Source organism: Excalfactoria chinensis, chromosome 3 (genome assembly GCF_039878825.1).
Source record: "Excalfactoria chinensis isolate bCotChi1 chromosome 3, bCotChi1.hap2, whole genome shotgun sequence".
NCBI lineage: Eukaryota > Metazoa > Chordata > Aves > Galliformes > Phasianidae > Excalfactoria > Excalfactoria chinensis.
The window spans coordinates 10,648,067-10,720,155 of NC_092827.1; positions in this window are offsets into that span (position 1 = coordinate 10,648,067).

Genomic DNA, 72,089 nt, shown 5'->3' on the forward strand with positions numbered 1-72,089 from the left:
TCCCTGGGAGGGACCAGAAGGACTCTGGAAGAGCAGCCAGCTTCTGTTGCTGCAACATCAGCAAGGGAGCTGTCGCTCCACGACGGAGAAGCCCTTGAAGAGCATCCAGCTCCCATTGCCTCGACGGGCATGAGGGACTCATCACTCCTGGAGGACAGGGAAACCTTTGAGGGGCTGCGGGCTACCAGTGCCATATTGGAACTGAGAGACTTGCTTCCCCTTGGATCAAGAGAATCCCTCGAAGAGCTGCACTTTGCTGCCTTCATGGAAGTGAGGGAGCTGTCACTCCAAGAGGACAGTAACATCTCTGCTGATGGGTTGGGTTCCGCTGCCTTATTGGGAGTGAGTGAGTCATTGGTGTCTTCTGACATCCCTGCCCTGTGGGAGAAGGGGATGTTCCCTCTTCCAGTGGGGTCTCTCCCCATTCTCGGTAGGTCTGTCTTTGCTTGATTTATTATTTTTTTTTAACCAAAGGGAACATTTTCCCCCTTTGTTGAAAGGATCTCTTCCATGGCCTTCCCAGACACAGAAGTGGGGCTCACCAGCATGCAGTACTCCAGGTCCTCCTTCTTCTGTGTAAAAGCAAAGAAATAAAGGTAGAGCGATTGGTCAGAGACTACTTTCACACATACAGATGACTCAGACTTGGGAATTGCATTTTTAACACTAAATGATTAGGAAAGCAAAGACCATAAATGTTTCCACACTTAATGAAAAGCAGTGGGACCAACAATGGCTGACTTAGGGACTCTGTTCATCTCCTCCTCCTTGATCTTCTTCTCATCCTAGGACATAGTTGGGTAGACAGAGCTCCTCTTGGGCCCCGGAGCTCAGGGCTGGGATCCTGCCATCCCCCCAGGGCCCTCAGGTAACAAATTTGGCACAACCGTTACCACCCTTGAATGGGAAAGGCAGGAGTTCTGGAGGAGACAGATACATCCTGTCCCACAGCAAGAAGGAAAGGTGGTGCCCACAGAGGCATCAGCCTGCTATTCCAAGGATCACCGCCCACCTTACTGCAGGCAAAAGAAGCAGCACAGCTGTCTCTTTTCCTGAAGGACACACTCTGTTCCCACACCCAAAACTTAGCTGTATTGTGCAAAGACCTCTAGAAAGCTAGGAAATTTGTGCTACCTCAAAAAGCCTAATGTGGAAAGCAGGCCGCACGTCTCTGCTCTCAGGCACCTGGAGGGTCATAGAATCATAGAACCATAAAATTACCCAGGTTGGAAAAGACCTCAAAGATCAAGTCCAACCACAGCCTAACCATAGTACCCTAACTCTAACAACCCTCTACTAAATCATATCACTGAGCACCACATCCAAATGGCTCTTAAACACATCCAGGGATGGTGAATCAACCACCTTCCTGGGGAACCTATTCCAGTGCTTAACTACCCTTTCTGTAAAGAAGTGTTTCCTAATATCTAAACCTAAACTTACCTTGGCACAACTTGAGGCCATTTCCCCTCATCCTGTCACCTGTCACCAGTGAGAAGAGACTTGCCTTGCTCTCACTGTAAGCACCTTTCACTTATTGGAACAGAGCAATAAGGTCTCCCCTCCGCCTCAGGCAGCTCCAGCCAGGAAGCCAGCAGCTGGTTCTGCTGGTTTTCAGCCATTGCGCTGAGTGGCATCCCCCATCCCGACCATCCTTGGCTCCCCAGGTGCCTCTGCGCAATAGGTTTGAGGCCTTGGAAATTGAGGGAGGGGTGAGTGAGAGTGTGGAGGGAGGTCCACATGTAAGGCTGCCTCAGGCGAAGCCTCTGACCCCATGCCTCAGGACTGCCTCTACCCGAAAGGAAAGAAGGGTGGTTGTCACAGGCGACTCCCTCCTGACAGGAACAGAAAGCCCTACATGTTGGCCAGACCCTACCCGTAAGGAGGTGTGCTGCTTCCCTGGGCCACGGGTCAGGGACACTTCAAGGAAACTTCCTGGGCTGATTCGCCCTTGTCTTCTCTGGCTGGCTGACTCCCACCCTCATTTCTCTCAGCCACTTGTCCAGAAGGACACGCTCAGCCTCCTTTTCCCCAGACTAAACAGCCCCAGCTTCCTTAGCCTCTCCTCATAGGGCTGATTCTCCAAGCCCTTCACGAGCCTTGTTGCCCTTCTCTGGACCTGCTCCAGTATCTCCATGTCCGTTTTGCACTGAGGTGCCCAAAACTGAACACAGTGCTTGAGGTGAGGCCTCACTAATCCAAGTACATGGACAGAATGACTTCCTTAGTCCTGCTCACCACACCATTCTTGATACAAGCCAGGATGCCATTGGCCTTCTTGGCCACCTGGGCACACTGCTGGCTCATATTCAGCCAACTGTCCATCAGCGCACTAAGGTCCCTTTCCATCAGGAAGCTTTCCAGCCACTTTTCCCCAAGCCCGTAGGGTTGCCTGGGGTTAAACTGATTAAAATGCAGGACCCGACACTTGATCCTCTCAGCACTGAAATTATGAAGTCATTAGTAACTGAGAAGGAAGAGAGCATAGTACTTAGACTTAATATTTACAATTTATTCAGCCTGTATCGAGTCTGGTCTTCAGCCATTGTTTCTCATTCTGTATGTATTAGTAAATTTTCTTTTCCTCTTGGCATGTTCACCCTATTTAGTGTTAAACCTACACATCACATCTCTTCTGGTGTCAAATACAACAGGAAAATTAGCCAGACTGATTGCTCCATCAACTAAGAATAGACCATACACTGCTACCCAAAAATCAGGACAAGATTTCTTCTGTTCTGCCTGTCTGAGCAAGCAAGGTTTCCTGTGTTGAATAAAATTCATCTACAGGTTTTACTCTTGGTAATGCCTGTACAACCATCCTACCCTCAGAATCTGAAGGCTCGTGTGTCCTTGGAAGTTCCTGGCAGGTGATATGTGTAATGTCACTAGAAAATGAACTGACTGCCAAGGTCTGACTTTTTCCTCATTAATTAAAACATTTTTGCCAAATGCTTTTGCTTTAGTTCATCTTACAACAGTCTAAAAATTTCAGTTCAAGTGGCACAATATGAATGCCCCCAGCTATTGCTCCTAATTGTAGCTCTGATTCCAAAAAACAACAAAAAAATGAGCCAAAATCCCATTCCATTATTCTTGGCTGAAGTACATCATTGACCAGCCAACTTTTTGCACAATTATTATTATTATTATCTTAGAAAAATGTATCAAACTTCTTGATGAGGCTGGATTTTAAAATATTATTAGTAGTAGTATCTTCACTGGAGTCTATTGCAGCAGAACGGAGAACCTGAGCTACAAGATGCTAACAGATGAAATACCCTGTTTAGATCTTTAAGCCTTATATGGTAGATAGCCTAGCAAGAGCTAATTGGTGCTGCTGGCTTTCCGTGCAGAGGTTAACATGAAATAAAGCTGTTTTTATAAAATTATTATTTATAGTTTCACACAGATGGATTTGATTTGTAGTCTGGAAATTCCATAAAGCATCTGCAGTACCCAGAGGAAAGAGGAGAATAAATAGAAGGAGTAATAGGTACATAGCCTGGTTTTAGGAATATATCCATTTCACACAGCTTCACTTTACAACTTCTGAAGCCCTTATTTGGCAAAGCTTATTACAGAATCACTGGCGAGCAAGGGCCATATGATTTTACGGATAATTAGGTAAAAGCAGTTTGTTCCAGGCTAATATGGAACAGAGCCTCTTTTTACCACCTCTTCCATTCATTGCACTGGGATTTCTGAAGAGCAAAGTTTTCTGCTAGCTAGATATGCAAAGCTTTGGCCAAGGAATGGTCTGACTAAAATGTAGTTAGAATAGGTACTGTATCCTAGAACACCATTTTCCCTCCATGTTCCCATTTAAGGGGTAACTGTATGCTGTTGTCTCTTACTGAGTTAAGACATTATCATATCCTATATCTCTCCCAGAAAGACACTTCTATTGGCCTTGTGTGTCTTGTGGTGGGCTAGCACCACTCAGAGTCTCTTCAGAAAGTAGATTATGCTTTGATTCCCAGGAGTGGAGGTGCAAAAACCAGATCAAACACAGGTGAAAGCAGTGCAGTACCGCATACATGTGCAAAGGGCACCAGCAGAAAGACAAAAGACTGTTCTTGCAAAACAAAGGTGTTGCAACATGAAACAAATCTGACTTCAGTATGACTTAAAAACAACGAAGGATTACTAGTATGTATTACATAACCTTTGATGAGCATGCAGATCTCCAGTTTTTTGAGCAATAAATGATAAATAATTCTGGCCTGTACTTAGCCATTGTGACACACAGCACTCTGTTGCTGAATATCTGTCAAATTTCTATTCTAGTGGCACTGACATTACTGCATGAACCATCTTAGTGCCTTACATATTGAGAGAGAGAGACCTAAGTACCATAAAATAGCATTCATCATATTAAACACAACTAGCAAAAAGAAAATGCCTGAGAGCAGAGATGTATGTTTATTCGCCTTCTCTCCCCACCTTGCTCACTTCTGTGGTAGGTACCCATGCATAATAAAGATTCAGAACCAAAAGCTGTTTTTGTTTTTTTTTATTCCAACTACTGGCTTAGTGAATTTCCATAGAAATGAGTGGTTCGCTTTCATTCAAAATAGGGAGTTTATCCTACTTCTTCCAAACTAATCTAATGGTCGGAACATTTACCTCCTCAGACTGATGCACTCAGGGCTGTGCATCCTACTTCCCTACCCAGCAGGTGATAGGTGAGCACTGGAGTGAGAGTGTCGTAAATGAGGTAAATGAGGTAAATGCCTGTGCTTAGTCGTTCAGGTTGGTTACCTCATCGTGTGATTAGAATTAGGGTTGGGATTAGGGTTGCTTCGAATGAAATGTAGAATAGTGTAAGTTCTGTAGCTGAGAATGCCAGGATGATGAATGGTTGAATGACAATTAAAGTTGTGATGAATATTTGTTTTCGTACGTGAGGTTCATGTTGGAGATGGCCTTGGCTAGCTATGATTATAAGTGGGAGGAACCAGCAGGAGAGGACTAATAATGGGGTTGAGATTTGATCATTTCCTGTTCAAGGGGTAAGGATTTTTAGTGGGTAGTATGATGGGCTTAGTCAGTGTAGGCTAATTGTGGCGATTAGGAGGCTATGAGTTGTGGTGTTGGTTCATATGAATTTTGTGGGGGATAGAAGGGTTGTTGGTAGGAGTATTATTGTTGGTAAGTTGATTTTTAGCATTGTAATAGGTTGAGGTTGTGTAGGTGGTCGGAGCCATGTGTTCGTGTGGAGGCTACCAGTATTGCTAGGCCGGTGCCAGCTTCGCATGCGGAGAAGGCTAGTATTAGGATGGGTGTGATTGTGAATGATGGGGTTTGGTTTTGTACTGGTCATATTGAGAGGGGGATAAATATAGATAGTATTATGCTCTCTAGACATAGTAGGGCGGAGATTAGGTGGGTGCGATGAAATGCTAATCCTAGGCTGCTGAATGTAAATGCTGAGTAGAAGCTGAAGTGTAAGGGAGACATAAGAAAGTTATAGGTGTTGGCTATAATTTGCTGGGTCGAAACCAGCTGTCTTGGTTAGACTAACTTTCTGTTATTCTGCTCATTCTAGTCCTCCTTGGGTTCATTCGTAGATGAGACCTAGGGTGAGGAGAGTGAGGATAGTGGTGGCTCAGGTGAGGGTCGTCATAGGGGATTGTAGTTGGATGGCTCATGGAAGGGGTAGAAGTAAGGCGATTTCCAGGTCGAATAGGAGGAATAAGATGGCTACTGAGGAAGAATCGGATTGAGAATGGGAGTCGGGCTGATCCTAAGGGGTCGAAGCCGCATTCGTATGGTGATAGTTTTTCTGTGTCTGGGGCTATTTGGGCAAGTCAGAAATTGATAGTTGTTAGTAGGGTGCTTAGTACGAAGGATACAGATAATATAAATGTGAGTGTATTCATTGCTCTTCTCTGGGTTTATACCAGATTTTAAAGATTGGAAGTCAGTTGTATTTAGTATACTAGAAGAGCAGGATCCTCATCAGTACATGGACATATAAAGGAAGAGTCAGATGATATCTACGAAGTGTCAGTATCAAGCTGCTGCTTCAAATCCAAAGTGGTGGTTGGATGTAAAATGGAATTTGATTAGTCGTAGCAAGCAGACTGTAAGGAAGGATGATCCAATGATTACGTGTAGGCCGTGGAATCCTGTGGCGACAAAGAAAGTGGAGCCGTAGACACTGTCAGCAATTGAGAATGAGGCTTCGTGGTATTCTATTGCTTGGAGGGCAGTGAAGTAGAAGCCTAGAAGGATGGTAAGGGTTAGTGCGTGAGTAGCTTGTTTTCGGTTTCCTTCTGTAATGCTGTGGTGGGCTCATGTAACGGTGACGCCTGAAGCTAGGAGGATTGCGGTGTTTAGGAGGGGAACTTCAAGAGGGTTTAATGGTTTAATACCTGTTGGGGGTCATTGTCCTCCAAGTTCTGGTGTTGGGGCTAGGCTAGAGTGGAAAAATGCTCAGAAGAAACCTAAGAAGAAGAAGGCTTCTGATGTAATGAAGAGAATTATTCCGTATCGTAGCCCCTTTTGGACGGTAGGGGTGTGGTGTCCTTGGAAGGTGCTTTCTCGGACTACATCACGTCATCATTGTAGTATAACTAAAATTATAGAAAGTAGGCCTGTTAACAGTAAGGTAGTAGAATTGTAGTGGAATCATATGACTAGGCCAGAGGTAGTAAGTAATGCTGCGATTGCACCGAAAATTGGTCATGGGCTTGGGTCAACTATATGGTAGGAGTGTGCTTGGTGTGCCATTAGATATTTTCTTGTAAGTACAGGCTTAGTAGGAGGACGAATACGTAGGCTTGGATTATGGCTACTGCGACTTCTAGGATGGTAAGACCATGACAGAGAGGAGCTGCCTTTGCCAGTTCCCTTCCTGCATTTGGGCCATTCTGTTTGTGTGAGGCTCTGTGTCTGCAGATACTTTTACAACCCTGTGGTTAGAGAATAGGATCTGATCTCAAATGAAAGGTCAGGCCTTCCTTCTTTATCAGGAATGCTCTATCCACAACCTTTAGTCACACTGGTGCACTGAGGCCCTGCCTGCCATACATGGGCTAATAACTGGGGAGCATGTAATTCTTTAGCATTAACATAGGTGAACTAAGATATTTTATTGCTGTCCTTTATGTATGAGACTAACAAGAGCTGTGGGATTCACGTTGCAAAAAAAAAAAAAATTAAACTTTTTTACAACAAATGACATCAATGCAGCTCTTGGCTCATTTTCATAATCACTTTTCTATGCTACATAGTAGTACGATATGGAAAAATAAGGGCAAGCTTTAGCCTTGCTGTTCATCTGGCTGCCCTCAAAACTCCTTGGACATAAGCTGGATGATCAGTGCATGTAATAATAGATGCTGTAGGCAACAATGTTATAAAAATTATTTATTTCTCTCCTAATGATCCTAGTTTGTTGGAATTAAAAAAAAATAAAATAAAAAGGGGTCACATTTCCATATTACTATGATTTCAGTTAACATCTAGGAATCCGTATGCATTTACTGGGTTTAAATACCCAGAGTTAAATTATAGGACAATATTTCCAACTTATGAGGTTAAATTGAAAGCACTGTTAATGAAAATTCCTGGCTATTAAACTGAAAGAAGAAGGGTCTATTTAATTATGAAGTATGTAATAAAGCATAATCATCTTGTAATGTAGGAGCTCTCATCTGAATTCTTACTTTTGTGTTTATTTATAAATATTGCCTGGCATGTTACAAATTGTTTAACATTTATGTGAATGTAATTATTCTACAGAATAGCAATATGGATTTGTCTTTGTATTTCACCAAGGATATTTCACTTCTAGTAGCCATTTTGTCCTTTATCAGAAATAGAAAATAATAAAACATGGAAGAGCTGGGATGGACCGCTAACCATTATTGCTATTTGCCGATATGCTTCATGTGACCATTTAAAATACAAAATAATTTCACCTAAAGACTTATGAAGTGTACTGCCAGCTAGCAATTCCAAGCAACTACAAGATGAACAGTTAAGCAAATTATGTTTTCTTTTCCCCTTGTTCCAACAGAGATAGAAAAATGTTTATAGTACAGGTTGCTCTTCCAGAATGACTTGTTCACTGTGACTGTTAAAAGCTGACACATGAACAACTCTGAGAACTAATTAGTAATAACATGCAAGAGCTGGTGGGTGTCACTGAAAGACTTTAAGTCCTGGTTTTCACATCAGTCATGTGATTTTCATTAAATCCTTACCTTCCTTCATCTATGAAGAAACTGTCAAGAGTTATCAGTTGACAGTATGTCTTTCAAGGGTACCACATGAGGAAAGTTCAGATGTAACTGAGAAGACAGATGAATGTTGGAGGGAAAGAAAGAAGAAAGAAAGAAAGAAAGAAAGAAAGAAAGAAAGAAAGAAAGAAAGAAAGAAAGAAAGAAAGAAAGAAAGAAAGAAAGAAAGAAAGAAAGAAAGAAAGAAAGAAAGAAAGAAAGAAAGAAAGAAAGAAAGAAAGAAAGAAAGAAAGAAAGAAAGAAAGAAAGAAAGAAAGAAAGAAAGAAAGAAAAAGAAAGAAAGAAAGAAAGAAAGAAAGAAAGAAAGAAAGAAAGAAAGAAAGAAAGAAAGAAAGAAGGAAAGAAAGAAAGAAGGAAAGAAGGAAAGAAGGAAAGAAGGAAAGAAAAGAAAGAAAAGAAAGAAAGAAAGAAAGAAAGAAAGAAAGAAAAGAAAGAAAGAAAGAAAGAAAGAAGAAAGAAAGAAAGAAAGAAAGAAAGAAAGAAAGAAAGAAAGAAAGAAAGAAAAAGAAAGAAAGAAAGAAAGAAAGAAAGAAAGAAAGAAAGAAAGAAAGAAAGAAAGAAAGAAAGAAAGAAAGAAAGAAAGAAAGAGAAAGAAAGAAAGAAAGAAAGAAAGAAAGAAAGAAAGAAAGAAAGAAAGAAAGAAAGAAAGAAAGAAAGAAAGAAAGAAAGAAAGAAAGAAAGAAAGAAAGAAAGAAAGAAGAAAGAAAGAAAGAAAGGAAGGAAGGAAGGAAGGAAGGAAGGAAGGAAGAAAAGAAGGGAGGGAGGGAGAGGGAGGGAGGGAAGGGAAGGGAAGGGAAGGAAGAAGGGAAGGGAAGGGAAGGGAAGGGAAGGGAGGAATAGAATATACCTACACTGAGTAAGCAAAATGGCCTAACCTAATAGATGTGAATCTGTGGAGAAAAATACTAAGAAGGATACCTGGTGCTGGCAGTAAATGCATTTCAGGGCTCTTACTTTGGGCTCATTCTAATCTTGTTTTGCTGTTTAAACACTCATTAGCCAAAGTACATTAGGTGTACTCCTGCAACACATCTTCCAAATTAGTTTTATCCAAAAGGAGTGCAGTTTACCTTCTCTGAGGCCGTTTTGTGTTGCGAACCAAAGAACAGTAAGGGTGAAGATGAGAAGGCTTGCTTCAAAAGCATGTTCTCAATCCAAGCTAAACCACTAATGTAGCTGCACCTATATTGAGGCTGGGTGTTTCTTCACACCTCCCTTCTCCTCCTTGGAAAAAAGATCTAGAATCTCGTTTCTGAGTGAATTAAATTTTATTCATTTATGTCAGTTGTTCTCACGTCACACTGTTCTTCTTAGTCTGATATTCAATATATTAACATATTATTTTCTCACAACATTTTAGCCTTCATTTTGAGAGAATTACACTATGAACATCTCCAAATGAGGGAATAGTAGTTCCCCGGATCCTCCTTACAGCCCTTCTTGTAGATGGGAGTCACAACAACAATGTTTTTCCATTTATTTTTAGCTTCAAAACTATCCAAACATTGTTCTGATTAGTTGTGTGTACAATTTTCCAAGTTGGATGGGGCTTTGGGCACTCTGATCTAGTGGAAGGTACCTCTGGTCATGGAAGGGTGATTGGAACTGGAAGATCATTAATGTCTCTTCCAACCTGAACCATTTTATAGTTCTATGGTTGTCTGTTCTGTAAAGTCCATGATTAAAAGCTTAGAAGTTAGTCCTCTGTGACTGGGATAGGATCTCTTTGTAGATTATGTTCTTTTAGTGGGGAGATTTCCCAAGCTTATACTATGCTGAAGTCCATAAGTTACTCAGTCTGATTGATTGTGTTAATTAGCTAAATTAATTTGTCTTTTTGAAACTGAGAATCTAATTATCTAATTATAGCCATACCCATGAGTATCTTTACATTTTGTTTATCTGAATCTAATAATTTCTGATAATATCTCAGAAGATTAAAAAGTAAGTCTAAACCAGTCTGACTGCTCTTTTTGTGTATGAGTGATTTTATTTTATTTTTTTCTGAAGGAGCAGTTGCGTCCCACCATTATTAATGCCATTTATCTTTCTTGCTATACTTGGAAGTCATTCATTTTACAATGCCCAGTAGTACATAATGACTTTGACTTTGTACATTAGTCAGATTCATCGTTAGGACTACAGGCACAGAACTTTTCTTACAGCTTTCTCCTTTTATGCCGATGATGCAGGCAGGCTTTACTTTCTTCTCGATGTATGTACTTATATTCATATTTTGCTTTTAAAAAGTAAGAATATGAAAAAATTGATCTAACAAATCTTGCTCTAGTTATACCTTTCTTGAGCAATACTTACCCTTAAATACCTACAATTTAGTCATGCTTTCTACTTAACAATGCATTTATTGTCCTGGAATTCCTGCTGTCAGTTCTTACACAGTATTTCAAGTTTCTCCACTGGGTTCTACAAACATGTCTATTATTATCTACTGATTGTACCGGTTTCTCAATTAGATGAGATATCAGTTCTTTTTATAGTGATATTGCCTCACACAAGTAGTTTTCCAACATTATGAATAAAGTTGTGAGTTTTGTTGTCACTGGGAATTTTGTTTGCTTGTTTTTGTTGGTAGTGGTTTTTGGTTTTTGTTTTGTTTTGTTTTTGTATAAAACCATTTTATATAAAACCATTGCACTAGCCAGCTTCACTGGAAAAAATAATAGAAAACTCACTAGAAACTGGTCTGTTTGGAAAACAGGAAGGCAGAATGTGGGGCTGGGAGGCTACAGAAAGTTACAGTGACAAATTCAGACAAGCCTGGAAAAACACCTGAAAATGGGGAGGTAGATCTCTTCTCCCAGGTAACAGCGATAGGACTGGAGGTCCTTAACTTGCACTGGGGGAGGTTCAGGTTGGATATTTTCAGAAAGATTGGTGAGGCATTGACACAGGATGCCCAGGGGGGTGATGCGGTCACTGTCCTTGGAGATGCTCAAGAACTCTGGAGATGTGTCACTGTTATGGTGGGCATGGTGGGGATGGGTTGTGGTTGGATTAGATGATCCCAGTGGTCTTTTACAACCTTAGTGATTCTATGATTCTGTGAAGGGGCCTGAAAAAAATGCTGAATAGAGTTCTTGCTCTTTGCAATTTTTAGAGGGGCTTGGAATTGACTGCCAGGAGGTGAACAGCATTCCTTGTGCCTGATGACCACCCTGAAATGAGGTGGCTGGCTGTCTCATTGGCCTGAATGTGCTGTTTCTTCCTGCACTGTTCTTGACTCTGCACATACAAGATACTTGATCTAAATGACTGTTTGCTGCATAGTGTCCTTCAGCAGACATTCCAGGAAATGCTATATAGAGAGCAATGTTAGGAGAGAAAAATGACATCAAGTGTTAGAGGCATAATCTGCCACTACAACTTGTCCAATACGCAGGGAATGGGTATAGATCAACTGTTTTCTCTGCTTCAGTCTATGGTAAAATACAAGTAGCTACTATGGCAACATCACATGGTACATTTGTTATCTCTGAACAAGAATGTGTTGAAGGAAATAGCAGATCAGTATGCCATGTGTGCTTTCATTTTCTGGAATGTTTTCAAGGGAAAACATCTGTTCAGATATTTTTCCTGGGATTATGGCTTTAGTTTAAAAAAATGTGAAGAGGAAGGGATATAATTCTCTTTCTTCATGCTCTCTTTTCTACTATAAAATTACATTACCTTCTAAGAAAGTAGAGAACTTGCAACCTATGCAACACTGTTTTTTCTGAGTGTCTCTTTCCTTTTGGATTTTCAGTAGTTTCTCCAAATGGGTAAAAACATAAATATTCATTTGAATTCTTAAGCAAGGATATTGTGGGTAGGTGGAAAGTGAGGGTATGGCTGGGAAGTTAGCCAAAATCTTTCTGTACAGGCTGGAAGTATTATTTTAAGACATGAAGAGTTTTTTATGTACCTACTCATAACTCTTTTTTTTTTTTTTTCTTTTTTGTGTGTGTGTGTGTGTGTGTGTGTGTGTGTGTGGAAAAGATAGCCTATGGTTAAATTATTCACCTGGAATTCAAGAAATATGTATTCAATTCTTGGCATAACTATTCAGGGGTCAACTGTGACACTAGGCATCTTCTCTAATGTTTGTATGGATCAAACCTCCCACATATGATGGTAAACTACTTGGATTCCTTTCACTTAACTTCAGACATTTGCAGTATAGACATTTGAGCAAACTGCCTAGACTTCCTTTATAGTCAATGGAAAACCATAGACATTTTCAGGATACCATTCATCTGGACAATTTTAGACATTTAGATTAGTATAAGATAAATTCCATTTTAGAAAAGCCTGTTTTGTTGTGTTGTGGTTTTTTTTGTTGTTGTTGTTTTTGTTTTTTTTTTTTTTCCACCGATTACATTCAGAAGTTGGTATGCAGATTGTACATTTGGACAGGTAAATTCTACCTTTGAGAAGAAGTCCATTTCTTCATGTCCATTAGCAAAGTATCTTCATTGATATGCCCCTTTCTCGTGGCTGTAATTTCTGTGTGATACTTGAACACTAACTACAGTTAAAAAGGAAACTGTAGAAGGCTCCAGTGCTCTTTCCTTCTTAGACACCAAGGTAAATTTCAATCAAATTGAGGGCACACTGATGAAAAAAAGGAAAAAAAGGAAAACAACAACAACAACAAATAACACAGTTGGAAAAAGAAAAAACAAAACAAAACAAAAAAAAAGAATTATCTGTATGAAATATTGGGAAAAAAAATTCTATTGTTTCAAAACATTTTCAAAAATTTGTATTGTATGCCTGTTATTAGAAACAGAAGTCTTCTTCTGTATAAGATTTTCAGTTCCGTACCATGAATTATAGAATGGAAACAAAAATAAGACAAACAGTGACAAGGGCCCATACGTCACTGCAGTGGGCAAAAGAAAGAGACAAGTCAACAGCTACAAACTCATGTAGATGGGGTCAGCATTCAGCTCTATGGATCACCTCCATTTCAGATGGGGTGTCTTCTTACAACATCTGTTACATCTTTGCTGGGGCCAATCCATTGTTGCTCCTGCACTCAGGACCAGCATTGCCCCACCAAACACATATCTAGCTTAATCAAGACTGTAAGCATCTCATTGACTGGGGAAAAATATTCAATTAATTTCTCCATTCATGGGTACCTTCTGATATATGAGATACCCAGTTCCTGATGGGGAAGGCAGTAGATGTAATACAGGATTTATAAGAACTTGTGCCCAGCTGAGAGAGCAACTGGAAACCAGGTAACGCCAGGCATAATAAATGAAAATAAGATATAAATATATGCACAAGTGAACTGAGCACACAGAAAAGAGGTAGTTACAGTTCCTACATTAAGCATTAGTACTTACTTGCCTAAACAAGGCAATTTGTCTCTCTAAAATCCATATGTATACTGTGAAAATATTATTCAGTAGATAAGGCAAAGTTGGAAGTTCTGAATTGCCTCCTTGAGGTGGTATTTTTGTTTTTTTGTGTGTGTGGGTTTTTTGTTTGTTTTTTGTTTGTTTTTGTTTGTTTTGTTTTGTTTTTGATGTAACTGTAGAGTTCAAAAGGAAAGATGTGGAAATCCTGAACTTTAAAGCACTACAGTTAAGATATGAACCATTTTGTGTTTCCTCTGATGACAATGGAAGGAGGTGTTTCTAATATAAAATGCAAAGCATTTTACAAAGGAAACATATAAGCAGAAGAAGATACCTTACTTTGGTATTTAATTTCTTTTTCTGTTCTGTACCTCAGGTAAAGGAGACATTGCATCACTCCATGCCTACACTGTTAATTTAGATGAGCAAGAAAAATAAGATAGTTAGTGAGAACATTCTCACAAATGGAAACAATATAAATAAGTTAGTGAAAAGAATCTGAGGTGAATTTGAGTCAGCTTCAGAACAATGTGATTCATCTCTTTCAAGTTTTTAATCAAAAGCTAAAACAACTTCTAGATGGAAAATTGGAAATTTACTGAAATCTCAGTAATCACAAGGCACTCTAAGCCTTTGCTTACACAATTATGTCACAAATATCTGAAATAATCAGCTAATTTTATGAAGATCTGTGGACAATTTTCAGGCTAACCAGACTTTTCACTGATAAATATTAAAAGAGGAATTCTCTAAATTCACTTTACTTGTGTGTGTTTGTGTGTGTGTGTACTGTTCATTAAAAGAGGCATGTAAGGTTTACTTCTTGGGTTGAAAAATGTTATGTTGTCCTCTACAAGGCTCTTAGACTGGGATGATATACAGATACTTAGTGCAGACTGAGATTTCATGTCAGATGGAGATATTGTGAGTCAGGTGAAAATTGGGATGGAGCCTAGACTGGATAAGCATGAACTACCTAAAAAAAATGAGGAGCTTCTTTGCTTCTGTCTAAATCAAACATATTCTGTTCTATAGACAGACTTCATAGATTATAATAGGCTTTTTTCTTTTTCTTTCTTTCTTTTTTTCTTTTTTTGTTTCTGCTCTTGGAAACAAGGGTCTTAGAGTCAGAGCATCCATTTATAGGGAGGTAATATTGCTTATACCACATATTCACTCTTTTTTACTTTAATTACAATGAGTCCAACATTGGAAAAGAAGTTGGAATACAAGAAATGCCATAATGAGCCAGAATAACTGTCCTTCTAACTCAGTATTCTCTTTCTGACAGCAGCAATAAGAGATGTTGTTCTGGGAGAGCACATGAGCCTGGTTACACTCTGTAGTTCATCTACTATCAAAATGCTTTTATTAGGGACTCTTCCTGGTCCTGTCAGAATTTATTTAAGAATATATTACTTATGAATTTATCTAATCTCTTTTTGAACTGAATAAATCATCTCCACAACCTCCTGTGGCCATAATTTTAAGCTATTGCTTAAAAAAATACTTTCCAAATAATCATGCTATTAAGATCTTGCAGAATTTGCTTATATTCCTTTCAGCCTTTTCTTCTTCAAACAGAACAGTTCCAACCTTTCTAATGTTTTCTTGTAAGACTGCTTTTCCATCACCAATGTACTCTTATCTAGTTCCATTATGTCTGTCCTGAGATCACAAAATCACACACAGTATTTGAAAGGTCTTATATAAAAAGAAAATTATGACACCTTCATATTACCCTTCCAATGATATAGAATGTCTTGTTGAGTTTGGGTTTTGTTTGTTTGTTTCTGTATCTATGCAAAACTTGTAAGATTCTCATTTTTCTTGTCATTCATATGATATTTAGCTATCTGAAAGAGCAAAATATCAAATCTTGGCTTGGAAATGTCACTGTTTGCTCCAATTTTCAGGCCAGTGTCAAAGACACTGGATAAAATAAGCACTAGAACACATCTATGAAGAACTATACTTTTGACTCTTCTCCATCATGAAAAATAACCATTAAGCTTTACTCCTTCTCCTCATGCACTTCAGTTCACTTTCAGTCTCCAAAAGAACACTACCTGAATTCACAGTAAATGGGTTTTCTAATTAAATTGAATTTATTCATTTTTGTAATAACTTTTTGAAATTTCAAATGCATATTGTCTCTTCCATTATCTTTATAGACTGATGCCCTCTTAGACACTTTAATTCCCTAGATGAAAGTCCCAAAAAACTTTTAGTCTAAAGAAAAGCAGAACATTATCTATTACCTTAGGAAGCTGAAACAAAATACTTCGTATCTAAACGAATTTCTACTTGGTCATTTGTGACTCAAGCCTGTTTAGTAATAGTAAAAAGGCAAGGCCATGCTTTGTACTCTCTTAATACAGAGACAAAGTTTCAACTTATAGATGGGATTCTTAGAACAGCAGGAGCATAACAATATCTGAACTTCATCATAGGCTTTTCATCACCTGATCTCAAGCCATTCATCATTTCCGTTCTCAGGGAAGGAAAAGCGAAGAGGGCATGATGAGAAGCAGTGGGCAAGTGGAAGAAGGAGGAGTTGAACCAAGGTCACCTGTATCCTAGTTATACTACACTGGGCTTTTTTTCAAAGCCCAAGCTTCCTAAATGTAAAGTTGCACTGTCATTTGACCACATCTCATGTCTTCCCCTTCCATTAGTAGTGAGCTGAATTAAATTTCTGTACCTGAGGAATAAAAATGCTCAAATTTTGTGAAAATTCAGTTATATACACATTTCAGAAGCTTTTCATTTTAAGCTTATCCTGTTCTCAGCCTTCCTGTTTACTTGGTAAACCTTCCACCATTGAATCAGCTTTTGACTACTTCACATGTAATCAGCATTCCTTTATTAAAAAGCTATTCATTAGCTTCTCACTGGCCCAGTCTACTGACTATTGTGATAACTGTAGGACTTTCAGAGCTTTTTCCCTCCACTCTGTTGACAGACCATTGGACTTATAAACAGCACCACAAGGAATACGGGCTCATCTTTGTTTCAGCATACTTAAGGTGCTTTTATCTGTAGCTTTGCCTTGAACAAAATCCTGTTCAAATTGTACTAAACCCCAGATAAACCTCTCTTTCAGATTATGGTTTCCACCTGAACTCCTGCACACTGAAGAGAGGGCACTGAATTCTTGCTTGTTTCAAGAAAACCTCTTTGAGTAATCCCCTGAGCTTGCCTACAGGGCTTGGATTTCCTAATGGATGCTTTGATGACAGGAGATAAGAGCCAAAGGTACCTTTATTCTCTTAGAAATTGCTCCAAACAAACAACCTTGATGATTAAAGCTAATAGAAATACCTGAAAGATTGATAGCTTGCAAAGCACTGCTGAGTGAATGAATAACTTCCCCTTTAGTTCCAAAAGCTAATATTTGTCCACATTTGCTGCCTTTTAAAAAAGTGCAATCTTTTTTTGTATGCAGAGTGTTGATCAGGAACAAACAGACACCATTCAGCTATTATTTGAATTTTAAACAAAGCGTCCCTACTCCAGCCATTGAGGCAGCATTCTGCATGGGACCGCTTATAATAATTCAAACATGGCACAAGGAGGGTCGCTAGAGTAAAGTACATATAAGTGTGAACATGATACTCTTGTAAAAGTCTTTAATGATGTGAATGGGCACCGTACTATGGTATTCTATATGGGCGTTTTAAATTGCACAAAGACCCTGTAAAACTTCTATATCTGTTCCCAAGCAATACACCTATCAGAGAGTTTAACAAATGGAAACCAAACTCTGCAGCAAATAAAAGTCTTAAATTTACAGTGCTGGATTATAAAACAGTGTCTTTCAACGGCAGCTCTGTCTTATTTCATGTTCTGATGAAATCATTGCTTACGAATGCCAAGAAATTCAGCTGTAAACTTTTGGCAATAAGTAGGCTCTCCTTGGAACTGCTGGTTTAGAAAACATCTGTAAGAAAGGAATCCACTGCAGAACCAATAAAAGAGGCTGAAGAGACCAAAACTTTTCCTAACACCTCATAATACAGGCAGCGCTGTGAGTGCCACCAAACCCTGTTCACTGCTATGTGGGTTATGTACGTACCAGAGTTCATTTCCAAAATGGGGCTTTTATGATTCCCAGTGTCACAGAGCACGCAGTCAGTGAGTGTATCACATAACAAAGCAATCTAACAATAGAGCTGCAAACAGTTGAACATTTGGTTTTGAAGTGATGCAGGCCAGGAGTGGGGTGCTCTGATACTGAAAATTCTGCTGCTTTCTTTCACACAACAAAAGCAAAACCTTAAAAGGATTTGCTCTGAGTGAGTGGCTTAAGGAAATTTCCCTTTTAATATAATCGAGGGAGAATCTAAATTGATTTTATTTTCCTTAAAAGAGAATGGTTTATGGAATGAGGACTCAGAAGAAAAATGTGTGTTTTGACAGTTGAAGAGGAAACTGTGAGCTACTGTTAACACTCAGATCTTCCTTCCCTCAGTCCTGCTCATCATCTGGGTTTTGGAGTCTAACTTGAAGGACTTACTGAAAAAGAGACAGAACTGTGAAGTAAGATTTGAAGTTTTGTTCAATCCTCTGGTTGGATATTCAACAACTTTTAGTTTGTCTTTTCTAGAATCAGCCTTGAATTCTAATGGACAGAAGGTATAAATTTAACTCTTCTTACTCCGGTTTACTAGCTTCCCCTACTACTTGAACAAAACCTATAGTCCTTATAGAGGATGATGGTTTCCAGGATAAGACCAGAGGAGATCTTGAGATCCAGGGCTCTAAGCAGAGATGCTCCAATTGCATTTGAAACATGGTGAACAGATTCTTTCTTTGTCCTCAGAGTTGTGGGGAGGGAACAGGCTCACAGTCCTCTCTTTCCTCTCCTAGTTGCCTGATTCCTGCAAGTCCCCTGCACTTGGAAACAGTGCATCTTGTTCACTGATGCCAAGCCAACAGGCAGGGGAGGGCAACCATGACCCCTGCCCCCTACTCCAGTGCATGACAGAGAGCAGCATGAAATCAATTTTCTTCATTACCACTGCCACCATTTAATAAAACACAAAGAAAACAATATAAAGATTTTAAAGAAAGAATTGAACACATCTCAATTGACTTCAAGGGCAGTTAAAAAATGAAGGAACTAAAAAGTTTTGAAACACTTTTATTTCACAGTTTCAAAATGCTGAATAAGTTCACCTACACTGCTACTCACCTGTCTGCACAAGGGAAAGGTTCCCCTTCAGGTCCTGGGCTTAGTTCTCTTCCTCGTTTCACACTTTGCATGGAGTTTACATTATTATTATTATTATTATTAATAATATTTTTATTTTATTTTATTTATTTATTTATTCTGAAACAACCTTGAGTTCATGCTGAAGGATCCAGTTGTACTTTTAAAGACTTCTTTTTCACATTCAAAATCTTTCATTTAAATCTTCCAGGAATTAAAGTTAGATGATCCTCTCCTCTGCTAGGATGTGTTCCACAGAAAAGGGACCACAGCCTATAATGAAGACTGCAGATATGATTACATCTCAGGTTATTATGTGGGACTTGCTGGATTTCATTCTAAATGATCAAAAAGATCTTTCTTCCTTTCACAACCTCTCAGAAGACTGGGCCACAGAGCTCCTACCCATCTTCAGAACTTTTGGAAGCACAGTTCATCAGACAAGGATGAAGACTCTGAGGACACTGTGTGAGGAATGGAAACATGACCTCCATGTGGATTTTTGAGAGTTTTAGGTAAGGCAAAATTCAGGCTTGTTGCAGAGTATCTTCTTTTATGTTGTCTCAGATATATCTGAACCTTGCCTATGGAGGAAGCTCAGTACGACAAAGCAAATCGTACTCCTGTGAACTTATACCCCTCTGATGGGCTGTACTGGATCCACTTGGAGTAAAATCTCTGGTGATCTTCTAACCTGACATTGATCCATACCAGGTTAATCTGATTTGTAACTCCCTCTTTCTCAGCACAGTTATGTGGTAGTAGGAGAAATATTAAAACATTACCTGGCTGGCAAGGTCCTGTTCTGATATGTTTTAACTTCTGCTTTCTTGTTTATTTCCAGTTTTTTCAGTTATACAGTGAGAAAAGAGCACTTATGCTACACCTACTGCCAATATTTGTAATTTGTAAAGAAGACTGTAAGTAAGAAAGTAAGTTCCTTACTTACATTGTTTCTGGGTATGAAAATTTGTAGATTAGCATTCTAGAATTGCCAAATTATTAGCAAAATGAAATACAAATAAACATGGTTTCTCCCCCCAAATGCTATGAATCATGCTGTGCCAATGTTTTTCAAAACCTACATCTCAAGAAAATGTCAACTTTGGTTGAAAGAAAAAGTGATTTACAAAGGAGCAAATAAAAAACAAAACAAAACAAAGCAGATGGATTTGCTACTGACAGACTCCACTATGTAAATAAATAGAGAAATAAGATTATAATTTCACATTTCCTGGAAATCAACAAGTGCTAGTCAGAAATAATTTATTCAACTAAATTTTATCATCCATTTTCAGAATTCAGCATCCAGTTTTTGGAGAAACACTGGTTTTAGAGAAACAAAATTGTTTGTGATCTCTCAGAAACTTGCCACAGAAATCTTTCCACAAACCAACAACCATAATAAAGACAGTAAGAAAGAGTATTCCAGAATAATCAACAGCTTCATAATTCAGTTACTCTTGTAAAACTCTCGGCTCAAATCTTTGTTTTGCCCTATTCAGGCCTAAACGTGAATAATGATTTTCTGTATCACAACATCATGTTTGAAACCACTGTCTTGCTGTTTCTTCTAGGAGTGAAGAAACTATTCTGATTATTTAAAAAAAAAAAAAAAAAAAAAAAAAAAAAGGTATTTCCAGTATCAATGAATGAGTATCAGCCCTGAAGCCACAGCTAAGCTTGCAGAAGTGCTAGAAGGACCCTGTCGAGATTAGGATTTCTAAATATCAGAACAAATGTCTTCAATCCTTTGAAGACCCTCACTCCCATTCATAATGATAGCAGTGGCATCCAGTAGCCACTCAGTCTGGACATTCACATCTTTCTTCTATGTACAGAAAGAAGATAAAAGGTGAAAGTTAATGTTCCTCAGTTTCACTTCTGCAGCTATCCTTGTTCAGATATTGATGCTCATTCCTACAAAAAGTTATTCTTGATTCCCTCAGACCAACAGAACTGTACAAATATTGTGCATTCACAGCTCAACTCTTTTCTAGATTTGTACCCATACCTCACATAGTTTTGCTATCACGCTGTGGTCTGTAGGGTGAAGTGGATGTCCAAATCTCCTTTGCTTCCTTATTAAAGTAGTGTGTGTGCTGCACTCCAGCTGTACTCCTTGAAGAAGCAAAATAAGGAAATGGTTGCTGAGACAAAAAATGTCAGTGTTGCTTAGTTGGTTTCCCACATCTATAAGCCACCAGAAAGAGAAAGTAGGGTGGAATCAATACTATATATCTATATGTATATCAGTAATCTCAATAAATCCATGCCATCCTGTACTGAGATTTTTTTTGTGAAAAGGCAAGAGAGATGAATAATAGAAAGGCAGGTATTCTTGTTTATTTTCATCATATTAGCTGATGAGTGGGGGTGTACTAAGTCCTCAGCTTTTGACACCACTGATGTCAGCTCTTGGGAACTGAGGTAAGCCAATGTTGAGGGCACTTGAAAAATCCCACCCTATGAGTAAAAAAAGCTATATTAGTCTGTTGACCTGTATTTGAACCCACTTGTCTTTTAAAAATAAACCCCTGTACAAATCCCAAAAGCAGCATATGGCTAGTTCACAGCATGGACTAATAATAGCTTACATCATCTTATTTTTAAAGTCAGTCCTTTTTTGAATTATAGGAACACCAAAAATAGTGTAGGAAAATTCTGGAGCATACCAATCCTGTACCTCAGAAGTGACAAATCCTCTTTTTTTTTTTTTTTTTTTTTTTTTTTTTTTTTTTTTTTTTTTTTAAGAAAAAAGAAAAAATGTAAAAAAGCCCCAACCTCTAAAACTACAACATCTGTCTGCCAACTTTCAGCCTGGAACTCATTTTTACAGTACTTATAATCCCCCGAACAAACTAGGTCTATAATGGAAGTGCTGACAGACCTTTAGCTATTCCAGCTATCTTAATAGCTCAGCTGTATTTATATTTCATTACATTTAAATATAATGGGTTGAGGTTTAGCTCTAGTTCAATTTGATGAGAACTTTTTCATTTAAATATCAGTTCTGGGTAATGAGTCCTTTCTTGGGTGCCTTTGGTGTTATTGTAAATATAACTTGGGAGTTGTTTTTTATATTCTTCTTGCTAGCCCATTTGTGTGGTTTTCCTTTAATTCAAAGAGTAACAAGAAAAATAAGCATGCTTATGGTGCATGCGGTACTCAATTGTGGTTTGAATCTCAATGTGAAGAATTTCACTGGAAGTTTCACACATTCTGCCTTTGTCTTGATTAAGGAATATTTGAGCTGGCTTGGAATGTCAGTGGTAAAGCAGTGTGCTAATGTGCATGGAGGCTTGATGTTCTCCAGAACTTCTTTTGATATTTCTGATTGAGGACAAAGGGAAAAGAAGACAGAACTGTGATCTTTTTCTGGAGGATGTGATTTAGCCAGAAAGCCTTAAAGAAATAGATAATCCACTGGGGAAATCATCCCAATTGCTCTCCTTTTGGTGAAAGCATTATTTCCATTTATTTTGTGGTTTTATGTATTAGAGTCTTCAGTGTCTCTTTTCCTCATGCTTACATGATTAGTGATTATATGAAATAACTATTTCATTTGTTATTGTTTTATTGTTCTATAAATAGACTGAACTCCTTAACTCTTTAACCAACAAACATGTTTTTCCAAGTCTTGAATAATTCCTCCAGGACAAGGTGTAAGGTGATTTTATTAGCTATTTTATTTGACTAGATGTTCACGCTGATTTGGTAATTTAGGTGATTTGTGAAGCATTTTCTGAATCACTGCCCATAAAGACACAATTTCATATTTTGCAATCATGACACCATTCTTTTCTCTTTGAACGTGGACCTTCCATTTGTTTGTATTGTGTTAGGAAATACGCTTGACTGCACCCACATTAAGTAGTAATCTAGATAGTGATAATTCAGTGTCATTTTCTGAATTGTCAGCAGTGATTAAATATTTTCTTTCAGATAATTGGAAAAATCACGATTGGTAACTGGACTAAGAACAAAGCTTTACACTACAGTGTACAGGAACTAACAAGAAATACCCACACTCATAATTACCCATTTCAACTTAAAATGAAATACGTCTGTGTACAATGTCACTTTTCTTAATAGAATTAGAATCATAGAATCATAGAATTACCCACGTTGGAAAAGACCTCAAAGATCATCAAGTCCAACCGGAGCCTAACCAGTACCCTATCTCTAAAAACCCTCTGCTAAATCATATCCCTGAGTACCACATCCAAACAGCTCTTAAACACATCCAGGGATGTTGACTCAACCACCTCCCTTGGGAGCCTATTCCAGTACTTAACTACCCTTTCTGTAAAGACGTGTTTCCTAATATCCAACCTAAACTTACCTTGGCACAATTTGAGGCCATTTCCCCTCATCCTGTCACCTGTCACCAGTGAGAAGAGACTTGCCTTGCTCTCACTGTAAGCACCTTTCAGATATTGGAAGAGAGCAATAACGTCTCCATTCAATCTCTTTTTCTCCAACTAAACATCCCCAGCTCCCTAAGCCTCTCCTCATAGGGCTGATTTTCCAAGCCCTTCACGAGCCTCGTTGCCTTTCTCTGGACCTGCTCCAGTATCTCCTTGTCCTTTTTGCACTGAGGTGCCCAAAACTGAACACAGTACTCAAGTTGAGGCCTCACCAATGCCAACTACAGGGGCAGGATGACTTCCTTAGTCCTGCTCAGCACACCATTCTTGATACAAGCCAGGATGCCATTGGCCTTCTTGGCCACCTGGGCACACTGCTGGCTCATATTCAGCCAACTGTCCATCAGTGCACTAAGGTCCCTTTCCATCAGGCAGTTTTCCAGCCACTTTTCCCCAAGCCTGTAGGGTTGCCTGGGGTTGTTGAGAATCAGAGATTATTTATTTATTTATTTATTAAAACTTTGCAAAAGTCCCAAAATTTTAAAAACATATTTCACTTTTATAGATTTGGGACTTGCTTTTCCCAATAATAAATACTAGCATTCTGGTGAAACCCTGAGTGTCTTTACTCTCAGATTAGCAGCACTACTTGAGAGTAAGAAGAAATTAAATGCTAAGCTTCTTTAATTTGGAAAAGAGGTGATAGGGAGCATGAGAAAGATGTACAAAATCACAAGCAACATAAAAAAAACTGAACATATAACAGCAATTACTAAACATTTAAGGAATATGAATGGCATTAGCTGAAGGGGAATTGCGGAATAATGGGATAACAGCAATACATCATCAAAAATACTTTCTTAATAATACATTGCAAAATAAGCTAAGCTGCAAAGGTTACAGAATGTGTTATGCTTAGTAAAAGTAGGGAAAAACATAGTAGTTGATGATACATAAGACACAATTTTTTACAGCACTTGCAATCACCTTTTATTTTTTGTCAGGAAATGGAAAACAGGCATTAAGCCGTGGATAAGAATGGAAAGAAACTGGCAGAATGAAGATAAAATTATTAATGGAAAAGTTAGTCTTAAAACAAAATGAATCTATACTTCTTCTATGCTCATGTCAGCCATTTGGTAGTTACAAAGAGAATGAACTTGAGCAATTAGCAGAGATTCTTTGGCTGGGTTTACTATGTTCGTATTCTGCTCGTTGATACAAACAAGTTTTAAGTTGGGACCTTTGTGATCTGCAGTCAGCAGTTCTTCCTGGAAGGCCAAAAGAATTAGCTGATGCTTTGCCAAGCCAGAAGGATCTTTCTTTCCAGCAACATCAACTAGAGGCTTCTTTTTTCATCCCTTCTAATACGCTATATCAACTGTACAAAAACAGCAGAGAGAAATCAGGTTGGTCTGATCTGGCAGGCAGGTTTCTTGCATGAATAATGATGGTACTTTGTTTCTTTCTCAAAATTTGCATCCCTATGGCACAAGTCCGGTCCAAATAAATGTCTGTTTTGTTTCTGTTTCCATGTTAAAAGCTTTCTATTATTGAAGAGTCACACTAATTCACATCTATGATGCCAAATACTTCACTCAACAGGACTAGAGCTTGTGACTACAATGCAAACACACTCTGTGTATTCTCCCAGGGGTTCCAGGTTTGTCAGGATCATAAGCAACTGTCTCTCTCTATCTCAAGAAATTTCCCTCTTCAAAATACTTTTCATCTCCAAAGACATTAATTGAGATATCCAGGAGAACAGCTTGGATGGTTAACACAGAACTGTGAAATCCAGAGTTTATCTACACTGCATTTTGGGAGACCCTGTCAGAGAACATATTTTCACTCCAGCCAGTCACCCATGCCAGCTTTGCTCTAGCTGAGCTGGCAGAACTGCAAGGCTCCTTCTACCTTTATCTGTGGAAATCAAGTATTTCAGGCAGGAAAACTCAGTGCACTAGCATTATTCAGTGTCATTGGTGTCTGAGAAAACAATGACAATGTCACTAATTCACCCCATTTGATATGTAGTTTACTTTCCTGGTCAACACAATCCTGATGCAATTGCATTGCTTTCTGGGAAGTAGCCAAGTGATGCCTCCTACAGCAGTATAGCACAAGAAAGCTATCAGATGTTTCAGTGTTTTTATAATTCTAGGCGCCAGATGCTGCACAGAAAAAAACCTATTATTTTCTTCATAGCATTCTCAGGTAGAAGAAAAGCCAATATAGTGATAATAGTGCACAAAACTACATCAGTCATAACAAAATTTATCATTTTAGTTATGGTTCAGTCTAGAAAAACATTACTTAATTTAATGATTGTATGTCGATCTATTTGAATAATATGGTATGCGTATGTTATTACTGTCAGTTTTTTGTTTTGTTTTGTTTTGATTTGATTGTATTTTCTTATTTTTAACTCAGGCAACATTCCAAGTCTTTTCTCTTTTAAAACAATTTGCTTCACTTCCATGCTGATACTGCTGACAGTCCTCTATGGGGATCTGAGAAATTCCTTTTGTAAAAAGTCCTGCTGACAATTGCTGTACCTTTTTGGTCCCATATGGAATCATTAACCCATTTAAACTAGAAAATGGAAAATATTTTAGTAAAGATTGTAACTGTTCTTAAAATATTGTTATTAGCAACTTTAACAAGTAAATGCTTTAAGTCACTTTTAGTTCTCCTGTTACAGCATCTGCTGAGCCAAAAGATTATCCATGTATATTTACATATATGCATCCTTAGTCTCCTGTAAATACATAGGATAAATCTGTAGCTAAAAAAAAAGTTATGTATCTATCTATAGTCCATAAGAGCAGCATAATGGACGTGTATTTCAATCTATCTTTTTCTCACTTGGAAATAGGAAGCATTCAATCTAAAATGTATGGAAAAATAAAGAGCAAATTTGTTTTCAAGTATACTATCTTAATGCCAGTATACAGAATTAACTTTGGAAAATTAAACTGAATTCAGCAAAAGTAGCTCAAAATGCAAACATAAACAGTCTCCATTAGGGACTGAGCATTCACAAAAGATATTCAGGTCACAGTTGCCTTGATCTAGTCATGTTCTTCCATGGTACAGGTGAAACTCTTCCTTACTTTAGCAGAGAGATTCATTAGATGTCTTTTTTGTTTGTTTGTTTGTTTGTTTAATTCCTTTATTTTCCATTTTCTGTCACCTTATATATATACATATATATATATAAAGTTCATATTTTATGTACAATTCTCACCTTCTTGTATTGCCAGTGCTTTGAATTTATTTACAGCTTGTCCAAGCAAGCTCTGTAGTTCACCTTTGATGGATGAACCAAATTTCAGTTGAATAAACCATTTGTCCTGAAAGTGTATTCTACTCCTGTATAACAATTCATGTATGATGCTGTGGACTTGTAGTTCAGCAACAGATATTTAGGCACAGTGAAATGACACTGTTCCCTTTTATTCTTCTGTCTGCAAGATAAACACTGCAGCAGTGTTTTCATCCTTTTGATAAATCTCCAAGCTGTCATTTTTGCTTCTACATCTGAAGCAAAAGTGAAAAAGTAATTTCAGCATGGCAGCATTCAGGAAACAGCTCTGTTCCATAACTTCCTTGAGAGCCTGTAGACAATGTTTTTCTGTTTTCATAGAATCATAGAATCACAAGGTTGGAAAGGACCTGCAAGATGATCTAGTCCAACTGTCTTCCCTTTACCATACCTACAGAAAACCTCTAAACTATATCTCCTAGCTCCCTGTCCAGATGCTTCTTGAACACTGCTAGGGATGGCTACTCCACCACCTCCCTGGGCAGCCATTCCAGTGCCTGACCACTCTCTGAGAGAAAAAGTTCCCTCTTATTTCCAGTCTAAACCTCATCTGATACAACTTGTGGCCATTTTGTTTGTTTGTTTGTTTGTTTTTACTTTTATCTTTAAGACTACAAGCTTGCTGGGCTAAGAACAGCTTTACTATTTTTTCATTATACTGAACACAAAGCAACCTCATTCTGGGATTCCATTGCCCATTTTTGCAATTCACTTTTGCACTAAAGAAATAAATGCCAAACAACATAGTATCAAGCAACCTGTGAAGAAGTATGATCAAAATGCATCATGTTGCCAGCATATTGATTTCTCAAAACAGCAGTAAAGAATTATGTCTCTATTTCTCCTTTTCCTAGATCTTAATACATGCACTGGCTATGTGGAACAGTTGTACAAAGTTTTGAGCATTCCCATGAAAACGGCCAGCAGTCTGCACGCTTCACAAAGAGCAGTGATGAATAACTGTTGCTCTTCTGACTGAAGCGATTTCTGCTATTCCATACACACAAACTTGCAGACACAATTTTGAATTGCAAAAACTTCTATGATTCCTAAAATCCTCCACAAAACAAAGACAGCACAAAAGCAAGTTCTCAGTAACTTTTGCTTCACCATCCTTTAACTAACTCATGAAAGCAGAACAGTAACAAACACCACTGTGTTTCTACTTGTTGCATCATGGAGAGAAAAGGCAGACTGGAAGAGAGATGATACAGATACAGTGCACCAGGAAAATTTGAGAGTTCATTGAAGCCATGATTTAAATATCAGAAAAATTGTTAGGACTCTGCACTGACTTATCTCAGTCTTCTGAGCATGTGCATCTGAAGTTATCTTTGCCCTTCCTTCCTAGCCAAATACACAGTGCTGATGGGCTGTATAGCTTAAATGATTAATCTTTTGTTGATGTTGTTTATTTTCTAAAGGTGATAACACTGGAATGTTAATATTAATAAACAAATATCTCGTATATGACCTCTTTCAAGGTAAACTATTTATACTTACAGCACAAAAAGCTAAAATAATCATGGCCATTATGCCATTGTTTTAACAGTGAATTATTGAAAGTCATTAATTATTACAGTTCTCTAAGAATAGCTAATATATCATAGCACTTTACCACATCAGGAATGGATTAATTTGAATTAATTCATTCCTTGGTGTAATTGACAGATAAAAATCAAGACCTTCAATAGATTAAAAATGTTCTGAGCATTAATAATCTTTTTCTTTTTGTTGTTGTTGTTATTGTTATTATAGTTCTTTGAATTTGTGCATCATCTATATTGTATTGTATTTTATCTATATTATATCTATTGTGAATTACCTCTAGTTGGGTGGCCAGTTTCCAGAAGTAGCATAACCTTCTTTACTGAAGTTAACATTTTAGTGCTGGAGAAATCTATTAAGGCTGAAAATCCTTCATTATTGATTTAAAATTATAATTGGGAAAAACGAACAAATGAACAAGCAAAAAACAAGCAGCATTATTTTAAAATCTGGCATCATCAGATAATTCTTTCTAAAGGAATCCTACTAACTGGCCACAGTACCATCTCTTTTGGTTTCCTTTCTGCCTTTGAATTTCACTCACGCAGTCTTCAACTTCAGACTATTTTATAGGGAAAAAAAAAATAAAAAATCATGTTCAGGATTTGAATAGTTTTCTAATAGCAAGATCCACGAATTCACTAGTTTGATGTAATTTGAAGGATCTTGTTCACATGCTGGGGTGGGAGAAAAGGGACAGACCACAGTTCAGACAAGTTGTTACGGTGCAAGCTGGCATTTCCCATGTAAGGTAGACACAAGCTTTCCAACTCCAGGAAATGATTCTAGTCATTGTCCAAAAAAAAAGAGTTGCATTTCTTTTCTTATCCAGTATTTCTCTCATCCAGAAATAAGGAGAGGCAGGTTAGGAGTTGATTCAGAGCCCTGGACTATAAACAAAAAGCTTTGGATCCACAAAGGAATAGCAGTGAATTCACCTTTTTTCTTAATATTGTCTGTCCATTTGAAGTCTTATGCTAAGGAAATATAATGCAGCTTACGGTACTTTCATCAAGGGGTAACTTTTTTGCATTGCCTTTAGGAAAGAGTGTAACCACGGAGTATCTAGTGAATAGCAACTTTATAAGGTATCTTACTTCACTATACTTATCTATGAGATCACTGTATTCTGAGCTAAGAGTGAATAACACCATTGGTCAAACACAAAGATCAAAAGCTGGATCTGAAAAAATATTTTAGCACCAGCATGCTAACTAAAAGAGCTGAAAACATGCAGAAGTAATTAACAGTGACTCAAAAGCACTGCTAATGTGATAATTTATAGTTACATTCTTCCTCTACCTTTTTTTCCCATACAAATAAGGTTATTTCCAGAATAATTCTGACCTAATTAAGTCTCCTATTATTTCTCAGCCAAGTGTAATTCACAGTTTGTTCTACCATCATTCCTGGAAAACACTGCAAGGAGTATGAAGTGGATAACTTTTCAGACAGAAATGTGGAAGCTTTCAGTTTTCTACGTTCAATTATCTGATATTGTGATTAATAGGAAAGAGAGAGAGCAGTAAAGATAGAGATCACTGATTGATCCGAGGTGTTTGGATATAATGTTAAATCTGTCAAGGACAATTACACTCAGTGAAATTTGCCACAGGTGAAAGATAAGGACAGAAATCAGGTAATGTGAGAAGAAGCAAAGAATGAAGTTTTGAAACAGGACTGCTCTGGTTATTGTTTGCATACTGTGTATTGCTGCTACCCAAGGATATAAACAGGTGATTTTATTACTGCTGTTTCAGAGATAGAGCAAAGAAGTCATACGCTCATGCAAATGGAACAAGCAGCTAAATGGAACAAGTATCACAAGCTGCCAACATCAGCTGACATCTCTTTTTCCTGTCTGTGCAAAATTAAAACCAAGAGGTGTAACTTGTCTGCTGGTTGGTACTGGAAGCAGATTACAGTGCTTATCTTCAGAAATCTCTCAAGAATACTCATACCCCATTATGGGAAATCAACAACAAAAAAAAGCTTTTTCTTTTCATTTTTTTTTCTTAAGTGGTTCTTCCCTGCATTAAAGCACACTTGAGTTTGTTGGAAAGAACTAGACTGAAAAGAAAGAACAGAAAGAAAATAATATACAAGGAGCTCACATTTATTTACATTGTTAAGAAATCTCTAAATATTTCACAGAGTCTGATCCCCATTCACCGCCTGCGGGAAGCCCTGATGTAGAGTGGGCAGAGTAGGCAGCCCTTCCCCATGCACACTACTGGTTGGTTCTTTTAAAGATGCCTTCAGAGTCTTCTGACCTCTAGCTGAACATATCCTTTGCTTGCAAGGGTACATCATGTCCTTCAAACTGCTTAAAAATCCACACGAATCTGCTAGTTGCTGCTGATACTGGAGAAAGAGAGAAGTTAGGTTTAAACTGACAGTTCCTTTCCCTCTTCTGTCCCATATCAATTAAAGATGAGTGAAAATTTTATTCATCATTCAGTGTTGCTAGGGTCCTGCTGGACTTCAGTCTTTCCTGTACTAGGTTTCTATGCACAAGAATGCAAGATATTTTCATGTGATTTTCAAACTAGCTGAGTCTCCCTTCAGATGTCCTTACACTTGAAGGGTAGTTAAAAAAGTACAGGGATTTCCTAGAGTGGGTCCAGCAGAGGGTCACAAACAAGATCTGGACCACCTCCCTTACAAGGAAAGGCTGTGAGACCTAGGACTGTTCAGTCTGGAGAAGACTGAGAGGGGAATCTCTTCACTGTTTGTGAACACCTAAACTGTGAGAGTTGAGTCAATGTGAACTGACCCTTCAGTGCTGTGCAATGATAGAAGGGGCAACGGGGAGAAACTCGAGCCTCTGGTGTTCTGTACAAACATACAGAAGAGCTTCTTTACTGTCAATGACAGAACACTAGAACAGGCTGCCCTGAGAGGTTATGGAGTCGTCTCCCCTGGAGATACTAAAGACCCTTCTGGACCCTTTCCTGTGTGTCCTACTATAGGGAACCTGCTTTAGCAGGGGGTTGGACATGATGGTATCCAGAGGTCCCTTCCAACCCCTACAATTCTGTGATTCTGTGATTCTTCTTCCTTAGGTCAACATTTCCACTATTGTTACACAAAGAAAACTATGTTCAAGAGGAAACGTCTCCAAGCAAAAGGCAGTAAATGAAGAATCATATTAATCTGTGTCCTTCGCATGGAGGCAGGAAATGGCTAAATGAATTTTAAACTATTTATTTTGTGTCTTTGTTTTGTTTTGTTTGTTAATCCAAAAAACTTTCAATCAAGAAAGCTTCCCTAATATGTTTGATGGAGAAGAAAAGGAGATGGATAGCACAGAGGAGTCAAAATGGCTTGTGGACAAGGAGAGAACTTAACTTACCAGTGCGGCCAGTTCTGTAGCCAAAAGGAGAAGGACTGAGATAAAAGATCTTTTTCCTTTCTGGCCCAAGGCCCTAGAAGTATGCTAGGAATGCTGCTCTCCTTCCAGAGGAGCTGATTCAGTTTCACTTGTGGCAGTTCAGTTCCCACTGTCATCACTCTCACAGTGACAGTTGCTATAGTGAGTGAGAAAGTGCCTTGACTGGTTGTGCGTGCTAACATAAAAGGTTGCCTGTCTCCTCTGCAATTTGGCAGGAAACCCTTTAGTGCTGATGATGTGTAGCTGTGCACTTACTCACTGCAGACCTCACTGGATCTTAATAGCATATTCCTGGAGAGAGCAAGCAAGTGCAAGTGGTGCTGACTGGTCTTTTCCCTTAGAGGAAGCCTACCACAATATCTGCACTTGATCCATGTGTTTTCCCAGCTGTTCCCCAGCACTTCACAGACTTCACACCTGTTTTGTGAAAAGAGAAAATATTCCTTCATTTGAACCAAAAGAAAATGACTCAGCTGATCGCTGCAGGTCCTCTCATGTGAAACCTGACCCACTTTTAAGAAGTTAGCAGAACAGATTTGCCCTTGGGATGCAATTCAGTACCACTTCTCCTCTTTCAGGTGCCAGCTACTAAACTGAATTTGGACAGTTGATACTACATAATTAATTTCTCCATATGGCTTCACGCCAAAACATTTCAGCTCAACATATTTAGGTTTAAAAAGGGCCTATATGAAGTCTGCACAAAGATACAGACTTCCCCTTGACAGACATGCGTCCACTTGGGGCCAAAAAATGCTGAAAACTGCTCCAATTGGTACAGCAGTATTGTTTGATATGTTGGTTAAGAAGAGCTTGAAAGCCACTTTAGACCATCTTTGCCCTTCCAAGCCTGACTCATTTTAGGACACCTAATTTGGGTGCTTCTGAAAGTATTCTGATTTTCTGGTTTTGTGTAGATTGTTTCAAAGAAGAAGAGTAGAAAAAGAAGGCTACGCCTTCATTTTACAAATACCTGACCCAAAATGGAACAAAAGAATGGTCTCTTGCTTAAGGCACTGAACTGTTATTCAGGAACTACCTGGAGGAATCCGTTTAATCTGTATGCTGTTTCCATAGTGAAGGTCTCTTTTTCTTCACCAGCAATTTAAACAGTAAGCTCTTCATGGCAGAATTTGTTTTACTTTGTGCCTTTGCATCTACACTACAACAGAGAACTTCTTTCTATGAGCTATAACAGTGTATAAATAGAAATTAAACAGAAACATGAGTAAAATTTTGGATAATTTGGATGATCAGTTTTGAGGACAGCAGTTTAGATTCTGGAAGAAAAACAGATTTTACACTGACTAAATATTTTGAGGTGTTTCTTTAGATAAATAAGTTGAATATTGCAAAGCATCACTTCATTTTCACCCATCACAATTTCCTCTTTTTTTAAATGAACACTACATAATCTGGAAGGATGTTCTAATGTTATCCTCTTTTGGTGATTTTTTATCATGGGCCTTTTTCCCTGAACACATCATTATTGAAGATGCCATTATTACTGCTTCAGAAATTAAATTATCTCCAAGAAGGAGCTACATAAAAAATGTAGGCTCCTTATTTATGCTATAAATTATTATCTCAGGGACCTTAATTAGAATGGCCAAAGAATTTGTCGGTGGAAAACAAAGGAAGTACATGAACCTCCCTTAGGACAAATCTGATAGTTCATACTTGCATGTCAAATAGGCACTGCCCTCACCATGTAACTATCAAACACCAGATACTCATCTGGTGAAGTTATCTTTCCACTAGCAGTGGAGCAGTGGCAGTTTACACTATCTGAGGATATGGATCGCATGTAATTTATGGCAAGCTGATGTGTCTCAGAATATGCAGCCTGGAGTCTTTATCCTTTGATTCTTTCGGTAATTGTGATGGTTTCATTAAAATGTGGCAGTTAGGATTTTTGCTCTTAGAAGCAAAATTATATTCTTTACTTTATGTCAATACCATGTGAATGGACACTTTAGAAGAGTCATGTTTCAGAAAAAGAGCAACAAGAAATTAGGGAGACAAGTGGGTAAGAAAGTAATGAAAAGGTTTCTTCTCTTAATGAATTTTTTAGTGTTCTGAAATGCGTTTCACTGTAAATTTTTACCAGTGTAGTAGACTTATTAGAACTGCACAGACTATTTTATTAACAGAATCAAAATTCAAACCAAAATATTGTTATGGACATAATATTAAAACCAGTGACAAAATTATTCCACACCGTTTTACACTGAGACAGCTGGAAGTTATGCACAAAGTATTTGTGAGAGCAAAGAGAAGAAGAAAGGCAGTCTGGCATTAATGGTTGTATATTGATCTACTGTTATGAATCAGATCAAAAATGGGAAAAAATAGGAAAATAATTTTGAGAGTTTGTAGCAAGAGGCCTTCAGTCTTATTCTGAGCTGTTATGTTCTATCATTTCTGCTACTAAGATTCTGACATTCAGCATAGTGTCTTGCGGAGTATAATGATGCCTATGTGCTACATGTCCAACTCGGAATTCCAAAGGTCTATGTGATCACAATAGAACCCTGGAAACAATCTAAATGAGGGTAAAGCTCCACACTAGGACTCACAGCAATCTGTCTGTTGGGTGAGAGAACATATCAATTAGGCAGCTGAAGAAGAGTATATCTGACTTCTGCCTTTTAGAAATATCCATATCCCTTCCTCATCACCAAGGACATCTCTAAAACTAACTTACACTAAGGTAAAGTAAACACAGTTAGAACATACTCATCTAGAGAAACATAAAAGTGTGACCTTTCATTAGTTAATCTAAAAAGTCAGTGCTTTTGCTACAAAATGAGACATTTGACATCCATGTCCTCTTCAGCTCGAGTGGTTTGTTCTTCTGGTCAGGAAAGTAATGCCACCAACTGGCACAAAGAAGGGCTTCCAAAATATAAAATAAGAATATCTTTCTCTGTCTGATCAGGGAGAAAAGGTATAAGACTGTTTCTTCTCTTAATATGTAAATGAAGTGAGTATCAGGAGGAAAGAGAAATTTCATGATGGCACAGGGACATATGTAAACTGGCTAGAAAAATTATGTTGAAAATGTACTACTTTGTCAAAGGAGTGAGGTTCTGGAACAGCTGTCTAGAATCAGTTGTAGAAGCAACTCTGAAATCAAAATTAGTTTTTAAGGGGACTTTAATCACTTCATAAAAGGATTACCCGCAGTAGTTGCCTCAGGTAACAGGGCATGGGTTTCCAGGAGTCAAGAGGTCCTTTCAGTCTCGTGTTATTGTGAATTTAGAAGGTGTTACTAAAATAACATCATAAATACCTTAAGGTAATTTGAGTAGTTAAGCAAATAAGTAGACACTAGTCCATGTATCTGGGACTGTTCATCAGTAGCACAATGGTTATCCCTTATCTGTATTTATAAGGAAATTATTTTCCATTTCTCACTGATAATCTTTCTTCACTGTCCATATTAATTATTTTCATCTATGTTTTGTTATTTTTTATTTTATTTTATTTTTTTTTCACTTAAATATGTTGAGTGTCATCTCAGTTTGCCCAAGGGACCCTGAGAGCTGGATGTTTTAATAACTACTACTTTAGCTAGAAAACACATTCTGTAACAGACATAATTTTTTGTGGATCTAGTGCACAAGTTATAATTTGTAATGGAAAAAAAATATCAATGATGAGCAAATGATATAGGAATCTCCATCTACTCTACAGAATTAACTTTTAAACGATTTGGTCACAAGTTATTTTTGGTGTTAGAGAAAGCTGTACCTTTCTCCTACACCTTGCTAGTGCCTAAAGACTTCTGTACTGGATTTGTGACAGTGGAAATACAACAGTAAATACTTGGAGCTTCTTGTAATACGACCATGTTTTGTTTTCAGCACCAAGCTGCAAGCTCAGGGGAATCACATTGCCATTTAACATCCGTGCAGTTAGCTTTACTAGTGAGCAGTCATATCTTAAATCTTGATACTGGCCTATGTATTCATAGTCCTTAATAATTAAGAAAAAGATTTTATTTGGGCTAGAAATGTATCCTAAAACAATTTCCTATTTTTTTCTTAAGGTTCAGAAAGCTCTACGTAATTGTAAAATTCAAGAACATTAATACTTGGTTAATTCAGACAACAGTATGCTTGCCACTGTGTGAAGTAAGATATGATAACTGGTAGTCATCTCTTCCCAATTATGGAAATGTATTGTATTTCAGTTACAGTAAGAAATGGCCATAATGGAAGGAAATGGAGGTTGTCAGGGCTGTGAAGAGAAGGAAAATGACAGATTCATAGGCTTTCAAAAAATTGACCACAATGAGCCAGTGATCCACTGGTGAGCCTGTAAGGCTTTTCCTCCTGTTTCATACATTTAGCATCCTTATGTAGTATAGACACATTTGTAGGCTAGTTCTAGGTATATGAAGGAAAATATGTTGGGATAACATTTTAATTTCTCTTGTACATATTAAAATATTTGTGCATCTCTGTTTCCTCTTGGAATTATTCATTCTTCGTACCATTTGTAGTACCACTTTCCATCAGCAAAAGAAAAACAAAAATTCCATCTGATTTACAACCAGAATTCAACATACATTTATCAAAAGCATAGAGATGAAAAGTAAGATTAAGGATGGTCTCTGTTCATCTTCAAATCAGTTTCAACAAATAACAAGCTCACACTGTTTTTATTAATATTAAACAACTTGACAGGGCTGTTTTCATCAGCCTTGTTGCTGTCTACATTTTGTCCAAGCTTATTAGTGATTTAAAATAATACGGTGGTAGGTAACTATTCTGCATTGCATTGTTATGATAGATTGTCTCCCAAAGATTTCCAGCAGAAGTAATTGAAATTTCTGTCCTTTAATCTTTTATATAAAGAATCAAGTTCCATTCTTAAAACTCAGGATTTTTATCCCTGCAGTTCCTAACAGAAGGATGTGTTGCTTTAATGGTTTTAAGTATTCCTTGCCTCTTGGCTAGCTCGTATTCTTTTTTTTTTTTTTTTTTCTTGTGACAGCATTGTCCTTTAATTTAAATAGTTTCATTTCTTTACCCACTTTCAGCATTTATCATTTTGTTGGATCAACAGTTATATTACCATTTCTATTCCTTCATTATATCTGATAGAATAGACCAATTTTCTCCAATAACTACATGTCCTTCAAAAAATCATTCCTGTATGGTTTTTATAAGACCTGCTCATCTATCAGTCAGGGGTGGCATTTGATCATTAACCACAGAATAAGGCCAGAATTTTATCTCAAAAATAGTTGCCCAGTTATTTACTTCAAATGCTTTTCAAGCATCAGGTTAATGGCCATATAAAGAGTGCAAAAAAAAAAAAAAAAAAAAAAAAAAAAGAAAAGTTTTCAATTGATGTATCATTCATTAAAACCTGAAGACAGACTTGAGGATCACCTAATTCTGAGTGAAGAATTTACGAACGCTAATGACTAATACTAGAAAAACAATGATATATGGAGTGATCCAAATGAGGTTTCTGCTGTTGAAAGCCCTAAGTGTGATGATGTTTTTTATGAATTCCTCAAACTCTTTGGGTTTGTTTATTTTATTTTATTATTTTTTCTTATGATTTCTTTCAGGAGCAACAAAAATGTCTTCTGTTTCTGGTTACTGTCGCACAACTTTTAAAATCAACTTTGATTACTTCAAATATGATTTGACAGAATAAATCATATTTTTGATACAAAAAGATGAAGATGAGCAGATCCGCATTTTATTCTCATACCTTGTCCACCTGACTTCTCAGCAGTTCATGTTATGTACTCTGAAAGAATTTAACCACTAAACAAGCCTTTAATGTTAAAAATTTCTTAATGACTTAAGTCAGTATCTACAATTAAAAATTAATAATTCAATAAATTAACAAATTGAAACCTACTGAATAATTTTGTCATTTCTTCAAATCGCATCATTTCATAGTATTGTCATATAAATACACTTTATATGTATTTATATGTCTGGGAGCAGGGTGAGACAGTTTATGTAATGCCTCCATGCAAAACAGTCTGTAGACCAGCCAGCAAGTCTGTCAAGGACTTCGGGGTCAGAATCAAAGGAGCTGTCAAAAAGCGAGACACAACGTACATCCACACCTTTATCTGCTACTGACCACCAAGTCTAAAGCAAGGGACACTTCAACTTCTGCAATATTTGCCGGAAGGGCACTTCCAAGTGAATGAAAAACTTGTCTGGTTCATTCACTCAGTAGTCAGTATTTAATTTGAAAGCCCAACAACTGTCCAAATAGGAGAGGAGTTCTTTCTAGGCTGATACTGAAGTCAGTGCACTTCACTATCTTCATCTAAAACCTGGATAACAGACTCAACAAGTTTGTAGATAACATCAAACTTATTGTGAACAACTGATGTGCTGGTGGACAGGGCTCCTATTCTGAGGGACCTTGATTAATTACAGGAACAAGTTACATTGGGTTGCTATGAGTCCCTATCCTTGTGGGGGTTTAAATATGACTAGCAAGAGTGCTAAGCACCCTCCTCAGACTTGGAAGCTAGTTTAGCTTTGATGTTGAGATTGGACAACATGATCTTCTGAGCACCCTTCCAACTGAAACTTTATTATGTTATCATATTATCAGCTTCACAGAGCAAGATTCAAAGTCTGAGATTAGATATTTTTTTACTTTGAGGTTTGTGAATTTTTCAAAGTATTTGTCTTGTTTCTGATTGAGTGGACAAAGATGTTGTGGGAATACTAGTTCCTTGCTGTACTTTTTCACTGGAAAATATTCAGATTTAACAAAAGTAAGCTGGAAAACCTGAAATAAGTTAAACCTAGATGCAGTAGCAAGACACAATTTTTGTTGAATGAGCTAACTGAATTTTAGAAAAAATCTCTCCTAGCTCTGTGAAACAAATTCAAAATCAAACAGTCTTTGAAGTTTGACTGTACAAAGCTCCTAGACCTTCCATACCACACCTTCACATCAAGAGAGAGGCATAGTTTTCATGCTGTTCCATTCAACCTTTCAAATTAAAAGTCGTTAATACAGCAAATGCATTGGGTAGCCTGTTTTGTTTACTTTATAATCAAGGAAGTTTTGTGCAAATTGAAATACTGATAAACCTTTTGCTTCACAGTGTTTCTATAAATTGTGTTACAACTTTGTATGACTCGTGGTTTGTTATCACTAACTAGTCTGTTCACACCTTGCTTTGTGGAGCTTTACAAGTAACTCCCTGTGGTGCAAAATGCAAATGAGCTTAGTTTGAAAAAAAAAAAAACAAGAACCTCAGCATGAAGCTGTGCATTATGATTTGCCTAGAAAGTAAAATATTCTGGAGGTTGTTTTGATACTGCAAATGTAGCTGGAGAGTCATAAATTGTAGAACTATCTAAAACTTCCTCTTTTATTTGCAGTTCCTTTTATTTATGGTACTACAGCCTGGCATATGTCACTACAGAAAATCCAGGAAGCCTCTCAGGATTTAAGCAGCATAATATATTTTACAAACAATAATTCAACATAGGAAAAGTACAGGGTCTCTTTACCAAGTTACAGAGCAAAAGACTGAACAATACCAAAATGCCTTAGGAAAAAAAAAAGTCAGAAAAATAGAAGAAGGAAGCAAAATATGCATTTTTACACAATCTACAAAAGACTAATAAAGTGGTAAGTGTTTGGTCAGGTTAAATGTCAGCTCACATACATTATTAGGCTAACATATTCAAATATGATACAAAATAACAAAATAATAATACAAAATAATAATAGCTGATACAAATAACTGGCATCCTTGATCCATGGGATGTTTCTCTGCTTTGGATCTGTGTCTACAAGAACATTTTTTGCAGTAATATCTATGCTTGAGTCACTCTTGAACGAGTAAAGCACAGTGCTCTGTTTAACACCAAACTGCACCACAATACCAACTTTGCACATTTTGGCACGGCTTTTGTGGACAATAACCAGGGCTCTTAGTAGTTATTGTAAACCAAGCCATTTCATGCATTATTGCTGTGTAAGCTAAGGCAGTCTCTTTTTTTGTTGTTGTTTGTTTATTTTTAAAGAGTAAGGGAGAAGAGCAAAGCACGAGATGACACTGACTCATAAAAGACTCAGAAATAACCCTAGAAATGGCCACTGACAGGTTGTGTTAGAAAGCCATCAAAGTTTTCAATTAGCCTCACTAAGGCCAATCTACATGAGTTACTTAAATAGGACTAAGATATGGTCAAGCACATTAGAAAAATATTTACCCTAAGAGAGAAGTCATCAGACAAAGACATTCACATTGTGTAACACACCAGAAACACAAAGAGGAGCTTTTAAACACAAACTGCATCAGTTACTGCAATAGTAGACATACTGCTTTTCTAAAACCTCTATTTTTGCAGGCTTACTCATCCCAGAAATCTGTTTTCTGTTTCCCTTGCCCATCTTCCCTGGCACAGAAGTGGAATGAGAAAAGTCACCTATAGCCAAGTAGGTAGGACATGGGAGGAAATGCTGAGCCAACTCCAGATCCAGAAGAGGCTGGAATACTGAGAGTATGGGAATAGCTACTACTGAATCACATTCTACTTATTGACTCTATTCTTTTGAAACCCTTTCATTAAGTTGAAATTTTATCACATGATTCAAAGATGTTGTTGGGAAAAATATTTGGATTGAATTTATAGAATTGTTTAATGAATTTGGTATGTACTTACGCAGGGATAAACATGCATTGTGAAGTCTGATCTATTCTTTATTTCATGCTGTGCCTTTTTGTTTCACAAAAACAGATTTCTACCCAAGATTGCAAACTTTATCAATTAGTTCTGTATTCTACTATCTAAAAAGATCTGTGTGTAACTACTGTCTGGAACAAACCTGTGGCTTCTTTGTAGAATTCACGTCACCTTGAGAGAGAATTCTTGTTTTTTTTTCAAATAGCACAATATTCTAACTGAGCACAATTAAACATCCCGGCATCATAGGCAAGCTGTGGGAATCAACAGTGTTAAATAGCTGAGGTGCTTGCTAGTCTCATGATTAGGACCATATAAGTAGCTACACAGTCAATCCCTCTAGGGTTAGAACATTGTCAAAATGTGTGCCCCATATATCTGTGTCAGATGTGACATTTTCCTAGTACAAAATTATCTGGAGACATTACAAGCAGAATTGTGGAAAGATCAAAAACAGCTTGAGTGGCTCACCCAGTCCCTTGTTGCAAGATAAAATGGCATGCAGCTGACACAAAACATCTCAAAACCCTTGATTTGCTTTAGTGTTTTTTAAAGTACTCCTTCTGAAGAAGGAATATGTGCGCACACAGGAGTTATTACCAGCTAAAAACTCTGCTGATATCCCACCTTAGCTCACTGCATGCATCTACTCTAAGATCAGATGCAACATTGAAAAAATATTTGACAGAGGTATGGTTCTCTTTTGATCTTCATGAATTCCTGGCATACTTCTACTGATCATGACCTTCCTGCTACTTTCAGAGGTGTACAGAAATGAGAACCATCCCTTATGTGCTGCCAATTTTTATCTTACCAGAGAATGGTGATAATTTTTTTCTTTTGGGGCATTTACAGGGGGCTGATCATAGGCCTGCATGTGGTTTTTAGCTGTATCAACTAAAATGAAATATACTACAATCATGATTCTTAAGCTATGTTCAGTGGCATGCCCTACAAAACACAGATAAGAGGTTTGTTGTTTTGTATATTAATATGGATTTTGATACCAAATTACTTTCCAAAATAAAAGCAGCTTTGCTCTCCGTACAAGTGGAATTCTTAAGGTACATCCTATTATAATAAAACAGGACTTTTCGGAGAAGGATATACATTTCCTCACTTGCTGATCTAAACTATTTCACACAGTAAATAGGGAATCTCTGGAGCCATTCAAGTTCTGTAATGATGTAAAGTCTGATAAGTGGACAAGATAAACATATAGAGATGCTCTTGATTCTCTGTCAAATATGCCCATTTCTTACCCTTACTCTTGCTCTTCTAAATCAAATTATCTGAGAACTTCTGACTTAGGTAACTGTTCACGTTCAAGAAATTAATGAATATATCCAATATCATATTATTGTACATTTACAGCCCTCTCCGTGAAGAGACACAATGCCATGTTACTGATGCAAGTTATTTGAAATGTTAACAAAATTTTAGTTTACTTTTAGCCTCCAGAACTTCTTTAGTAATCTTAAAGACAATGAAAACCACCACAAAGAATCATAAAAAGAATCATAAGGTCTCCCTTTCCAATAATTCAACCTGCTGAAAATAATTCATGCTTGCTGACATGAAAATGTCTAACATTAATAACTGCAGTGTACTTATCTTCTGAGGTTTCCAATTGGAACATGTGTGAAAGGTAAATTATATTCACCTGCTGATCTGTCTTTTTTTTCTTTTTTGCTTCTGCCCCGAAATACATAAGAGATATTTCATGCAAAACAAAATAAATGAAATAAATGTGCAAACTTTCATAAGTCTTTAATCTCCTTAAATTTTATGATCAAGAATTCTGCCCATGCCCATATCAGTCACAGAATTCTAGAACATCCATAGCAAATTAATTACTGCTATTAGTATTATATTATTATTATATTATTATTATAATATTAGTATTCTTTTCAAATCCACATACACTGAATTTTCTCATGTATGCGTAAACACACGTAATCAAACTTACAGACTCATAGAATGGTTTAGGTTTGAAAGGACATGAAAGATCATGTAGTTCCACTCTCCTGCCACATGCAGGGTTGCCACCCATCAGATCAGGCTACCCAGGACCCCATCCAACCTGGCCTTGCACACCTCCAGTGATGGGACATCCACAGCTTCTCTGGGAAGCCTGTGACAATGCCTCACCTCCCTCCGAGTAAAGAATTTCCTTATAATCTCTAATTTAAATCTCCCCTCTTTTAGTTTATAAAACATTCCCTCTTGTCCAATCAATATCAGATTGTTGGTCAAATGTTGGTCTCCCTTCTGCTTATAAGCTTCTTTCAAGCACTGAAAGGCTGAAACGAGGTTTCCCTGGAGTCTTCTATTCTCCAAGCTAAACAAGCACTGCTCCCTCAACCTTTCTTCATAGGACAGCTGCTCCAGCCCTTTGATTATCTTCGTGGTCCTCTTCTGGACACTCTCCAACAGCTCCATGTCTTTCTTGTGCTGGGGCACCAGCCTGGATTCAGTACTCCAGACAGGGCCTCAGAAGGGCAGAGCAGAGGGGAATAATCACCTCTCTGCCCCTGCTGGCCACCATTCTTTCAGTGCAGCCCAGGATAATGCTGGCCTTCCAGGCTGCAAGTTCATACCGCTGCCTTGCACCAAGCTTCTCATTCACTAGAACTCTCAAGTCCTCCTCCACAGGGCTACTCTCAGTGAGTCCTTTTCCCAGTCTGTATAGATATCCGAGGTTGCTCTTACACAAGTACAACACTGCACTTGGCCTCACTGAATCTCAGTAAGTTTACTTTTCAAGCTTGTTCCTGTCCCTCTGGATAGCATCCCTTTCTTCTGTTGTATCAACTGCACCACACTGTTTAGAGGCAAACTTGCTGAAGGTGCCCTCAATCCCTCTATTCATGTCACTGATAAAGATATTAAAGAGCACCACTCCCAAGACTAATCCCTGAGGGACACTGCTTGTCTCCAGCCTCCACTCAGACACACTCTGTGACCATCCAACCAGTTCCTTATCCAGTGAGTAGTCCACCATTCAAATCCATATTTTTCCAATTTAGGGATAAGAATGGCATGTGGGACTACATAAAAGACTTCACAGAAGTCCATGTAGATGACATCAGTTGCTCTTCTTTTACCTACTGATGCTGTCACTCCATCATAGGTAGCCACCAGACTGGTCAGACACAATCTGCCCTTAGTGAAGCTGGTTGTCACAAATCACCTCCTAATCCTGCATGTTATCTTCCAGGATGATCTGCCCCATGATCTTTCCAGGCTCAGAGGTGAAGCTCTCTAGGCTGTAATTCCCCAGCTAAACTTATGTATATGGAGCTTTTATCACTTCTTAGAAAAGGTAGTTTTCTGATTACAACCACTGTGGCCTTTCACAGATGTGAGAGTGTAGATTTCTGAATATCATCTAATAAAGTTTTCTTAAACAATTTCTGATTATTATTAAAACATTTCCTTATTAATTTCTGCCTCCTGTTCATAATTACTTTCAGATTCTTGTAGCTTTCCCTCTGAAAGTATCAAGTTTATATGTCACTGATTTGGATTTTCTTCTATTTAATTATTGCAAATATAATTAAAACAAAATCATATATCTCTTGAGATAATGGCATTCCCTATGAAGAAAAACTAATATAGGGTACATTTTTCCGTACCCTTTGGATTTTCCACTTGCCCTTATCCCTGATTTGTTTACATGAATGTATTCAAATATAATTAACATTTTCTAATGCAACTTTGGTAAAAGTCAATGCAAAGTAGAACTGCATAAGGAACAGCATAAGCCAAGTTACTTTTGAGGAGAAAATTCAACCAGCCTTTGTGGTTGAAGACCTGACATTCTTCTTAGTTTGATTTAGTGCCATTAGCTTATTGCCTCATTGACTACTAACATGCTCTCCACTCCCATGGGCCACCATGATACCGTTGAATGTTGTGAGTCCACCTTCATGTTCCCCTATGTACCCTGTTATCTATATAATCTATATAATTTGCAGCATGAAAGGAAGACACTGGGTATGAATTTTTAAAAAATACTCGAAATTACGATGTTCTGGCCTTTTTATTTAAACCAAATCCACAAGAGCTGAAAACTTGGGTGGGGAGAACACCCTACTGTGATATCATGGTTTTGTTTCCTCATGTTTTGTGCCAATACAATAGAGCTCTCACAATTTTGTCTAGTAGCAACAGCTGACAGCTATGGTGTGTTAGGACTATTGTGTGAGTGTACCAGCAGAGAACTGAAATGGAAAATGTTGGGTTGTCTTTCTTTCTGGAATATCTGCATTTTAGAAAGTCCTTCTGTCTATTTGTTGAACAGTGACATTTCCTATGTTGAAGCATAACAAGCTGTTCGTGTTTCTCAGCCTTTCCACAACAGTGAATTACAACTTCCTGAGGAGCATAAGGAGGTACTGGGCTCTACTCCTGGGAACTGATGACAGAACATGAGGAAATGTCACAAAGCTGCACCAGGGGAGGTTCAAAATGGACATTAAGAAACATTTTTTTACTATGAGAGTGAATAAGCTTCCTAGAGAGATGATTGATGTCCCATGCCTGTCAGTGTTCAAGAGGCATTTGAATAATTCCCTCAGTAACGTGCTTTAAATTTTGGCTAGTCCTGAAGTGGTCAAGCAATTGGACCAGATGATCTTTGATCTTCTAACTGAACAATTACATTTATTTTTATTCTTTTGTTGGTTTCCAAAAATATCTCCTTTACATGAAAAATGAAGTCAGGTTACAATAGATAAAGCAAGATGGTTAGATGTAAATAGCTTTTGATGCACCTCTGTGTCTTTTGAGTATTTTCATTATGTCTCAGGTGCAACTCAGAGGAGCAGTGGCGTAGATTATCAAGAGCCCTTATCTGTCACATGGTGGGTGGCTGTTTCTCCTGACATAATTCTGCTCTGATCAGCAATTCTTGAGACCAACAAAAGCAGATCTGTAATTAAACCTGTATCCCCTTAATTTGTTCTTGGCCTACCTGACTTCTGCAGCTCTGAGATAATCACCTGGATGACCCATATGAGAAACGCAGGTGAGGCAGGGCTGATTCAGTCATCATAGCTCTCAGAGAGATTTGGATTTCTTGTTAAAAAAATCCGGTATCATTTGAAATTAAATTATTTTTGCTTCAACTTTCCTTGATAAAATCCAAGTGTTCCATTTTGCTGAAAATTTTTCCACAGAAAAATTCTCACTCGGCTGTAGATTCAGATATTTCCTGATATCTTTTAGCTCCTCCAGTTCTATTACAGCTTTCCACACTTTATACATCACCTAATGTTCTGAGAGAAACCTGTGGCTTACTGAATCACTTACTGGCACAGAGCCTCGCGTAAATATCCTGCTGAAGTGGTTTGCCTGGCTTTTCATATCTCTGAGGATTTCTAATGGATTGTTTTGCCTGAAATTAGGCCAAGAATCTTCTTCAAAAGAATTAAAGCTTTTTAAATGGTTACTACCATTCCCTTTCAGATTAGATTCATCAAAGGGTTCATAATGTTCTTCCTATCACTCCTGAGGAAAAAAAAAGAAAAAGAAAAAAAAAAAAGAAAAAAAAAAAAAAAAAAAAAAAAGAATTCCTGATTATTCTATTCCATATTACATTATCATAGTTCTGGTATCAGCTAACGACTTATCCAAATTCATTCCTGTACTCACAGATCTGTTTTTCACCTGTGAGACTGGTGACTGCTACCTCAGCAAGACAGTGTTAATTAAATAAGCCAATCTTTTCAGCAAGGAAGTAATTCCCCCAGGACAGTCAAGCAGTGGGGCTGACTGAGAGGTCATGAAATCTCCATTCTTGGAAGTTTTCAAGCCCTTCAAATCTGTTCTGACTTCATAGTTGTCCCTGGTGCCAGCAGTATGCTGGACTAAAGACCTCTTGAGGTCCTTTACAACCATCATAATCCATTATCATCTCCAGTTCATTTGCCCAGCAATTGATTTTTTTTTTCATTTATCTACAATTCAATATTGAATTCATTTCTTGATTATATTTGTCCAAATCCTAAAAGTTTTCACACGATTTCTAAAATACACAGACATATTAATGTACATAACTACATCATCTCATTGCACTTTTGGGTGCCCCCTATGAAAAATTAGGATAATTATCAGAGCTGTTTCAATAGCTACTGACATAAGCTTGCAGTATTATTTCCTTCTCTCTGTAGTTCTAAAATGTTTCAGTCACCAGTCTTTTCACCTAACATATTTTCTATCTATGTGATCCTGCTGGAAAGAGCAATAACATATAACATCATGCTATAAATTACTGTTGAGTTCTCACAGTATTTTACCATGGTGAAAATGGTCAAATACTTATGCAGAGTCTCTCTTACCTTTGAATTTAATACTTCCTGACACTGCCTGAGTCAAACTAAATGTGTTTCTGTAGATTTTTATTTTCAAAATGTCAAATTTTCTCATGACAACTTCTTCTCATCTCAAAAATGTAAAGCAGCCCAATTCATATAAGTCTTGACAGGAATGAGAACATTTTTCATGTCCACAGGAATACTTTTTTTGGCCTGTGCCAAATTTTCATTATTTATTTATTTTCAGGGAAATCAGAATGATTCAATTTCTACTTGAGATTCTCCTAAACAAATATTTTTACAGCCTTTCTCAATGTAACATCATGAGTTATATTATAAAAGGCCAAGTAACAAAGCCCTTAGTAAGGACTTAACTGTATAATGATGGTAGAACTCCATAAAATGATGTATGAACCTGAGCAAGGACAAAAGTTTGTAAGAATTTCATCTCTGTTTTTTAAGTTCAGTATTACATAAAAGAACATTATTCCTAAGAAAACTTCCTCTCTTTGGAGATGCTAGGAATACTGTTCTAGGAAAGAATCACAGAATCACAGAATTATCAAGGTAGGAAAGACCTAAAAGATCATCCTGTCCAACCATCACCAATACTTCTCAGCTAAATCATATCCCTCAACACAACATCCAAACGTTTCTTGAACACCCCCATGGTCAGTGACTCCACCACCTCTCTGGGCAGTGCATTCCAATGCCTGACTACCCTTTCCGAGAAGTAATATTTCCTAATGTCCAGTCTGAATCTCCCCTGCCATAGCTTGAAACTATTCCCTCTAGTTCTATCACTGTCTACATGAGAGAAAAGGCCGACCCCTAGCTCACTACAACCTCCCTTCAGGAAGTTATAGAGAGCTATAAGGTCTCCCCTGAGCCACCTCTTCTCCAGGCTGAACATTCCCAGCTCCCTCAGCCGCTCCTCATAAGGCCTGTGCTCCAGACCCCTCACCAGCTTCGTAGCCCTCCTCTGAACACGTTCCAGGGCCTCATTGTCTTTTTTGCAGTGAGGGGCCCAAAACTGAACACAGTACTCAAGGTGCGGCCTCACCAATGCCGAGTACTGGGGGACAATTACCTCCCTGTTCCTGCTAGTAACACTGTTTTTGATGCAAGCCAGGATGCCGTTGGCCCTCTTGGCCACCCGGGCACACTGTCGGCTCATGTTCAGCCGTGCATCAATCAGTACCCCCAGGTCCATTTCCTCCACACAGTCCTCCAGCCACTCCGCCCCAAGCCTATAGCGCTGCCTGGGGTTGTTGTGGCCAATGTGCAGGATTCGGCATTTGGTCTTGTTGAACCTCATCCCATTGGCTTCAGCCCAGCTCTCCAGCCTGTCTAGATCCCTCTGTAGGGCCTTGCTACCCCCAGGCAGATCCACACTCCCAGCCAATTTGGTATCATCTGAGAACTTAACTTTTTTATTCTCCAACACATTTTTACTGTATTTTCATTCAGTTATTTAAGTAAAACCATAACAAAATTCTGGATCTGAGAAATTTGTATAATTTTGACCTTAACTTCAGATAAAACTTCTCAACATGAATTATGAAAAGTAATTCAGTAATCTTTTTAAAGTGATAACATACTTGTTCTAAGCAAATTAATCAGTACTTCAAGGGGGAAAAGGTCACTAGCAAGTTTCTGTGTCTATTTTGTGCATCAGCATCAAATGTTCTAAAGTGCAATATGTATTGAAAATTGTAGCACACTATAACATCTCCATAAGTTCAGATCACTGAATTTGTGATGGAGTTAGCTCTGTAGAAAGAAGCATTTGTATGTGGTGCATACAGAATATTCACTGAATTAAATATCAGCAAATTGTATGAAGAATAATGGGAACACATACTTGGCTAAACTAAGCTGTCATGTAGTTATGGACTAATGATGAAAGGATTGAAAGAATTAACCCAGTTTCTCCCCTTCTGTTATCAGCTGTCATTGAGAGAGTGTGTCAGGGAAAACTATTCAATCCTTGATTCTGGCAGACAGGAATGTTTGATATGTTTCTTATTTGTCCTTTAAATAGCAAATGTGAGTATTGAATTGTGTGGGTTTTTTTTTTTCTTTTTCACCTCAGAAAATTCTGCAAATGGGATCAGTACTTTATTTTTTTTAATAAATAATATATTTATTTTTCAATTTACCTTATTTCATTATTATTATTATTATTTACTTTTTTCAACTTGTATTATAAAAAATACTAAAAAAAAAAAAATTCTTTCTGAAAGGAAAATAAGTCAAGCTAAGAAAGAGGAGCAATGTTGAAGTTCTCATTTTGACATTAATGGAAATAGTGATTCAAGTATGGTGTTTCTGTAAACTGAGAAGAATCAGTGCTTTGATTTCCATCCATCAGGGCACTGGGACCCTGTCGGTGACATTTCCAGCAGGAAAACTGTTCTCAGTCTTGAAGGCTTGAGCACATTTGCATGGTGTTACTGCACTGTGTTAGTAAAGGATCCACCTCTTTTTTTTTTCCCCCTTAGATATTAACAAACCTCCCACTGGGGCAGCAACAGTTTAACAAGAATAACAAAAGCTTTTCACTGTGTTGAAAGAAAAAGTCATACCCAGTCAGTAGCTCTCCACTGGGGCCATCCCTCATGGCACTTAAAAGTCATTTCAAACTTCACTTCATCACCTTGGTGAGCTAATGAATGCTATGGCCTCACCAGATGTGTTTCACTCAGATGCAGTAAGCACTTTACATGGCTTTTTTTTTTTTCATCTCCTCCTGGGAAGCTATCTTGAGAGGATGTTTACATGTTAAATTGAAAGAGAACTATGGGAAAGAAATACCAGTTCTGCTCTAGCTTATGAACATTTCTTTCACTGCACTGAAATGAGTTCACATAGTTAGAGACACATAAGCTAGGGAGGGAAAATAGTGTACTTCCTATTGTAAAACTAGAGCCAGATGCCAAGGATATACTTGACACACAACAGAAAAAGCAACAGTGTTTTACTAGTAAAACCATGTACAAAACATATCTATCTCTTCAGGCATACCTGTTATCACATCTTGATTCTGTTCTGAAATGTTCTACCTATTCGCTTGAACTCATTTAGTCTGTTTGCATTTCCTTCTGCTTTTTACCAATCCAGAGGGTGATATAAGGTCACGTGTTGTGCCCAGTCATTGCTTCTTCTCAGGCCAGTTCTGCCTTTCTGCCAGGAGGTGACTGGGAACTTTGAGGTTGCCTTCTCAGTAGAGAACAGCCAAGATGTGGGTACTTCCTGAGCACAGTTTCAATGAACTATGTGTATACATGGAACAGACAGTATAAGAATTGCTGAGAAACTTTTATAGCCTATATTGCAATCTGCATCCTATCAGATTTCCACGGTGCAACTCTGTTTGGAAACTACTCCAATCAAATTCAATTGAAGTGCCTCTGATGTTGACACTATACATTTTATTGCAGAAACAAACAAAAAAAAATTACTATTTAAACTTTAATTTTTAGAAGGTTGTATAATAATACAAGTACACATAATTTTCTAACTGTAACTGTATGTTATGTCATCATGCTAGCTCTCTATAAAGAAAATGTTTAAAATGCATGTTGATTATGATTATGAACATATCAATTTGGGGAAAACTTGCAAAAGCATATTTTTTAAAAGTCCATTCTCTTCATTTTGAGACCACTGGACAATCAGCATTGACTTTGCACAAAGAAAGTGTGTCCTGGAAACAATCCACATGCCTGGAGACAGATTCTGTAATGGATTTGGAGCTAGGGGCCTGGACTAGAATGGAACTACAGATTTAAATAACTGAAGCTAGGTTATCTAGCTACTTGAGCTTTGTCCTAACTACAAAGTAATTTGAAATTCCTTATACCATGCTCATAATTATTGAAAGGAGCAGCACAGAAAGCAGTGTCTATTAGAAAAATTTGCAAGATAGTTGCAATTTTAGCATCTAGAGTATAATGCAATTTAAGAAAGTAATTAAATGAAAAACAGAATGCATGAAGATTATAAGAACCATAACACATAACCAAAGCAAGATTGAATAGTCTCAAGAATTTGTTATAGTGTGTAGCTAAGCTGATTTATTCACAATTTCAAGCAGTTTAGAGTAATATCCTTAAAGGGAAGCAGGGGAATACTAGTGATTGAAAGTCAAGTATTGTTTTTTTCTCTTCTGGTTTCTTTTTCTGTCTGGTTTCTTCTACTTTTTTTTATCAGAGCTGTTCTGACAAGGTTTGTGCTAATATGCCAGCAGCTTTCTATTTCATGATAGCTTTCTCAACAAGACCTAACTCACTGCTTTTCAAGGGAAGTTAACATCTCGCATATATAGCTTAAAAGCTACCTTACAGCTTACTTTACATAAACATCTGTTTTTACTTTTCATTAATTGCTATACCATAAAATACTGTTACAAGACTATTTGTGATAAAAGCCCAATGTTTCTGATAACACGATAATAGAAATCTAATGATAGCTGCAAAATCACTCAATTCCATCATTATTTAAGCACAACAAACAGCATTAAGCATCAAAAGGGGCACTGCATCTTCAGACTGACACTTACAGTAGTTCAAATTACAGCAAATCTGACACCACTGAATAGAATAATATATTATAACAAGAAAACTGATTGATTATTTAATGTCTGCACAGCACTTTTAAATTTGCAGCACTGCCAACTTAATGCTAAGAAACCATTCAGATAGCAATGACACGTATAAGCTGAGACTGAAAATTACCCTTCTGAGGAAGAAATGCAATTTTTAGGTTGCAATGTTTAGAATTCTTTTGTGTTTGGTCCAATTATTATTATGGTCAAACATTTTTTGGTGATACGCTGAACAAATGGTCAATTATCCTGTTGTACAAGATAGAGAGAAGCCGATACTATAATTGCAGTCTACCTAGAGTAGGCTTTGTTCATTAGCTAAAGAAAACATTATTGCTTGGAATCAGTCATGGCTCTCCTTGAAGAGAGCATGTAAGAAATGAAATCTTACAGCATTTTTCTGCTTACAAGTAGGTAGATAATTTGGTGGGAAGTTGTACTAGAATCCTTTAATCTGGTAATTTCTATAGTGATCTGCCACTCCAGGGACATGTATTAACAACCCAAACCTAGGAGGTACAATGTCTATATAGGGATATGAGTAGCATTTGAGCACATATGGGTATGTGCTCTCCATTTTGAAATACCACAGGCAGTGACTTGTAAATGTTTTTTATTCCTTTCTCAATCACAGACAGAATGTGCTTGAAAAAGTAGCTTTATAAATAAAATGATTTTTTGGTTGCTGTGCTCCTATTCTGTGAAGGTTAAACCATATAGATACATGATATCAAGAGAGAGCAACATAGACAGCAAATTAAATTGAATTATAATTTTCGTTCAGAATAATTCAGAAAGTATACAGTCATCATCTCTTTAACACAGACTTGTAGACAGCTGGATTAGGTGGAAGATGATTATCAAAAGGAGCTTCCCTGTGAATGACGACAGGTAACTGACCATCCAAGCAGAAACACTGGATAAAGTGCCATGGATAACTTTGGAGACTGATTATCTAAACAACGAGGAAGTCCTCTAAATTGAAAATAAAGTTTTGATTTGATTGCTTAAGTTATCAAAGAAAAAATTACTTTGTTAAAAGGGAGCCTGGTCATAAAAATAATTATGAAGTGTAAAAACCTACTGTATTTAGTAATGAAAGACTGGACTTTCAGAGAGGGGAATTATTTACAAAAGGATCTTATGTTAATAAGATTGATGTGAAATAACATTGGAAGGTAATTTAGAGAAGTTGTTGCAATAGACAAAACCCATGTCCTAGCCAAAAGCAGAGGAAAATGCTGCCAGAACCAAGCACACCGTAAAGTGAGAGATCTGACTTGCTATCAAACACCTGCATGAAAAGAGATATTTGTGCATGAAGAGGGTCATATTCAGCCAGCAAAGAAACAGGTGTAGTAAGGGTACAGATGCAATAGGTTTGTTTTCATATGGATATCATCTTGCAAAACAAAAGGAAAGCCAAAAGCCGAGCATCACTGAAGATATATATGAAATGCCACATGTATTATATTTACATAAGCTTGCAATTAGGCAAAGAGAATGGAAAAACTATATAGAAAAGAAACAATGGTAACACTGCTTTTATTTAGGTTCACATTATAAACTAAGAAATTGAGCAGACCTAACTATACAAATACCTGCATAACACAAAAAGATGTGTATTAGCAATTCACGAATTTCTTTTCAGGTAGCCATTTTGTACTATTTACAGATTTTCTTCACTGTGACAGTGTAGGTGCTGTTGCTAAACTGGAGAATAAAAGTTACACAGAGTTTAGGTTTTGTGAGGTCCTGGAAAATGTCTAGCCATGTCCCTCTTGAGACTTGGACTCCATTTAACTCTTAACTGTTTGGCATACTGGAGAAAGAAACATCCCATCCTTTTCTTTGGGTACCTAATCTGTAATGTAGGAAAGTACCAGCAGTTAAGAGAGCAGAAACACATGTTTACTTTTAAGTTAATGTCATGCAAGTATATACTGTACATTAAGCATGTAACAAACTCTCAGCCTGAAGTTTAGAACTAATCCTTTCTCAAGAAACAGCTGGGTTTTAATTCTATTTATTGTATGGGTACCCTTTATAGAAACCACTTTCCTAAAAGGAAAAGCACCACAGAAGCTGATGTTCCTCAGTTAGATGGCAAAGGTAGGTCACATCAGATGTACGATAGCTGGCGTTGACTCAGGGCTGTAATATGCAGCCCAAGACTTTACTGCTTACATCAGTTAACCCCCACATTCCTAGTATGAGGTGCTGATGTGCTGTCGTCAATGGGAAGATGGAGGCTCTGAGTGGGAAATGTAAAGATAAAAGGAAAGAAATACCAAGGAACAACTCCATGTGTACTGTTTATTTATTTATTTTTCGTTGTTAGACAGATGCAAAGTTTAAGCATTTTAACAAAAAACAGGCTGCTCTTTACACCAGTGTGAGAACTTCAGTCTTCTGATACCTCTTAAAGTATTTGATGAGAGACTAATAGTCTGACAGGCTAACACTTCACTTCCTTCCAATTAGGAGACTTTAACATCAAAGCCACAGTTCTCCACTCAGCAAGGGCTTACTTGAATGAATTATAGAGGAGAATAAGTCCAGTAGTTTCTTGTTTTTTCCCTTGCAGAGACACAGTCCAGCATAGGCTTTAATAAGATGTTTGAGGTCAAAAGGTTCAGGTTTCTCACTGTGAGTGCTACGAACCTGCCAGAGTGTTTCAATATGTGCAATGTTTGTAATGCAATCAGGCAAAGCCAAAAATTCTATTACACCCTGTCATGTGGCTGACTTCCTTCTGGAGTGCTCTCCTTTATAGCTAAAGGCAAAGAATACAGGAATTTCAGTGCACTGTGAATCTCCTGTGTTGCCATTTCAGTGTGCTGAAACAAACAATACCTTTGCCACCATCAGTTTTTGGCTATGAAGGAAATGTCCCACATCTGTTTAATTATGCGAGGGAATGGGTTCACCTCACCTTGGTTTGAGCCCTCTGCCGCCAAAGAAGGGAGAGCAGCATCCACTGAAGAGCAGTGAACACACAGCTTGCATGTGAAATATGTAAGATATAACAAAGATGAAAGACCACTGCAGTGGTAAAATCAAAGAATGAGGAGATACAAGACTTTTATCAGACATGAAAAATCCCATAATTAGCATCTTGGGAAGAGTTTCTATGGTATCGCATCCCTATCTCAATAACAGCAAATATCTAGAACAAAATGTTTCATGCTTCATATTTTCCAGGATAAATTGTTTTATCTGAATGCCACTTTCCAAAATACAATGTCTAAATTCATACATCTCATCAAATTAAAGTGCTTTTAATTTTTGTGCCAGGTAAATCTCTCTTGTGTTAGTTTAATTTTAGCCATTGTGTTTATTTTTCTCCACATACCCCTCACCTTCAACTGTAGGGAAAAAAAATGAACTGAGTTAGGTAAACTGATACAGAATATTACCCTCTGACAGCAAAACCAAATCTAACTGTAATGATGCTAGCTGATTTAAAACAGACATCCCATATGGGAGGAACAAAAATCGGCACCAGCATAAGGCACTTCCATAGCAATGCATCTGGAGCATTGTTTTGAAAAAGTGTTCTTAACTTTGATTAATTTTGGTTTTGTTTGGAAATCATAGTTTTAAACTGAAATAAAATTACAATAAAGTTACTGATAAAATAATATCTACGTGAATTGATCTTGCAATAATACCCGAGTATATTGCTCTTTCTTGCAATATTGTCTATGTATATTGATCTTGCTCTTACTACCAATAATTTCATCCTCCAATTACTATAGCTAAAAGAAAAATAACGTTTGCAAAACTTTTTGCTCAGAAATGTTTCTAAACATTCTAACTACTCTTAAAAAAAAAAAAAAAAAAAGAACACCAAATCCTTTATAAGTTTTGTTTTTCAGTTCCTGTTTCCTCTGTTCATTTTGCTTCTTTCCAGTTCCTTTCCAGCCTCTTTTCTCTATCCTATTTTATTTATTTATTTATTTGCTTATCTGAAGAATAAAAAAGAAAGAAAGTGAATTCTTTTTTGCAACTTCCTGTTCAGGGTTGTGGCTATAGATACCTAAAGGAATAATCTTTCTGTGCTGTCTCTGAACCCTTTCTTTCTCTTTACAGAAAGGGTTGTTAAGCACTGGAACATGCTCCCTAGGAAGGTGGTTGAGTCACCATTCCTGGATGTGTTTAAAAACCATTTGGATGTGGTGCTCAGGGACATAATTCATCAGAGGTTGTTAGTTATGGCACTATGGTTAGGTTGTGGTTGGTCTCAATGATCTTAAGGTCTTTTCAAGCCCTAGTGATTCTATGATTCTATGATTGTGTGTTTGTATGATTCCATGATTCTATGATTCTGTGGAGAGTAGTCCTTCAATATGAAAGCTTGATCTGTGAAAGGTCTCCTGCCAGTGCACAACTTATACAACATTGATACATCTGTAACAGTTTCAAAAATTCTCCTTCTTCTTCTAATAGGAAAATGATGGCTTCTGTATTCTTGTTGAAAATATAGTTTTTTAAAATCAATTTCTTTGTGATTAAACATAATTGATGTGTAGAGTCCATAAGAATTCATTAAAAATGAGTGTTGCTCCCACAGAGACCCAACATTTGTGCTCTTCTAAATCACTTTTGATGGGAGAGAACATTGACATAGCTTCAGCTGTTTGAAATTCCAAATATGTTTCTTGCCATGAGCTGGTCTAAATATACACCTTTTATGTTGCAAAGCATTTAGAATGTATGAGGTAATGAGAGAACATAAGTTCTTACAGTTTCCTTTTTCCACTAATGTTTCTTCAAAGTTTCTTGGTGCAAAAGGATTTTTCAGTTTTCAACAGTCTTTAAATAACATATCTTGTGTCTCTTGCCATGTTCTTCTCACCAAGAGCGATTTTCAGAATACATCTAACTCATCAAAAGAAGCATAGACGAATGAAATGTGCTCAATGAAAGCATTAAAAAAAGGTCCCACACACAGATTAATACATGCATAATTAACATCAGCGTTACACACTTTTTGCTATAGAATCAATAATAATACTTAGAAACTGTTTCTCATTTGGTATACTTAGTACTCATTACTAGGCTGTCTTTTAAAACTGTAAAGTAATAAACCATAGTTTTGGGACAAAATAATAGAAATTTTTATTTATTTATTTATTTTCAGGTTTTGTTTTCTGAAATCAAATAAAGAATTTTTGGGTAGGTTTCTGTAAAGATCTTTACTTCTGTATTTTCATGCGCTTTTACACTGTCATATGAACAGAGGTATGACTCACACTTGCTTTGTCATACATATACTTATTCTACAAAGTTAAGATTGATTGACACCACAGTGATCAGACAATTTTTGTCTGATATCAGTTAATTTGCATGTTATAAATGTGTCTACAAGATTTAAGCTCTAATTTAACGTAAGTCAACCAGACAAACTGAAAGTATACTATCAATAAAGGTCCAATAGGAGCAGTGCACATGACAAAATTCACTGTGGAAAAACTTTTGCCTGTTTGCAGTGCACCATGGAAGTCTGTCTAAGCAAGCTTTAGTTTGATTGCCTGACATGGCTGAGCAAAAGATCATTCTAAGTATTACTGACAGTACATTTCCACTTCCATAATAATCATGTTATTTCAGAAACTCAGTCTATATGTGTCTGCCAGTCCCCACTGGTGAAAGACAAACTTTATAAAGTACAAAAAAAGACATCAGAATATTGTTTGTGAAGTGTAATGAAATGATAACAATGCATCTTCATATTTCCTAAATGATTTTAAAACCTCAGTGCACCGCAGGGGTCTGCCTCTGTGGCTTAATGAAAAGGCACAGTTCACATTGCAACCTGCTGTGTGAGGTTCCCCCCTTGTTCAGAGCAGTTCAGTTGCTCTGTCTCCTTTCCTTTTTATCTTTCCTTTCCTCTCCAAGTGCCAGCTAATATTCCCGAGGAGGGGAATGTCACTCGGTATCTCCCACATCCAGCTGGTGATTAATTTTCACAGAATAAAGATGGAACCTTTGGAACTGAATCTAATGCTACAACTTGATTCTGCAAGTTGCCAGAACATTCAGCGTACAGCTCTGCTAAATATTAGCACAGATGTTAGATGTTCTACCTTTTATGACTAACTAAATTGACCTCCATACACATGCTGGGCAGATATACATGACAATATAGCTAAGCATAGGGTTGAGCACATATTTACACATGCACACACATGCATATACACTGATGACATGATGATTTTATATTTAGACCACAGGTAGCTGCAAGTGAAAAATGCATACAAAATAGATGTGACTTCACAGGAATTTGAGCTACTCTTGCTACTAGATAGCCTCAGGCTGACCTTCGAACGAGTCATTTTATAGTACCCATTAGTCTTTATGTCTTTTGGGTATGATCATGTGGGTTTCTTTTAGGTGTGGCTGTGGCCTAAAAGTAAATAGAGGTAAATACACTGATTGCTGCCGCAACCTCCTAGAAAGAATGCTTGTAGATCAGTGAGGGGAGAAAGCAAGAATAGTTATGTTTGGAAAGGAGTTTAGCAGGGAAGATAAAGAGCTAATATTGCCTGCCAATGCCCATTCACCAAATTATTCCACTGTAACTTTGTCTTGAACCAAATGACCAGCTGAAGCTTTTATGAAAGCTATGTTGAACTAGAGGTATTGTCATGATGGGATGATCTGGAGTTTCGGTCCTGGGTTAAGTTTTGAGCTGAGATCCGCTAGATATTGTACTAACAAAAAATAGAGGGAAAATTCGACTTCCAAACTGTAGGTAGTTTTTACTGGACGTTAATTATAAAAGTCATGTCACCTGACTTCACTGCATAAATTTCTGCAATTCCATTGCTCCCTTTTGAATGAAATGGGCATTTTTTCAGTCCTACTCTAGATATCTACTTAAGGCAAAGATGAATCTCACCCTAGAAGTGCCAGTTTCTCTTCAGTGATAGAGAGGGAGCCTGGGGTGACTGTCTTGTGTGTGGATAGATGAATCCCTGCCTCTCTGTTCCTAAAACAGTCCTGTAGCTGACTCAACGTTTCTGGTGGCACATGGTCTAACAGGAATGCACTACTATGTGTTAATGTACATGATACTAATCCATGGAGGATAAAGACATGCTTTTGTAGCACAATGGATTTCTTTACCAGATGATGAGCTAAAAATTACACTTAATCACATATCATTTTGTATTTAATAGCAACAGTATAATACATAATTTTACTCTGCATGGATTGCATAGTTAGATTTTCCCATCTTTGAACTGACATATCACTACACTGAAATACTTCATTCTATAATGGGCTTAATGCAGATGGAACAAACTGACTATCTGCAGCTCACCTGGAAGCTGGTGTCATGTAAAATAGCACAGGCTTTTTATTACCACCCTTCCTTCCCTGTTCTAAAGTACCCCTGATTCCATCGTCATCTTTAACACTGGATTTCATCCCATTCAAGGTTGAGTTTCTGCAAACACTGTTTAAGCAGTGACACATTCTACTTTACTGTCGGTTGGGTGACACAAAAGGGAATCCATTCCAAGTCATTTGACCCTTTCCATCTGAATTTCCTATGGAAGCTGAGGCCATTTTCCTGGTCCTAAGGGAATGAAAACAGTCTTTCTGCAAACTTCAAGCATTTTTTTTTCTCAGTCTCTTACCAGCTACCTTTCATGATCATGGATATGATAGAATTATCCTATATGTGCTGATAGTATTTTGAATGTGGTTCTTTTTATTATTCTACATGCTAGCTGTACCTGAACTGTAAATATGGATATACTGTTTCTACATAAACTTCTGCAACCCTGTAGATGAAAAGATAGCTGCATGACTTCTAAATCTGCAAGTACTTTCTTTTAAGGGTGATACATTTTCTATATTTCATGGTAGGCTCATACCAAAGGAATTTGGGCTATATTACTTCATTTCAATTTTACTATTGCCTAATCTTTAATTTCCTTCCAGTTGTGGTTGTGGTTGCTTCCATGTGCACTGAAGCAAGAAGAAATTAAAGAGAAAACATCCCTCTACTATCTCACAATAAATCTTTTAAAGCTCAGGTTAGGAAAAGCTTGATCTTGATCACAGCATGGCCTCTAGTAGCAACATCAAAGTAAAGACAAGCTGTCCCCAAATTTTCTGAAGACCTTTTTTCTTCTTTCAAAAGTATTTGCAAAGATGAAGATCAACGTCCATTTTCTGCACTGCATCATCTAAATAATTTCTTCTTTATCTGAGACAAAGTATCCAAATTTGCAATGTTGTGCAGGTAACACAATAGAGATGATTTGCATGGGCTTCCTTGTAATCAGCTGGGATGTAGATTGAGATGCCTGACTTTCAAATACAGATATAAAATCCTTTCTTTCTCCGTATCAAACAACAAAAATGAAAACTCATAAAAGATGATTTACTATACTTGAGATGTCAGCTTCCCTTCAGAAATTCTGAATTGCTCTATCCATAGTAAGGGAAATCAAACAGAATTGGAAGCTGTTGGAGAGGATCCAGAGGCAGGCCATGAAGATAATCAGATGGCTGGAGCACCTTTCCTATGAAGAAAGGTTGAGGAACTTATGCTTGTTTAGCTTGGAGAAGAAATGGCTTTGGGGAGACCTCACTGACACTTTCCAGTACCTGTGAAGGGAGCTTACAAGCTAGAAATGGACAGACTTTTTACACAATCTGATAGTGATAGGACAAGTGAGAATAGTGTTAAAATAAGAGGAAATTTGGGTTTAGATTTAGGAAATTTAGGTTACAGGTTAGAAACTTTTTACTCAGAGGATGGTAAGGCACTGTCACAGGCTGCCCAGAGTAACAGTGGATGACCCATCACTGGAGGTGTTCAAGGTCGGGTTGGCTGAGACCCTGGGCAGTCTGCTCTAATGACTGACAACTGTGCCTGTGTCAGAGGGGCTGGTACTGGATGATCCTTAAGGTTCCCTCCAATCTCAGCCATTCTGATTCTGTGTACCAGCTGGGTACCTGATCTTACACGGAAAAACTCCAGGTTGAAGTTCTGAAGCAGAGAAAATCAGTCCCCCTAAGCTGGTGACATTACACTGGTAAGCAGTGTTGCTTGTGAGAGCAGGATGGGGCTAGGTGGATGGAACAATAGCTGCTTCCTACAGATTCACAGGTTCACATGGCTTTGCTGAAGGAGGCAGTGGGAGTACACAGCTGGCGATTTCCTAGAGGGTATGAAAATAATTCTCTTCTCACGTCCAACATGTTCAGGCAACATCAGATAAGGAAGCAATTGGTATGTTCACACCTGCTCACATTCAAGCTATCTGCTAACTGCTGACACAAACCTCATATCTTCCTACGGAGACATCAAGATAAATGCAGAGGAAAGGGAGCTCTGCAAAGAAAAGCTGGTCTTTGCTAAATTGAGTGATTCCTCTAGGCTCTGACCAGCAGTTTGAGGTCAACTTAAGCAGGAAAGACAAAAGAGAGTCCCTCAGGGATTATTCAGAAGCTAAAATAGAAATTCTGCTCAGCTGTTTATCACCTGGGTTTGACCTTGTAAGCAATATAAGTTTTTTTTTTAGTTTTTTTTTTTTTTTTTTTTTTTTACAACAAGAAGTCAGTGAGGGATTTGGAAGTGAATGAAAGCAAATTCATCTTCCCAACACTTTGTTAGTGACACTCTGTGGCTCTCTTGCAGGGAGACCCATAGGCTCTCTGGGCTTTTGCACTACGTCAATGAACAAGCACCATTAGGTGCTGTGAAAGATGGAAGGTGTAACTGGGACCAGATTTCATCTGTATTTTTTTTTTCTTTTCTGCAATTTCCTTCCAAATAAGTACATGAAAAGCCTTTTGTTCTTTAGCAAATCTGTTGTCATCAAAAGTACTGATCTTATAAGATGCCTTGCATCCTCCTCTCCCACAGATACTGCCCAGAAGCAGGTGCTTGGCGTCTCTCAGGATCAAGCCCTAAAATGCTAGTTGCCATAGTGACTGAATGTGAAAGAACAATAAAGAGCTGTTTACCAGGGAAACTTATCAGCAGGGCTCTACAAAGCACTGCAAAACAGTAATTAGAGTTGCAGTTGAAACATAGATTTATTTCTACAACTAAAACTAGGCAAAATCCTTTGACTTTGATTTCTTCCTGATATTACCTCTTGTACATCCCTTGCGTAAGATCCCATTCAAACTGCAAGTGAATTATAGAAAGCAAAAATTAGCATTTTGAAAAATCCATAAAAAATAAAAAAGCTGCAAAACTGCATGCAATGTCTGTGTGTGAAAAACGAAGCTTTGATAAGCAAAGTGCTTTGAAGTGTCCAATGCACCCAGAGGTTGCTATGTTCCATAACAATCTGGAGAAGATCTTGATAGTCTAGCACACATTTTTAGGATGCAAAGATTCTTTTCATATTTAATTGGAAGAGCAATACTGCACACAGAACACAGAGACTCTTTAGGTTTTCATATTGAATTTTTCTTGGGTTTTTTTTTTTTTTTGCTTCCTAGAATTTTGGTTTCCTGTGTTGTCGATAGAAGCACTATCACAGCTGACAAGTTAAAACATTTATTGTTAATATCAGTAATCAATGTTGGCTTGGCAGTTCTGTGTCCTGAATGAATTCAGAGGTGCTCTGTGAAAAACATTTCACAAATGCCTGTGAAGGGAAGGTCTTTATGGTGGAGAGCTTTTGCTGTAATTAAGCAAAACAGATGGTGCTGGAAGGGAAACAAAGGCGCATGGAGGTGAAGCATCTTGCTCACAGCTGATCAGGGGCAGATCTCACCCTGTTATTCCTAAATTGTGAGGAATCCAAACCACTGATGGTCAATAGGACAAATCATTGTGCACTTTCAGCATTCAGCTGAAACACTGTCTGTGTGGTGTGGATCTTAAGACCATGGATTGCTGCTGGCCCCCAGTAGCTGAGAGTCTCTTCATTAGAGGCACATCAGTACTCCCATTTCTGCATACATGAATTACACACTGTAAGGATTCAGGAGGGAACCTGCAGGTTAGGGCACTTCAAAAGGAAATATTGTGAAATTTCATGTAGTGCCATGCAATTTATGCACTGGTGTCTATCATGAGTTAATAATACAATAAAAAATATGAAACAAACAAACTATAAAAAAAATCAATTATTTCAAAATAAATTAATTCCTCTAAATAAAATTCTCTATTAAGAATGACACAGATAGAATCACAGAATGCCTCAGGTTGGAAGGGACCTCAAAGCTCACCCAGTTCCAACCCCTGACATGGGCTGGTTGCTACCCATCAGATCAGGCTGTTCAGAGCCCCATCCAGTCTAGCCTTGAGCACCTCCACGAATGGGTCATCAATAGCTTCTCTGGGTAGCTGTGCCAGGGCCTCACTGCCCTGTAATAAAGAATTTTCCTCCAACATCTAACCTAAATCTCCTCTCTTTAAGCCATTCCCCTTCATTATTAAACAGTGTAAAGCTTGCTCCCTTTCCTGCAGTGATACTGATACTGCAGCATTGATCCTCACTGCACCCCCACAAGATGTTTTTCTGATTGCTCTCTCATCTGTCTCTTCAAACTTTGCTCACCTTGTGATTCTCATGCATAGTGCAGACACAGGGAATTTGTAGCGCTCCTCCTGTTAGTGTGGAGCTTGAATCAGTTAACATTTGAAACACTAACACCGCTATTTTTCAGGTTTCAGTAGCTATAGCTGCCTCATATGTTCACCTGAGAATAATCCTGCTGAATATGTGAAACTCATCTCTTGTGAATCTTCTAAACCATGCTTTTATGTACATGGAAAAAATGAATCAGCTGTGCTCCCAGGCAGCTTCCCTCAGCACTAGATAAGGAATGAATTTCTAAGGGGGAAGAACTGTTTCCTTTGAACACTAAAATCTCTGAACTGATTTCTATCTCAGTGTAAACCTGTCTCCTTTGTTTCCGTGGGTTGCAACTGGATGACACTGCGGAAGGTCAAACTCTTTGAAGTGTTATAACCTGAATTACAAACCAGGTCTGGAAGAGAGCTAGTGGGTGGAAGGAACACAAGCCAGGGCTGATCTCTGCATAAACTGCGGCTGCTGTCAGGATCAGGAACACTGAAATTTGTACCAGGGGTCTCTGCTAATTAGCTGCTATATGAAGTAAAATGCCTGGTGTGCCCCAGGTAACTGTTGTTGTTGTGAGAAAATGGGAAAGATAATGGTATCTGTTTCCTGCAATCATTTCTAATGTTCCCTTATCTCCATCACTCACCTTTTGTAATCTGCAGGAAATCTCAGATGCATTCCTCACCCCCAGGGCCTGGGGCCGCGCTGACTCCTGGGACACCCAGAGCTGCCTTGAAGCAGGTTGGACACTGTTGCTGCTCATTTCCTGATATGTTTTGAGAAGCTTTAAAAGTAGTGTTGTAAGGAAGAAAACTCAAATGTTGGAGCAGAAAGAGTTGCTGACACATCATGAGTGTGAAATAAGAGAAATGATAAATACTGAGTCAGACAGCTGTAAACGCACAAGTTTGTCTTTTGTTTTGTTTTGTTTTTTTAAGCTACTCATACCACTGATTACTTTTTTTAATTTTTGTTTTTTACTTTTTGTAAAATATGGGACTTTATGTCTGAATGACCAAGATCTTCTTGCAAAGAAAGGGCTGCCCCTAGATACGTGGGTTTGGGGGCTGCTCTGCTGTTTTGTACTGAACCAGGATGTGGTTACTGCCTAAATACCCATCTGGTTCTGAGATGGCTATTCAGACATCTCACAGATGAGGTCCTGCTGTTCTGTCCTCTATGACACTGCAAGAATGCAGTGATCCTTTTTCTAGTCCTCTTAGAATGATTTTCAGCCATAATAGAGACAATGTTTTTAATGCCATTTAGCAACATGGCAGCTGAATCACTAGTAAACATTGGGCTCCAATGACTGACCATCAGACTCTGGGCTGTGATGTATGACTTAGTCACCAGAGACACACCAAAATAAAAATAACATCAGTCTCATGAAAAGGAAGAATGTTCTGTTTCAGAACAAGAGCTCAAGGAGGGAAGGTTTACATTAGATGTCAGCGGGATGTTCTTCACAGGGAGAGTGGTGAGGTGCTGGAACAGGCTACCCAGAGAGGCTGTGGATGCTCCATCCCTGAAAGTGTTCAGAACCAGGTTGGATGGGGTCCTGGGCAGCCTGGTCTAGTACAGGATCTGGAGGTTGGTGGCCCTGCCATTGGCAGGGGGTTGGAACTTGATGGTCCTTGGGGTCCCTTCCAACCCAAGCCATTCTACGATAAGAGCAAACTCTTAGTTTGGTAGGAGACATCTCATACAGTTATGGCTGTTTTAAGTTTGGCTTCAGATGGAAAAATAAATGTTCAAATTCTCCCTACAACCAATGAGGAGTGTCAGGCAATCCACACAGTTCACTCTACTATTCCAAAGGCACCTTCAAATGGACACATTTCTCTCCTTTTATGGATTATAAAGTAAGGTTACATGACTAGCTAAAATTAGAGCCCTAACTTTGACTGCTGAGCTTAATTCTACCTGGTAAAAGAGATACAGTGAATGCTATGTGAATGAAAAGTGTCAGATATGTCATATATCAAGAAGAAAACATAGGTCAATGGGAATTTACCAATGTAACACAATAGGTGAGGCATAAAGCCCCATTATGATTTTTTCCTCAATATTTACAGATACTAATCCTTTCAACAACATATTCTTTTTTCCTTAAAAATTATTTTGCTTCCTAACATCATGAGCTCCATAAGAATGAATCAGTCTGAGAATGCAGTAAGATCCATCAGAATGGTTGAGCAGCTGGGGTAGATTGTATCTGGATCCCCCTAACTCTGCCCTGACAATCAGCAAGCAGGGGTGGACAACATTCAACTTCAGTGGTGCCAGAAGTACTGTACTGAACCCATGTCATAGGAATTCAGAATTTTACTCATATGTGTGCTTTTCTGCAGTCTTCCCATACACACTCATAACAAATCAAAATCAGCATATCTGAAACAGCAAAGATAACACAGAATGAGATACAAAGTTATAAATACCTTTTGCAGTATGTTGAGTGTCAGCTTGTAAAACTGGAGATATTATTTCTTGGGGAAAACTATCCAAAATAAAATAGGCTATGGTGCATGAAAGTATTCAAAAAGTAAGGGCAATACTGATAGACTAAGGCTGGTAGAATGCAGGAAATTAAACATAAGTTTACAATATGTACTAAAACAACTGAATTTTGGGGTTTCATTTGGAAGGATAATCTTATCTCATGAAAAAAAAAAATCCTGCTTTGGTAAAAAGCTGGGGAAAAAAAAAAAACAAAAACAGAAATGTGTATGATTGAAAAATATTAGGAAAAAAGAGAGAGAAAGAAAAGAAAGAAAAAAAAAGGAAGGAAGGAAGGAAGGAAGGAAGGAAGGAAGGAAGGAAGGAAGGAAGGAAGGAAGGAAGGAAGGAAGGAAGGAAGGAAGGAAGGAAGGAAGGAAGGAAGGAAGGAAGGAAGGAAGGAAGGAAGGAAGGAAGGAAGGAAGGAAGGAAGGAAGGAAGGAAGGAAGGAAGGAAGGAAGGAAGGAAGGAAGGAAGGAAGGAAGGAAGGAAGGAAGGAAGGAAGGAAGGAAGGAAGAGAGGGAGGGAGGGAGGGAGGGAGGGAGGGAGGGAGGGAGGGAGGGAGGGAGGAAGGAAGGAAGGAAGGGAGGAAGGGAGGGAGGGAGGGAGGGAGGAACCTTTCTGCAGTTGGACATTAATGATATCTCCACTAAATACCAGCTGCAAAACCCCTAGTAAGACTGAGCAGAATATCAACACTGCTGTATGGAATCTGATATAGAAAGTCTGTCAATATTAATTACTGCAATGTAGGGAGCAGTACAAGCATAGTGTATAATGGGAGAATTAAGGAGATCTCTGACCTCATTTTCCATACTTGCATAGACTTTCTATGCGACGTTGTCCAGAATCACCAACTTTATCTGTTTCACAGCTTCCTCCTTCTAAATGCCTATGTTGTTTTATTTTGGGTCGCCTGTTAAGACTGCAGGCTTTTCAGAGGATCATCAGTGTTGGATCTATAGCTTTTGAGAGCATGATCTATGTAGGAAGAATAATGAGACCTGATCTATATTACAACTATAACTTCCACTGTTACATAACCATTTTCTCTAAAACCTTCGAGAATGCAGAAAGTGAAAATGCACATGACCTTGTGGTCCCAAAGAGTGATTGAGGCCTTGTTGCTGTTTTTTTAACTGAACTCAACAAAATACTGTTAATTTGCTGCTAAGAGCTCTCCAGCAGTAGGAAATAGAGTCGTACAGCCACATTTCCATCCATGCAATGTTATGCATAAGTGCGAGTTTTCACTCTCTTTAAACATGCTCACCCTTACAGTAATCCGGATGATGGAAAGTTAGCCATCAATCTATACAATTTTTTAAAAGCAATTCAGAAGTTTTATTTCTCAATAAGAGAAAGAACTGCTAATGTATTTGTTAGCCTTTTTTTCATTTATCTATGAAACTAGATTCATGAATGAAAGCTCAGATAGTCATAGATTTCTGATTTCCACTTATTTTAGAGAAATATTTTAATTGAAGGCTGCTGTAAAGAAAGCACATACTACTCCCCTCCAAATCCTTACTAAAGCACTAATTCCAGCTTTAATCTGTCCTACATTATTTTCCTGAGTATTCAAACTTCTAGAGTAATGTGATTTATAGAGTAAGCATTTTAATTGTTGCACTAAGCAGCTGTACAACATCGTCTGCACACTTTAAATGAGCCTAGAAACAAATCTGGAAGAAAAACACTAGATTATTAGGGTGTTTTTTTCTCCACAATTTGTGTCAACAAATAGCGTCCACTTTTCTAGCTATGCTACCTGTCTTTCTTTGTCAGCTGTCAGTGGATTGCTTCTTTTTAACAAATGCAGGGCCTTCGAAGTCCCCCCAGGCACACATACATCAAGAAAAATGCTGAGATTTGTCAATTCCCCTAACATCCATTTAGGATTATTGTCAACATTTATAAATCTATAAGCAAAAAGTTCCCTTGAGACTAATTCTTTTTGACGGTTAGTTGAGGTAGGTCACCCGTCAGGGAAAATCTTGTTGATGTAAAGGAAGGATGTGCTGCCTTCAAAGCCTTCTTTATTATCACTGATCTCTGAATCTTTTGACTGCTTCTGGAATAGAATTTATCATTTCTGTTTCTGTCAAAAACTTGGTTTGTTAATGACATCTGTGCATTTCCTCTAGAGTGCCACACTGGGTTTGGAGTTGGGATGAGAACAAAGTGTAAAAAACCACAGTATTTAAAAACTTGCCTTGTCTTCCCTAGCCTTCCCTTTCTTGCCTTACCTCAAGAATTTGCCAGTCCGTTACATACAGAATAAGGACTCTGCTATAAAAAAGTAAAGAAAGGAAACACTGAAGTGCTATGTTGTCAGGCAATCTGAGTTGAAAGGCTATATTAGTATCTTATATTAAGAAATTATTTTGGTCTAAGGAACATAATTATTCTCAGAGACATCTCCATTTTTAAAATTGCTTACACATATACTAATTAATTAGGTTTACTTGGACAGTCTCATAAAATTTCAATCGATGAACAAGTGTTCTTATTGATGAATACTCTTAGGAAGTCCACTTTAAATCTATACATAGAACTATAGGTAGGAACAATTGTAGGAAGCTAACTCAGATGTTTTCCAACCTCTCTGAACATCTTCGTCAATCTGAGTAGCTGACAGGTAGAGATTCCCAGTGGAGAAGAGTCCTGAGTAGCACAAGGCATCAAAAGAATGTAAAACAGTTTATATGGTTGAGGTTAAAGATCCATTTAGCTTAGCACTTGGCCTGGTATGGCAGGAAGAATATAACGGTCAGTCAGCACAGAGTAATTTTTCATCTGCAAATGCACCCAAACTCCACAATCTGAATTTTGCTGCCTATATGGGTCATTTCCCACATGAAAAGCAGTCCAGTTCAATTTTGAGTCCCTGTGAATTGTTAACGTCCAATATCCTGTGTTTAATTACATATTACATGAAGAACAAGTGGGTAAACAGCTGCTTTGTGAACCTGAAATCTCTCTGCTACCTAATTCTTCATTTTTAAGAAAACTGGCAGAAGAAGAATGGTCCATAAGTTCAGAGACTGAAAAATCAAACAGAAAAACAAAAACAAAAAAAGAAAGAAAATTGGAGGAAAAGCACTTGAGGACTCAGGATTTCACTGGAATCTTAGAATTTATTATAGGGAAAAGCAAGTCCCAAATCTATAAAAGTAAAGTATGTTTTTCAAATTTTGGGACTTTTGCAAAATTTTAAAAAATAAATAAATAAATAAATAAATCTCTGATTCTCAACAACCCCAGTCAACCCTACAGGCATGGGGAAAAGTGGCTGGAAAGCTGCCTGATGGAAAGGGACCTTAGTGCACTGATGGACAGTCAGCTGAGTATGAGCCAGCAGTGTGCCTGGATGGCTAAGAGGGCCAATGGCATCCTGGCTTGTATCAAGAATGGTGTGGTGAGCAGGACTAAGGAAGTCATCCTGCCCCTGTACTCGGCATTGGTGAGGCCTCACTTCAAGTACTGTGTCCAGTTTTGGGCACCTCATCACAAGAAAGCTATGGAAGTACCAGAGCAGGTCCAGAGACCTGCTCCTGTGTGAAGGGCTTGGAGAATCAGCCCTATGAGGAGAGGCTAAGGAAGCTGGGGCTGTTTAGTCTGGGACTGAGGAGGCTGAGGGGAGACCTTATTGCTCTGTTCCAATAAGTGAAAGGTGCTTACAGTGAGAGCAAGACAAGTCTCTTCTCACTAGTGACAGGTGACAGGATGAGGGGAAATGGCCTCAAGTTGTGCCAGGGCAAGTTTAGGTTGGATATTAGGAAACACTTCTTTACAGAAAGGGTGGTTAGGTACTGGAATGGGCTCCCCAGGGAGGTGGTTGATTCACCGTCCCTGGATGTGTTTAAGACCCATTTGGATGTGGTGCTCAGTGATATGATTTAGTAGAGAGTTGTTAGAATTAGGGTACTATGGTTAGGCTGTGGTTGGACTTGATGATCTTTGAGGTCTTTTCCAACCTGGGTAATTCTATGGTTCTATGATTCTATGACCCTCCAGGTGCCTGAGAGAAGAGAGGTGCGGCCTGCTTTCCACATTAGGCTTTTTGAGGTAGCACGGATTTCCCAGCTTTCTAGAGGTCTTTGCACAATACAGCTAAGTTTTGGGTGTGGGAACAGAGTGTGTCCTTCAGGAAAAGAGACAGAAATGAGGGTGGGAGTCAGCCATGAGACAGAGAAGACAGAGGCAGCTGTGCCGCTTCTTTTGCCTGCAGTAAGGTGGGCGGTGATCCTTGGAATAGCAGGCTGATGCCTCTGTGGGCACCACCTTTCCTTCTTGCTGTGGGACAGAATGTATCTGTCTCCTCCAGAACTCCTGCCTTTCCCATTCAAGGGTGGTAAGGGTTGTGCCAAATTTGTTACCTGAGGGCCCTGGGGAGATGGCAGGATCCCAGTCCTGAGCTCTGGGGCCCAAGAGGAGCTCTGACTACCCAACTGTGTCTTAGGATGAGAAGGAGATCAAGGAGGAGGAGATGAACAGAGTCCCTAAGTCGGCCACTGTAGGTCCCACTGCTTTTCATTAAGTGTGGAAACATTTATGGCCTTTGCTTTCCTAATCATTTAGTGTTAAAAATGCAATTCCCAAGTTTGAGTCATCTGTATGTGTGAAAGTAGTCTCTGACCAACCGCTCTACCTTTATTTCTTTGCTTTTACACAGAGGAAGGAGGACCTGGAGTACTGCATGCTGGTGAGCCCCACTTCTTTGTCTGGGAAGACCATGGAAGAGATCCTTTCAACAAAGGGGGAAAATGTTCCCTTTGGTTAAAAAAAAATAATAAATCAAGCAAAGACAGACCTACCGAGAATGGGGAGAGACCCCACTGGAAGAGGGAACATTGGGGAAGGGCATGCAGCAGCAGCATGGCCATCGTTGCCTTGCTTCATGGGCTCTCCAAAGTGGGAGCACAGCACAGGGCCCGGGATTCAGCCCGTCCTGGTGAGAGGCACAGGCTTTGCATGGCCCTGCACAGGGCCGGGTCTCGGTGCTGGGGTGGGGTAGCCACGGCCCCACTGGGCTGAGTTGGCAGAGCTGTGCCACACCCCGCTGTTCTTACCTCACAAACGTTGCCATAGACCCCAGCTGGTGACATGGCAATCCACATCACAAAGGGGACAAGCCAAAATTCGGGCGGAGTGAGGCTGGGCACCACTTTGCCCTTGAAGTGACTAAAGAGAGGAGCTCAATTGCTTGGCTCTCTGCGTGTCACAGGCATGGATGTTTTCTGGGGAATGAGCTTCCTCCTCAGCCTGGAGGATGTTATCCTCTATTGTCTTCTCTGGATCACAATGATGCTATCATTGTTTCTATTCATTATGGCCTTGTGGAAGGTAGGAGCCAGGGCTGGTGCTGAGCCAGGCCCTGCAACACAGGGAGGGGGGTCGGTGGGGGCCTGGGCCATCCCCGGGGCTGGGCTGGGGGCCGTGCCTGGGACGAGAGGCCGTGTCCCAGCAGGGCCTGGCCAGGCTCGGCTGGGAGTCCCAGGGCAAGCCCAGGCCTGGCTGTGCCCCGGGTTGGTGGGTGCCTCTGAGGCTGCTGGGGATGTTCCCCTCTCACTGCTTTCTGTGCCCATACAGGGTGGGAGGCCAAGGAGGTCCTGCTGCAGAGACAACGTGGAGAGTAACAGAGGTGAGAAGCATGGGCAAGGAGAGGTGCCCTGCAAAGACACCCCCTGGGGCCCCACACGCCCGTGGCTCCATTAGGGAGGGTCTCTCCATCCGTTCACTCTCTGTCTTCTACCAACAGCTAAGGACCTCCACAATGCTCTACAGTACTCAAGGGCACAGTAAGTAGTTAACTCCCTGAAGCACGATAGCTCCCTCTGGTCACCTCCTACATAGGGAGGTCCCACTAATGCTGCCCTCTGCCCTTCTGCAGCTCTTCCACAATACCAGAGACGGAAGATACACGTGCTGCATTCCGTCGCGTGCAGAGAAAACTTGAGATACTACACAGACTCCTCCAAATGTGAGACCACAGGGGAGAGGAAGGCAGTGGACATGGGCTTGGGATGGGGATGGAGTTGGGGATAGGGCATGGGGCACTGACAAGGGAAAATGATGAGGGGAGGCCATAGCAAAATCTGCAGACCTAAAATAACAAGGGGCAGTGCCACTGCAGCAGCAATGGATTTACCACCCAGGTGGTAAAGCAGAGCCTGACAGTGCTGCCCGCCCCTCCTGAGCTTCTGATCGCAGCAGGCATGGAGGGACCTCAGGAACACACTGGGTTGGTCGGTTTGTATCTCCGTAACACAGCCTGTCAGCTCCTCTTTAGTAGCAGGACAGCTGTGTCACTCAGCAGTCCTGGATCAAAGCATGCCGTTATCCCCTTCTCCCACAGGGCAATCATGGAGATGTCAGAAGACACCAATGACTCACCCACTCCCAATAAGGCAGCGGAACCCAGTCCATCAGCAGAGACGTTACTGTCCTCTTGGAGAGACAGCTCCATCACTTCCATGAAGGCAGCAAAGTGCAGCTCTTCGCAGGATTCTCTTGATCCAAGGGGAAGCAAGTCTCTCAGTTCCAATATGGCAGTGGTAGCCTGCAGCCCCTCAAAGGTTTCCCTGTCCTCCAGGAGTGATGAGTCCCTCACGCCCGTTGAGGCAATGAGAGCTGGATGCTCTTCAAGAGCTTCTCCGTCGTGGAGCGACAGCTCCCTTGCTGATGTTGCAGCAACAGAAGCTGGCTGCTCTTCGGGAGTCCTTCTGGTCCCTCCCAGGGAAGGCTCCTGCACTTCTATCACAGCAGATGAAGGCAGCTGCATTTCACAGCTGACCCTCAGCACTCCTCCTCCTCTGCATGGAACAGCGTTGGGCCATGTTGCCATGGCCCAGCCAGACCTCATGCTTTCTGCTGCGCTTGAGCCCCAAAAAGTGCAGAAGACCTT